This window comes from Sphaerodactylus townsendi, linkage group LG16 (assembly GCF_021028975.2).
Source record: "Sphaerodactylus townsendi isolate TG3544 linkage group LG16, MPM_Stown_v2.3, whole genome shotgun sequence".
Classification (NCBI taxonomy): domain Eukaryota; kingdom Metazoa; phylum Chordata; class Lepidosauria; order Squamata; family Sphaerodactylidae; genus Sphaerodactylus; species Sphaerodactylus townsendi.
In genome coordinates, this window is record NC_059440.1 from 31,879,876 (window position 1) to 31,950,878 (window position 71,003).

At 44.2% G+C, this 71,003-nt stretch overlaps 3 protein-coding genes across 7 annotated transcripts; 2 read left to right on the top strand and 1 right to left on the bottom strand.

The window, feature by feature from the left end:
- The first annotated feature begins 4,423 nt into the window (after positions 1–4,423).
- LOC125445793 (somatostatin-2-like) lies at positions 4,424–7,630 on the top strand. The gene is made up of 2 exons (XM_048519159.1): positions 4,424–4,639; positions 6,791–7,630. Exons 1-2 carry the CDS (start codon positions 4,538–4,540, stop codon positions 7,013–7,015), a joined length of 327 nt encoding a protein of 108 aa, XP_048375116.1. The 5' UTR covers positions 4,424–4,537; the 3' UTR covers positions 7,016–7,630.
- A 16,197-nt stretch (positions 7,631–23,827) lies between these two features.
- On the top strand, positions 23,828–42,674 carry MASP2 (MBL associated serine protease 2). Of its 2 annotated transcripts, XM_048518778.1 has the most exons (11): positions 23,828–23,878; positions 24,898–25,117; positions 25,246–25,423; positions 26,157–26,288; positions 32,663–32,859; positions 35,550–35,697; positions 36,679–36,797; positions 38,094–38,172; positions 40,186–40,323; positions 40,798–40,872; positions 41,854–42,674. In XM_048518778.1, the coding sequence occupies exons 1-11, from the start codon at positions 23,871–23,873 to the stop codon at positions 42,627–42,629; spliced, it is 2,070 nt and encodes a 689-aa protein (XP_048374735.1). In that variant the 5' UTR covers positions 23,828–23,870; the 3' UTR covers positions 42,630–42,674. The 2 variants fall into 2 exon arrangements, with proteins under 2 accessions (XP_048374735.1, XP_048374736.1); XM_048518779.1 differs by lacking the exons at positions 32,663–32,859; positions 35,550–35,697; positions 36,679–36,797; ... (2 more) ...; positions 40,798–40,872; positions 41,854–42,674 and adding an exon at positions 27,026–27,091.
- Positions 42,675–46,809: 4,135 nt separating this feature from the next.
- LOC125445617 (TAR DNA binding protein) lies at positions 46,810–55,490 on the bottom strand. Of its 4 annotated transcripts, none has more exons than XM_048518783.1 (7): positions 55,312–55,482; positions 51,682–51,935; positions 51,153–51,316; positions 49,763–49,903; positions 48,950–49,120; positions 48,030–48,147; positions 46,810–47,042 (listed from the first exon to the last, which is right to left on the bottom strand). In XM_048518783.1, exons 2-7 carry the CDS (start codon positions 51,917–51,919, stop codon positions 47,020–47,022), a joined length of 855 nt encoding a protein of 284 aa, XP_048374740.1. In that variant the 5' UTR covers positions 51,920–51,935; positions 55,312–55,482; the 3' UTR covers positions 46,810–47,019. The 4 variants fall into 4 exon arrangements, with proteins under 4 accessions (XP_048374740.1, XP_048374739.1, XP_048374737.1 ...); XM_048518782.1 differs by having other exon boundaries at positions 46,810–47,103; XM_048518780.1 differs by lacking the exon at positions 46,810–47,042 and having other exon boundaries at positions 47,527–48,147; positions 55,312–55,490.
- Positions 55,491–71,003: the final 15,513 nt, after the last annotated feature.

Below are 71,003 nucleotides of genomic sequence, written 5' to 3' on the forward strand. Positions count from 1 at the left end.
TGTTTGGGCGCATTTATGAATTAAGAATTGATGGGAGAGAGAAAAGTTCACATGCCTTCAGGCGTCACACTGCTTTTGCTTCTCTGGGAAGGTCTGGGCCAATTTTATGCCATTTATCGGACTTGAAGGACTCAAGGTTTTTTATTTGTTCCACATCATTGCCGGTCTGACCGTGCATTATTTTCAAAATTGCTGATAACGTTTGTTTATCATTCATCTTTTAAAGCATTTCGTAAAGTTTATTACCATTGAACTTTTAAAGTATTTTATTAATGTTTGTTATGTAAGTGTTTTTGTGTGGGGTGGGACTATTGTGCTGTGACTGTGCACGACAGAGGTGTCTTACACAATCGCCACTCATTTCAAGGCCTTCAGCTATTGTCTGTTTCTAATTTTTAACATTGCAGTCACAAAGAGAACAATTTTCTTTAAAACTGCCATTTGTATGCAAGAGCCCTGTTTGTGGATGTTCTCTTTGATACATCCTCTAACATTCAGCTGAGGAATCCTTAACTGAAATTTACATACTTAATATCCAGAACTGAAGCACAAGAGTGTTTTAATAAGATAGCACGCAGCTAGGAACTCGTAGGCCAGGCAACAATTACCAAGCAGCCCTTGATCACGGGGGGCTCTCAAATATCCAGCAACTTAAGAGGAAGATCAGCACAAGATCAGAGTTGCTTAGCAGAGAGAGTTGGCATGATGTGCATACAGTGATAAAACCATTAGAACTGCCTAATTTAATTGGCAGATTAACCAATAAAATCTTCCGTTGATTGATTGATGTTGGCTGCTTTTGGCACGGGTGACTTGTTTATATTGAGCTGTTTCATAACAAGTCCTTCTGTTTGCTTCTGGTGGCCACAGATCTCCAGAGGAATGAAAGGATCTTTCTTAACACTTTCTGAGATCTCTATATTGGAGATGTGGGGATTGAATAGTGGGACATTCCTGCATGCAAATCAATTTGCTGCCACTGAATCACCACAATTTTGCTCCAGGGGATTCTACTTCCCAGCATGCTTCACTAGACCTGGTCATCTTTTTTCTTTTGTGTTCTTTGCACTGGGAAAAAAGAATGCAATTTTGCAAAATGCCTCCCATCTCTTAAGACAGCTGTCTTCTCCTCACAACAACCCTGTGAGGTAGGTTAGGCACCCAAGGTCACTCATAAAGTTTCCATGGCAGAGGGGGGATTCAAACTTGGGTCTCCCAGTCCTAGTCCAACACTGTAACCACGATGCCATGCTGGCTCTCAACGGAACAGCCTGTTTGAGTGTGTTTGGGAGTTTATTAACATACTGTTTACAAAAATACTTAATATCCTGACTTTTTGAAAAAGATTTCCAAGGTGGCCCACTATATTATACAATCCACCACTCAAAATGCTTAAAATCTTCATTAAAAGTTTTAACATAATATTTGTCACTAAAATGCCAACATGATTCTGCTGAGCAGCTGAGAACTCTGAACATTCTTTTGGAAACGGAACAGCCTCTTCCTGCTTTCTGAAGGCCAAGTAAAATGGGGGAGAATCACTCTTTGTCAATCATTCTTCACCTGCCCCACATCCAGCACAAATGGTGCTTTAGCTCAGGGTCGGGCGTCACTGATCTGGTCACATGGGGGCACAAAACTGGCCCCCCACGTGACCAGGAATACGGCAGCAAGAAATCCTGCTGCCTTGTTGTCTTCTTGGCCCCGCCTCCAGTGTAGTGGGGGGGTGCCCGGAAAACAAATGCCCCCAGGCGCAATTCCCCCCCCCCCCAGCCACAACACTCCCATTCTTTCCCCCTCCTCAGTCCCTGCCCTTTAATGTAATGCTGCACCTACGGTCTCCAGCCATTTACTTTGTCCAGTAGAAGCTAACAAAAACCCAAGCCATCATCTGCCAAGCCTTTGCCCAGAACCAGATAAAGTTTCTTGGTCATGTTCTAGAACGTCAGGGGATTTGGGGGAATTGGCTTAATCGTGCATTGTGTTTCCCCCTTTAATCGGACTCCCCCCAGAAAGGGATATAAATAAATGCACAAGCAGCTTAATTGTTCATTATCTGGCAGATTCACGGTGCCATTCTAGGCATTCTCCAGCCTTAAAGACATTAGGATTAAATGCGGAGAACGCAACATAGGGCTTCTCTTCTAGTTGGTTAATTAACATAGAGAACCATTCATTTAAAAAAAACCAACTGTTAATTCTTCATTTTAAATTGGAAGAAATTTTTAAAAGACACCTGTATTAAATGTCAATCATATTTTTATCCCAGCAGTTGTCCGGGCAATTCAGGGAAACTTGTGTGTTTCCCATCTTGTCCTCACAGTAGATAAGGCTAAAAATCAAAGACAGGCCCAAGCCCAGGCATATAGTAACCTTCTCACACTACTAGAACCAGGGGGCATTCATTGAAAATGCTGGGGGGAAGAATAAGGACTAATAAAAGGAAACATTTCTTCACGCAACGCGTGATTGGTGTTCGGAATATGCTGCCACAGGAGGTGGTGATGGCCACTAACCTGGATAGCTTTAAAAGGGGCTTGGACAGATTTGTGGAGGAGAAGTCGATCTATGGCTACCAATCTTGATCCTCCTTGATCTGAGGTTGCAAATGCCTTTGTAGACCAGGTGCTCGGGAGCAGCAGCAGCAGCCCAAGGCCATTGCTTTCACATCCTGCATGTGAGATCCCAAAGGCACCTGGTGGGCCACTGCGAGTAGCAGAGAGCTGGACTAGATGGACTCTGGTCTGATCCAGCTGGCTTGTTCTTATGTTCTTATGTTCGTGGCAGTGTGAGAATTTGCATCCAGACCCTGACAGGCATTCCAAATGTTATACCAAACTGGTTGTCAGTGAGTTTTTGCAAAGGTGCACATTTGTTTGCATTTAATTGTCCAAAACCAAAATGAATCTTCTAGTACAATATTTTGATCAGATATCTGCCAAATAACTTTTTGTTCCCAGTAGAAGTGTCCATATTACTCAACCAAAAGGCTAGAATTAATGAAGGAATTCCAGAGAAGTAAATAATATTACTCAATATTAGGAGCACTGTTGGAATTTTCATTTCCTTCACTTCCAGACATTTGGTGTCTCAGGAAAGGGATACGGGGAATCTATGTGTCATTGAACTTCTGATGCAAAATCTATGCTCTCTATTGTTAAGAATATTATCAGATGCTGGAGATGAGCCTGGATTACCACCATAAAGTATTGGCTCAAATTACATTTTAGATCTTCTGCTGGTGACATAAATATAAACCTTTTTTAAAGATCAGTTCCAATTTTGCACGGACAAGATTAGAGCTATAGGAATTGATTTGGACAATATAGGGATTAACAGTGAAATGTATATATTTAACCAAATCCGGGAAAGGCTGAGGGATCGTGAGCATCACCGCTGTATGCTCCCCTCATTCCCTTGGAATATAGCCCCCTTCCACACATGCAGAATAATACACTTTCAATCCACTTTCAATGCACTTTGCGGCTGTGCGAAATAGCAAACTCCCCTTGCAAACAGTTGTTAAAGTGGATTGAAAGTGCATTATTCTGCATGTGCGGAAGGGGCCACAGCCGATTTACAGATCCAGAGCAAAATACCTTACATCTCTGACGTCTATCAAGCAACGCCGTGCATTCCTGTTAGCACGCCTTAACAGCTTTCCATCAGCTGTTACCTCTGGGAGGTACCTTTGAATTCACAATCAACAAAGACTATGCCGCTGTGGATGCGGATTACCTGAAACTATATCCCGTATCCTCTTGGAGTGCCATCTTCACAGTAACTTGCGTATGATTTTAATCCACCCCTTCCTGTTTCCAAGGCTTACCCATTCTAAATCCCAGATGACTCGATTCTTGTTAAGTGATTGCTGCCCACTGACTACCCTGGCTGTGGCTAAGTCCTTGGAAAATATTTAAATGTTTTCAAACGATTCACAATATATCTGAACCTTTCATGTGCCATTAAAGGTTGAATTGAATTGAAATCTGCAGGCGTTTAGGCTGCCTCTGTGCTTTTGAATGGGGAACACAATGCACGATTAAATTAAATCTTCCTAATAACAACATGCATAGGATATGTGAGAATAATTCAGATTCCCACGGCAAAGTCAACGTATCAGCTCTGGCAAGCAAGTGTCTTAAGCACACAGCACCAATGTCCAGAAAAGCGAAAATAACCACCCAGCCCAGAGAACCAGTTTCACGCCTGTCTGGGCTGCGTGAACTCACTGGAAGAATTTTGTTTACAAAGAGCTCTGTGACACGCTTTGCTAGTGTGGTGATAATCCTCCTTCGCTTTTCATTCATATCATTCTCTTGGGCTTGTCACTTTTGGGGGGGGGGGTTCCTTCGTGGTCCTCTCCCTCCTCCAGCCTCCTTCTGCCAACACTCCTCTGGAGTCTCATTGGCCTGCAAGATTGCTCTACGCTGTGCACCGTTCTGGGAGGGCTTTATAAAACGGGGCTGCAGCCACCTTCAGAGAAAGAATCGGACTAAAGAGCATCCCTGCCTGATCCAAAGAGCTCCCGTTCACCATGCAGCTGGTGGCCAGCCTGGGCGCTGTGCTGCTGTTGGTCTGGAGCGTGAGACCATCAGCGCTGCCAGGAGAAGACAAGCTTTCGGTTCAGAGCAGTAGGGTAAGTCAAAAGAATGGCATTCCTTCAGGAATTTCTATGGCAGGCTTTGGGATATCTTTGCGAGGTTTTCAGCATTCTGGAATTTGAAAAAGGATGACAGAGTTGCTACCCAGCTAGGGTGAGGGCACGAAGGGTGTTTTTTAAATGGAGAAAAAGAAGTAAGGTTAAAGAGGCAGCAGGAAGAAAGGGGGGGAGTTCTGAGCACCGAAGAGAAAGAGAACAGAGAGATGGAGAAAGGGGAGGTAAATAAAGGAGAAAGATGAAAAGAAGGGATGACTGGAATTCACAACGCACTGAGAACGTGAGTTATGTGCCGTCAAGTTGCTCCCGACCTAGGACAACCCTATGAATTAATGTCCCGTCATTAATGGTGACAATGAGTCAGAAGAAATGTGAGAAAGGGAGAGAAGGGAAAAGAAAGACGATAAGAGGAAAGAACAAGGGGGAGAAAGTGGGGGCTTAAAAAGAAAAGGAAGATTTCTTCGTTTGGAAAGAATTTTCTTGCTCTCAGACCGCACAGACTCTTGACCCCACTGTTTTATTTTGGATAGTTTGTGGTTCCAGCAGATCCTTAATATCTGAACTCTTGATCAGGCAGACTGAGAAGGATTAAATTGTTGGGGCCAAGAAGATTATCGGGGTGGGTTTTGTGAGTCCTTGTGGCGGTCACAGAAGTTGCTTCTCATCCCATCTTCCTGGGGTCTAATATTGGAAACAAAGTCTGTCTCATTGTAGTACGTCCGCAGAGTTGAGTAATCAGAGCAGATTCTTGCAAGTCCGTTTTAAAGCTATCATCCACAAGTTGATTAAAAACAGTACTTGGGGGATGCCATGGCCAGGACCATAATTCCCTGCTAACTTGCAGAAATCTAACAGGTGCAGCTCCTCAGGTGGAGATGGAATGTTACGGAAAACTGCTCCAGTTGGGTTTTTGCCTGTTGTTAAAACGTGCAAAGGCAAAGGAATTTTAGCCAATTCTAGTCATATTTGCTGAAACAGATTGAAATTCAAACGATTATTTAGACTGGCTTAAGGTTGCCCACAGTGGAGGAAATTCCTAGCCTCTTTAAAAGAGGTTTAACAAGTGAAAATGGGCAGTTGGTGCTTTTCATGACATGACGGTTACATAATATTGTCTGCTCATTGCTGCTGATCAAACTGTTATTAACAGAGCAGCCAAACAGACCAGTCCAAAAGTTGGCAATCCCAGCTGTAGCCCATACCTCTACGGCTGTTTAGGGGCAAATTACACGCCTGTAGCTGAAGTTGTGGAAATCGGGGATCATGCCTTCGGTCCTCCAATACTGACGGAGGTGAAACATGGCATCAAATCACAGCAGACTTCTGACAACAGCCCTGCAGGGTTCTCAAGACAAGAGATGAGCAGAAATGGCTCAGTAGCAATTATTTCTGTGTTTCGAACTGTTATTGAAGGGGCAACAGTTGTATACCACCCAGAGCCCTTCGGGGATGGGGCGGCATAGAAGCTTAAACAATAAATAAATAAATAAATAAATAAATAAAACAGTAGGTCCTCTGGGACAGACCGGATTGGAAGGAGAGGGCTGGTTTACTTTGGTCAGTTCTGGAGAAGAGAGGACTTCCTAGGCGCCGCCTGTCTTGAAGTGGGAGAAGTAGCATTTGCAGCTATTCCTGCTTCTGCAAACGTCAGAGAGGAGGTCCCGATTCTTTGTGTCTTGCCACCCCGATAGCAACCCTCCCCTCTGCATGTCACTTGGAATGCCCACCATCTTCCCTCTCTCACATATACAGGCAGACAGTGTGCTCACACTATCCAGCAAGAGGAGGAAGAGGAGGAGTTTGGATTTTTATCCCCCTTTCTCTCCTGTAGGAGACTCAAAGGGGCTTACAATCTCCTTGCCCTCCCCCCCTCACAACAAACACCCTGTGAGGTGGGTGGGGCTGAGAGAGCTCAGAAGAACTGTGACTAGCCCAAGGTCACCCAGCTGGTGTCTGTGGGAGTGCACAGGCTAATCTGAATTCCCCAGGTAAGATCAGGCGACAGAGCGGGGAATCAAATCCGGTTCCTCCAGATTAGAATGCACCTGCTCTTAACCACTACGCCACTGCTGCTCCTCAAGAGAGACAACCTCACCGCCTTCTGTCTCTCTCCCGTCTCTCCCACCACAGGAGCAGTTCAAAGCTCGGAGAGGTCTGATCCTGAAAATGCTGGCAGACCTGCTGGACGAGGTGGACATGCACCATGAGACCACGACTTCCCTAGATTCGGACGATCCGCTTGCAGGCGAGCTGGAGGAAGAACACTCGATACTGGAGCAGTTGTCCCAGGCCACCCAGCGAGAGCGCAAAGCCCCCTGCAAAAACTTCTTCTGGAAAACATTCACCGCTTGCTAGCACCACCTTCGGCCCTTCCATCCGCCAGCCCTTTTTAGCCTCTGGGCCAGGGGCCCTCTGACTCGCCTCCCAAGTAGGGTTGTCAGCTGGCCAGAAAAACAATACCCGACCTAGATTGCTCCTGCGCCTTTAACAGGGTTTTGCTACGCAGACAACAGCAGGAGAATCTGTCCTGCCGTACAGCTGACAGAGGCCCCCTGCTCATTGCTGCAGATCAAACTGCTGTTAAAGGGACAGGTAGAGGGTGCGGGGAGGGGGGGGGTGACAGCTTAAGAGTCAGCCACTTTCCTCCTAGCTCAGGGGTCTGCAACCTGCGGCTCTCCAGATGTTCGTGGACTACAAATCCCATCAGCCCCTGCCAGCATGGCCAATTGGCCATGCTGGCAGGGCCTGATGGGATTTGTAGTCCATGAACATCTGGAGAGCCGCAGGTTGAAGACCCCTGTCCCTAGCTCATTGCCCTTCTCTAATTTCTTCAGAATATAACCTCTGCCTGCCAGTGTAAAATAGCATCTCTCCATCCGTGTCTACTCCCTCTTGTCCAATGATCCAAATGTTGGTTGTATTCCGCCTCCATTGCAAATAAAGCATGGCCTAGAGGCACCTCGGAACACAGCTTCTTCCTCGCTTGGTCTCAGTGTGTGTTGAAAGATCTGGTGGGGCTGGGGGCGGGGGCTGCCTGGCTGTAATTTGGGACAGCTTTTCACCCCTGCAGATTGTCACACTCAGAGAATTGCAATGGCCTCGTTTGCCGCAGGGTCCAAGTCCCTGTTGAGCACACATGAACACGTGAAGCCACCTTACACTGAACCAGTGTATCCAAGGATCCATCCAAGTTAATATTGTCTGCTCAGACTGGCAGCCGCTATCTGGGCTCTCAGGCAGAGGACTTCCTCATCCCCGACTGCCCGGTCCTTTTTTAACAATTGGAGATGCCGGGGATTGAACCTGGGACCTTTTGCATGCCAACAGACACTCTGCCATGGAGCCTCACCCCCTTCCAAGTGCCCTCTGTTCAATGCAAGGAAGCCATAGCTAGAGTATCCCTCCTCCAACTTTGACTTGAAGAACTTCAGTAAGAGCAGAACCTCCGCTACCACCAACCTTGGGTTTATTGGTTCCATTGGCCTCTGTCACCTGGAGACATCACGTACATATATGCAAAAACCATCACACATCCCTCATGGAGCTATTCAAGCATGGGTGACATGCTTAAGAGTGGGCAACGCTGAAGATAGCGCCTTGTAGGGAGGCAGTGGGTGGTATCAGGACACACAATTGCCTTCAACCAAAGTCCCAGTGGAATATCTCCACCTTAGACGCTGCAGAACTGTTTAAAATCCCTCATGGCCCAGGTGTCAGCTGACACAGAGTTCTACCAGGCTGGAGTCAGGGCTGAAAAGGCCCTGAGGCCAACCTCACGTCTCTGGGGTCAGGAACTGCCCTGGTTTTTGTCAGAAGACTGAAGCATCCTCCATGGGCCATATGGGGCGACGTGGTTCCATAGATATGGTGGTCCCAGACAGCTCAGGGTTTTAGCCTTTCCCTCTGTTGTTAGAATTACGGTGAGATAATGATAGGGCTGCCAGTGTTGGGGTTTACAGCACAGAGAGGTGGCTAACACACTCATTAAAAGGGCAAAAGGTATATGTTTATTAGGAAGTACATTTAGGACAGCAAAGAGGAAAGGATGGCTTGCAGCTATCCCACTAGCTAGGAACAGTCTCTTTTACTAACTTCCACGAGGAAGAAAGATATTAGATCTGAGAGTATCCATCTAAAGACAGACAAGAAGCACCACAAAAAGATGGAAGGGTCACTAACTTTGCATGCCTCTCTAGCTGATGACTTACCCGCCCCCTGGTGGGTCTTCTCCTCAGTTCCTTTGCACATTAGACATTTCCGCATCCAACAGCCAAGACCCCATTGGCCAGCTGTGGGGGGTGGGGCATTGGGGTTGCCAGATCCCGGTTGGCCAACTCCTGAAGATTTGAGGACGGACCCTGGGGAAGACTGGGATTCCAGTGGGGCACGATGATGCCATAAAGTCCACCCTTCAAAGCACCCATTTTTTTCCAGGAGAATTGATCTCTGTGGACCGGGGATGAACTGTAATTTCAGGAGATCCCCAGGCCCCACCCGAAGGCGGGCATCCCCAGGCAATGAGCATGAACCATTTTGAGCGCTGAAACTTGTCTATAAATGCTAAGGTTTATTTGGGGGCAGAGGCCGCCCTCTGCCGTTTGGGACACAGCCATCAAGGCAGCGTCAGAAAGACAACGTGCATTTTAACAACTAAAACATCAACAATGGAAAATGGTTTAATGTCTAAAAGCTACTTATAGGATTGGGCAAGCACTCCTGAAGAGACAGGCCCCTTCCGCACACGCAAAATAATGCGTTTTCAAACCACTTTCACAACTGTTTGCAAGTGGATTTTGCTATTCCGCACAGCTTCAAAGAGCACTGAAAGCAGTTTGAAATTGCATTATTCTGCATGTGCGGAATGAGCCACAGTTCCAGAGTTTGGGTACTGCCACAGAAAAGGCCCTCTTTCTACTAAAAAACCCCTTCGCTTCAGAAGGGGGAGAGGAAGACATGGGGAATAGGGTCTTATGTGAAGATCTTAACCGGGGATTAAGTTCACACAGAAGAAATGGGGTGTGACTTAGTTAGCTATGGTTGGAGGCGAGTAGCTTTCTTGCTATGGTGCAGGATAAAGCCAGTTCTAGGAAACTGTGTGTCAGGGCAAAAAGCAAGAAGTGGGGCGGGAGCGGGGGCCTCAACACCCTTTTTGCCCTTAGAAATGATGGGGGCTGACAAAATGCTCTCAAGAACCTGCAGAGTGCTTTGCTGTACATCTAATAAACATCTGGTCAGGTAAGAAGCTTTCTACGCAGAAAGACTGTTGTTTCTGGGCAGGACATCTCTCGCCACATATATTTATGGAATCTAGACATACAGACCATGCCAAAGAATCCTGCTACAAGGTGTGCACAGGTGATCGCAGCAGGGAAGATGGCAGAGGATATTGGCGGAAGGCTGCTTGAAGGCACTGGGATGTGCCCATTCCCAGTGATTCGCAAAGGCATAGTAAGGGGGGAAAGCGCCCGGTGCACAGGTGCGTCCTCAGCCCCCGCCTCACCCCTGCCCTGCCCCTGCAACGCTCTTGCCACACCCCCACAGGGACGCATGCCTGGTGTGTCGCCCACCCCCCAGTCCCCTTGGAGCTACGCCTCTGGTGATACGCCAGCATAACAGCAACTGGCTGTGATCTTCTGAATTTAAATCCTTTTTATGTGCACTGCTTTTCCACCTGATCAGGGTCACTAAAGCAGATCACACAAAAATATCAAATCATTTCAACAATTAAAAACAACATTGAAAATGGTAAAATAATTCAATAAAAAGCCTGCAGACAATGCCAGAACCAGGGAGGAGTGCCAAGATCTGCTACTGGGGGTCAAACGAAACAAAACAAAAATACTCTTCACCCCATTTAGCATACTCTGGAGTTCTTAGTAAGTCTAAGTAACAGGCAATGGTGGGTTTTCCAGGTTGTGTGATTCCAGCCACCAAAACTTTCTTCAATAGTTTCTTCAGTGAACTTGAATTGTTGCATGAATCCCGTTATTTAAATTTTAGAAAGGTCTCAGACTTTTCCAAAATGGCTTTACAGACAAGTTCACTGTGGCAAACTTGGCTCCCAGAAGGTCATGGATTCAAGACTTCCCACCCTAAGCAGTCAACTCACCGTAAAAATAGCAAGCAAAGGAGGAACAGGACTACACACAATAAGGAAAAAGCTGGAAGCAGTTGGTAGAAGCTAGCCTAGCAACACACCAGGGAACATTCAGATTTTTACAAGCTGCTCTCGCTGAAAAGGAGGAACGGGCCCTCAAGTTTACACAGGCGAGAGTAGCAGCTGGTCTGTTCCCATTGCTCACTTGACTTCGTGGCTTGGCAGAGGCTGTTCAGTTAGCTGCCTGCTGATCTGCCTTTTATCCAGCTGGTGGTGCTGAGGGAAGATCTTGTGCCCACAGGTGAGAACTTCCTAAACAAGTGGAAAGCTCAGTCTTCCTTTTTCAGAAGACATGTGTCACTAGCCTCTCTTTCAAAGGAAGCTGTCTTTTGAACTCCTTGGCTCTCGGGTAAAGGAGAGAGATATGGTGAAATTCTCTGCAGTGATGGCTGTAAGCTGATCCCTATCTTTCTTCTGCAGACGTGCCCTCGGGCCGTGTCCAACACTTAGCTGTTACCGCGAATAAAGAGAACACGCTGAACATCAATTTCTCTTGCCCAATGATCCAGCAGCTCCAGTCAAAGGCACGCACGTCGCCTTTCTTAGCCTGCAGCGTGTTGGGATAGATTCCTGCGGATAACCAGGGGTGAACTGAATGCGAGACTTCAGCAGACTCCGGAGAGAGATGAGCCGCACAGCCGGATTCTTTTTCAGCAAACGAGGCATCAAAAACAGAGCCTGACAAAGAGCAAAGCACCAAAGAGAAACATGCCCTTTGCAAGAGGAGAGGGAGGGGGGAAACTCAAGGGATAACGTTGGCTGAATGGCTCATTAGGTTAGGAGAGCGAGGGTGTTATAAGCAATACCTCGTTCACATGGACAGAAGGTGGCCCCTTGCGGCGGATTTTACTTCAACGGAGCTGACTGTTGGACAGGTGGAAGTTGAAATCCAAGGCAGCAAATACATCTAGAAATCCCACTGGTCTCTTGGAGCATTATCTGCGCCTGTGGATTCCCATAACGGCATCTTGGGCTGGAGGGCCTCCGTACAATCAGCTTGCTTTGATGAAAAGTGACTTTGTAGGGGAATAAAAGGCATCTGTTTATCTGCAGCTTTGGAAGGAATGCAAAAGTTGCAGCAGCAAACACGCAGGTGATTCTAACTTCAAGAACACAACAGGAACCGGGGCAAGGACAGCGAAGAGCCGGGGGAGGGCCATAACTCACAGCCCCCAGTATCTCTTAGCCGATCCACCTCAAACGTGGTGTAGTGGTTAAGAGCAGGTGCATTCCAATCTGGAGAACCGGGTTTGATTCCCCACTCCTCCGGCTTAGTGGCAGAGGCTTATCTGGTGAACCAGATGTGTTTCTGCACTCCTACATTCCTGCTGGGTAACCTTGGGCTAGTCACAGTTCTTTGGAACTCTGTCAGCCCCACCTGCCTCACGAGGTGTCTGTTGCGGGGAGAGGAAGGGAAAGGAGCTTGCAAGCCACCTTGAGTCTCCTTACAGAAGAGCAAGGTGGGGTTTAAATCCAAACTCTTTCTTCTTCCATAAAGTAAGCCAAGAACTGCTTTTCATCTGGTCCCAGCGACACTAAACAAGATACTTTCTAAGGGGGCTGCTTCCCTGTTTTAAGCAACCTTGGATATGGTTTTAAATGACAGTGAGAATTGTTTAAATAGCTAAATAAATCCTGAGCAGATTGGAAGGGGAGGCGAAATTCAGAGAATGAAAGAGAAGAGGAAGTGGTACCTCTCTTCCCTTTCCTCTGATGCCCTAACACTTTTGCAAACCGGATGAAGAAAAAATGGTCTGTTCTCTAAAATTCCTTGAGGGATAGAAGAGAGATTTAACCAGGCTTCTAAAGCAAAGAGAAAAACCTTACATCTCTTTCTGTCAACAGTGCAAAGTCCCCCCTGCCCCCGTCTCTAAATCATGGGTCAGTAAACTGTCTTTTTCAGTTGCTTCAGCCAAGCTAATAGCATTCTACTTCACTCATACCTTCCTCCAATCCAATCTGTTAAGATGTTGGTGAACATTCCATGACATCACATTAACTTAAAGGTGGAAGGTGATGTATGCGTATTGAACGCGGGTAAACAAACAAGCAAGGACCTGAGGATGGGGATTGGGAAATGGCCTTTTATAAATGTTTTACTAAATTTAAGGCTAGTTGCTCCATCCTGAATAGCCGAGGCTAGCCTAATATCATTAGATCTTGGAAGCTAAGCAGAATTGGCCTTGGTTAGTATTTGGATGGGAGACCCTCAAGAAATACCAGAGCTGTGACGCACAGCCAAGCAATGGCAAACCACCTCTTAATGTTCTTGGCTTGAAAACCCTAATGGCTCGCTGTAAGTTGGCTGTGACTTCACCGGTGGAGGGGGAAAGCTGTTCTAATAATTTGCTACTTCCAAAATATGGTAACAATCTTCAGTAAGCAAACCAGTATCACAAATAGCAGGGAACAAGGAGACAGCTTTATCCACCACAGGCAGCTGGCAGATCGCAAAATGCCCGCTGATCACCTCTCCGGCAGAGCGAGAAACCCAAACCTGCCCTGAGCTAGTGGCTTCAGAAGATTCAGCCGCTGGAGTGTGGGAGGGATTGCTTGAGGAAGGTTGGAATGGCTGTCTAGCAACCCCAGGAATGCACAGGGGAGAGGTATGAAGGGAATCGACTGACTCATATGCCAAGTTCTGGTGCTGATGCACGCAGCTGGACAGGATGAGGATCAAAGGCAGCCTCTGGTTTGTGTTCAATGGAACGGAAGCTGAATCAAAACTGCTGGGTACCCCTCATCAACTGGAAGGCGGGCTTCCTTTGGAGGAGAGCATCTCACAGACGTATGGTCTGATTCTAACAGTAATCTACTTATTTAGAAGTGTACAGATTCTGCAGACCATACGCGAGCTTTCCTTCCAACGACCAAAACTCAAGTCAACAAAGAGCCCTTTCTTTCCCATCTGATGGTAAGGGAGACAATATGGCGCACTAGACACAGCAGTGGGCAGGGCTTGTTCTACAGCAATGTCAGTTTACATTCCAGCCAGGATGCAATGCAAGAGAAGCTACGTTCCTTCTCCTCCACCTTCCACTGCAGACAAAGATCCCACCCGGGGGAAGATATGCTGTCCCCCACCCTTTTCCAAAAAAAACCCTCCTACTCCAGTACATTAAATCAGACACAGGTGACCTTTTATGCTATCATTGTAGCCATAAGGGTAAGACACTTACTTTTTTAAAAAAATACCAAAACAAAGGTAGTTAAGATGCCTAGTAGTTTGTTCTGCACCTTTCTCCACATGTGCGTTTGAGAGAAAAGATTCACCTGTCTAGCCTGCTTGGCAGCTGCCTGCCTTCCTTCCAGAGGATGGAAACAACGTATTTGTCTTTCTCTCTCTCCTGCGAGGATAGTGCATACTGGGTGGAATATAATCACAGCATCTGTGCCATCGAATGGACTCAGCATCGAAGAACGAAATAGCAAGCAAACTTTCACTTACAAAGACAGAAACTTCCTCCCATATTAATGACTGCAATGCAATGATGGGCAGAAAGAGGACATGCTATGTAGAGAAACCCACCTGGGGATAATCCTCCTCAATTTTCGGTTATGTTTTCTGTATGGAAGCCACCCGTGTCAATTGGATTATCTGCTGAATCACTCTCCCCCTTCACGCCCCCTCCTGCTTCCCTTCCTTGGTTCATGCCGCTATGAAAAGCAGAGAAAGGGAGAGAACAGCCCAGAATAATTTCCATTTCCAAAGTCTGCTAGAGATTATGGATTGTCATAATTTTCAGCAATCAGATTCTGCATAATTCTGACATTAGCAAAAACAAATGAGTTGAACTTTGTCATTTTATTAGATTGTGGAGCTAATTTGGAAGACAGTTTTTGACTATTAAGTAGGGTTTAAAATATAATATATTTAGTTGGATCCACGCTACCTTTTCCATTATCTGAAGGTCTTTCAGTCAGTGGAACAGAACTTTCCCACCTCCCATCTTTCACAGAAGATAATCTTCCCAAAATATTGCTCTTGGGGGAAGACAAGTCTAATTCTTCCATGTCCCCATCTCTACAGATCATGTAGGACAAACAATTTAATATTTAGGGCAGCTGAATATTCAGTTGCTCACTTTCTTTACAAAAAGGCCATGCTCAGAGGAACTCCCATATACTCTGCTGTGTCTGGGATGGAAGAAGGCCGCACTCCTTGACATGTGCTATTGGACACAGGACAAAAGGAGATTATCCAAGACAGACAGACAGAGAAGCTAAACCATCACTCTTATCGGCCTCAGATTAATCTCCTACTTGTCTGTTGGGCACTTCTTAACAGCATCGTAATGATCAGAAATTGCCTCTGATAAATCTGTGCTGAAGTCTGCCTCATCGTGGCTGCCACACCAAGGATGGGCCATTATTCTTTCAATTTATCCCTCTGATGCCTGTTAACATACATTAGGGCTCTCCGTATGGCGCTCCTTAGCCTAGCAGGCAGGGCAGCTGCACAGCCCTTGCCCTCCACCCACGGTCTGGAGTTCTGCCTAATGAGAATGGATGAAAAGTCCTTGCGCAGTAAATGGGACACAGATGGCCCAAAATGGCTTTTTTCACTCAGCCACTTTGAAACATTTTTTTAAAAAACTGGCAAGCAAAACGGGGAGCTTTCTCCTTTGAAAACCCTCTTTTGGTGTTTGACCTGTTTTTTTTTTGTTTGTTTGTTTTATGTTGATGGACTCAGAAAGGGTAATGTTTTGGAAGGAGACAGTGACTTTTGGAATTTGTCCACGGTCAGATTTCACTTTGTGGATGGCAGGAAGCTTAAATAAGACCCCCTGGGGTTATGGGTTTAAATCAGGGGCCTGCAGCCTATGACTCTAGAGCCGTATGTGGCTCAGGACAGAAGCAACTACAACCCTTAAGAAGAAAATTAAATCTTTCAAATGTATTAGAGGGGTAGATGGGATGCTAGAGTAACTAGCATGTGAAATTCATGGGAAGGTAGGCAAAGATTTTTCTTTTTCTTCGAGATGCTTTACAGAAAGTCAATTCAGATAGCAGCCGTCATGGTCTGCTGTAGGACAGATTTGAGACCAGTGGCACCTTGAAGACCAATGAGATATGTTCAGGGTGTGAGATTTCAAGGGTCAAATCTCTCTTTGTTAAAAACCATCATCGGAAAAGGGAGAGAAGGAGGGAGGAAAGGCGGCATCGCATAGCCTGACCTCATCACATCTTGGAAGCTACACAGGGTTGGTTCTTGAACGGGAAACCACCATGGAAGACTCTACAATGGAAGGCGATGGCAAATCACCTTACTTGCCTTGAAGGCCCCTTGTTGAGATCTCTGTAAGTCAGTAATTGGAAGGGAGACCACCATGGAAGACTTTGCAAAGGAAGGCGATGGAAACCCACCTCTGCTTTTTTACTTGCCCTGAAAACCCTTTGCTGCGTCTATGACTTGTCAGCACTTTATAAACAGCAAGAGCAAGAAAATAAGAGGGGTGAAAATTCCCTTTAGTCCAGGTGCAAACCATGAGAAGACTTGCACCCATGCACAAAAACTAACGCACAGGGTATTTCTGTATATATTTATTACTTCCTGTAAGACCTCATATGCACCATGTCCTCAGACAGGACTCACAAAGTATTGTCAAAGGCTTTCACGGCCAGATTCAACTGATTCTGGTGGGTTTTCTGGGCTGTGTGGCCGTGGTCTGGTAGATATTGTTCCTAGCGTTTTGCCTGCATCTGTGGCTGGCATCTTCAGAGGTGTATCACAGAGAGAAGTCTGTTACACACTGTGTCTAGAGACTCACAAACATCAGGGTTTGGGCTGTAGAAACGTTATGGATTATTAATCAACAGGTCAGTTATAAATCATATTAAGTTGTATGTTCCCAGCAATGTAAGCGGACTTCCCCATACAGGCTCATTGTTGATCTTGTGCTGTGAATTTTGAAGCAGTTTGGTTCTTTCATTATAATAGGTTGCTGATCTCAGCTTGCCAACCGCCAGGTACGGCCGCCCTGGAGTATTACAACTCAGGTAGCTTTAAGTTGGCAGAACCCCCAAGAAATGCTTTTTAAAAGTCAAATTTTAACCCATTAAGTTGCCAGACTATCAAGGAGGAATGCCAGAACTCATCATCAGGTGTGCTGCTCATAAACCTTTTTGGCAGCACTATGTACAGCACCTAGCACATTGCTGATATAACAGGTGGGAGGGCTCTGTTACTTGTCTCAAGAAGCAAAACACAGATTCAGTACTCTTAGGAGTTCATGGCACCATATTAGATGTTCAAACCTTATTCAGCTCTGCCTCTTTCTTTCTTTCTTTCTTTCTTTCTTTCTTTCTTTCTTTCTTTCTTTCTTTCTTTCTTTCTTTCTTTCTTTCCTTCCTTCCTTCCTTTCCAGGAAATTTTTCTTCTCAATGGTGTGAAATGGCAATTATACACTTCAGGGGTTGTTTTTTAGTTGCTGGAGCAGCCGAGTGGTGGAAGTGACACCTCTCAGATCTTTCAGTGTCCATTAAGGAGCTCCCGTGAAAACACATCAACTCCCATTAGCCAAGTGCCACTCAGTTGGGCCTCCCCTTCAGACCCATGGAGAAGACGAAGATTGAGTTTGAAAGAAGCAAGAAACTCATCAGGCTCCTCTTCCATCTCCTTGGGTTGTGGCCCACCCCCACCCCCCACCCCCAAAAGTGGCTCTAATTCCAGGAAACGCTCGCATGTGTCATGTGACTGGCTCAGGGTTTCCTAACTGGTCAGCAACTATCTCTGCTGGGACTGAGCTGTACCCTGAAAATCTTGCTGGATCTCCAGGATGCTCCTGGGCTTGAATCTTTTAGCAGACATAGGGGAGCAGTTCCTGGAAGCCTTTTAAAAAGCAGAAGCACAAGGCAGATCGGCCGGTTATAGGGAAACTTCCCAGTGGATCAGTGCTGCTAACCAAGGTTGGTTCTTCAGGACACAGGGAAGGAAATGTGTAGATTCCTGAGAATGCACAGAAAACAATTCCTCAGTACCCTTCACCCAATGCCCTTGGGTCATGATATGAGACAAAATTAGCAAAGGGTGTGCAGGACGCTTCTGCTGGGACTTCTTTTTCAGCGCTAGGACATGGGCAAAGGGCTCATGTTTCAAAATATAGAAATCCAGTAATGTTTCCCATTCACTTCTTTCTGGCAAACAGCTTTAAATGATGAGGGCAGTGGTTCTCAACCTTCCTAATGTTGCGACCCTTTAATACAGTTCTTCATGTTGTGGTGACCCCCAACCCTAACATTTATCCATTTTACAGATGGAGAACACTGATGCAGAGAGTCTTAGGCGACCCCTGGTTGAGAACCACTGGATTAGGGTGTTTATGAGTGTTCTGCTGCCATTATATAAATCTCTCTCTCTCTCTCTCTGTATGCGTGAAGTGCCCTAAAGTCACTTCCGACTCACAGCGACCCTATAACTCAATGTCCTCCGAAACATCCTCTTGTTAACAGCCAGATTTTGCAAACAAGCATATGTAATAGTAGCATATGCAAAAGAAAAATGAAGAGCTCCAGACTGCAGTTCTGAGAGGCAGGCAGGTACAGGAAATGTGCAGAGATTAGTAATGGTGCAGTTACTCTGGTTGCACCCCTTAAATGCTTTTCTCAATTTAGCTGCCAGCTCTGTGGGGCTTGAAGATGGACTATTTATGTGTCATCAACATCTTGGCACACCAAGGCACCTCCGGTCATCATCACTACATAATTATGGTTCGCCTTCAGCGGCATCCAACCGTTTTAAGCCCTGGATGTGAACTCTACCATAGGAGCCAGCTGGACAGATCAAAGGCATGAGGCTTCCATTCATAACTGAATGTATTAATGCCCTGATCTACCATTGATGACAGCGGGCTTCTCATGAACGAGGGATGAGTGAAGAAAGAAAAGCTGGATTTTGACTCACCTGCAGACTTTATAGCAGTTGTGGGCTTTCTCTACCAACTCAGCCCTGGAGAAAGTCGATTTTTTATCTCTAACACATCTATAACACAAACCAAGTTTGTTTGTTTTTTGGAGAATATAAAAGGGAGTCCTACCAATATGCAGAGAGCCTGACCTTGCCTGTGGGGCAGATTTAACTTCTACCCCCAGACATATCCCTTCCTCTTTATTACCTCCCATGTTGCTGAATGGCTACTGATCACTTCTCTTGCAAAAGGTTATGGTTGCCGTGGAAGGCAAATGGAACACGGGCTCGACCCAAGGTGACTTGGATCCAGAACCGCCTTGATGTAAGGAGTGTACATCTGTGCCACATCCCCCCAAGTCAACCCTCTGATTCTGGGCCACAGGACCCATATAGGCTAACTGCCACACACTCAACTTTTCTCCCACTGATTTCACCTTCTTCCCTCTCTTCAGCGCAACCATCCTACCAGAGGTGGGATCCAGCAGGTTCTCACCAGTTCCCGAGAGGGGGTTACTAATTATTTGTGTGTGCCGAGAGGGGGTTACTAATTGGGTCTGCTTTTCCGTTAGAAATTCCATTAGGTCCAAAAATCATAAAGTCCTGTTGTTTCCTATGTGGCTGGTTAGCAAAGGTCGAAAACGGGATCATTCTCCCTGTTGGGCTGTTTTAAAAACATGTTTTAGAAATATGGCAAAGTTCCTTGTTTAAGGAAAGTATCCTTCTCTTGATTTCCAGAAACAAAATTAAGTATTTGAAAGTATTAAGTATTTGACAGGCGGTCAATTAGAGGAGAAGTAGTTGTTTCTGTTGGCAATAGACGATAGGACTTGCTATAATGAGTTTAAATTATGGACAGAAAGATACCAGCTGGAAATTAGGAACTTTTTGTTTACAGTAAGAGTTTTTTACAGTAACAGAGAAATTATTAACGCCTCACCCCCGGAATGCCTGGCCACGCCCCCGTCGTGCCCCGCCCAGCCCCATTGGTGCTACGCCACTGTTTGAATCCCACCACCATGGGAACCTGTTACTAAAATTTTTGGATCCCACCACTGCATCCTACCCTGGAAGAAGAGGAGGAAGAGGAGGACAAGAGAAGGAAGAGGAGTTTGGATTTATGCCCTGCCTTTCTCTCCTGTGAGGAAACTCAAAGGGGCTTACCTTTTTCCTTACCTTTTTCCTTCCTCATGCCACAGGAGGTGGTGATGGCCACTAACCTGGATAGGTTTTAAAAGGGCTTGGACAAATTTCTGGAGGAGAAGTCGATCTATGGCTACCAATCTTGATCCTTCTTGATCTGAGGTTGCAAATGCCTTAGCAGACCAGGTGCTCAGGAGCAGCAGCAGCAGCAGGCCATTGCTTTCACATCCTGCACGTGAGCTCCCAAAGGCACCTGGTGGGCCACTGCGAGCAGCAGAGTGCTGGACTAGATGGACTCTGGTCTGATCCAGCAGGCTTGTTCTTATGTTCTCCCAATAACAGACGCCTTGTGATGAAGGTGGGGCTGAGAGAGTTCTGAGAGAACTGTGACTAGCCCAAGGTCACCCAGCAAGAATGTAGGAGTGGGGAAACAAAACCAGTGCACCAGATAAGAGTGCTCATGTGGAGGAGTGGGGAATCAAATCCAGTTCTCCAGATTAGAGTCCACCTGCTCTTAACTACTTTATCATGCTGGTCAGTTTATATGGGTCCTTCAGCCCCCAGAATCAACTTCCCGGGGTCAGAAGGGACGGCTTGGAGGGGGTGGATGAGGCAAAGATCTGAAACCACCAGTACTTTCCACTGACAGGCTGCTGGTTCTCACTTGGCGAGCTTTTTCTTATCCTCTTCATTTCAAAAGCATCGACTTACTCTTTCCGCTCCATCACCTGACCCGGCACAAAAGAGTTTTCTGCTCTTGTTTCACAGCTTCAGATATCTTCCTCTGCCTCCATTTCTCATGCTCTGGTATGCTTCCCACATTTGGATTGTTCACTCTATGCTCTGTCTTTTCAATGTCAGGCAAGCTTTTTGATTTGAAATGGAGACCTTCCACTTCTCCTCCTTCCTGACATTTTTCCTGTACTCTCCCAACACCTCCCCTGCATTTAAAAAAAAAAGTTTGACAGCACAGCAATCTTTGCTTTTAAAAAATCTGCAGAAGTTAACAGCCTCAGAATGTTGGAACTAGCCCTACCTGCCCACACAAAGCTGTACTGGCAGCCCAAATGCACCTTGCAAATCAAACTAGCTCTCTGGCAGTCTTCAAATAATTTCCATGGCCTGTTTATCCTTGATTACGGACTGCTAGAATCTGTTGATTCTCAGTTGATGCAGGAGTATCGACGGATTGCTTGCCTGCCATGCCAACGTCTGAAGCTGATGAAATGCAGCTGGACGGCACGCCACGGGGGTCCTGCTCCTCAGAGCCAACATGGCACCTGTTCACTCCAACACCATCCTTCCTTCCTGAAGAGCTGCTTCTCAAAATGTCAGAAAGAGTCTTTTGGCAACTAGACCAGCGTTCCCAGTTCAGGGCACCTGCCAAGCCCTAGAAGAGAATATCTCCTGCTGGCTTTCTCATTTGTTTCAGGATTTTTATCTTTGGGCTTGAATCACCCATTAGCACTTCTTCCTGATGCCTGTACCAGCTGGCACTTGAACTGAGAGTTTCCTGTTTTTTGTGTGTGTGCAACGGTGAATAGAAGAATGTCAGAAGAGCTCTGCTGGATCAGACCAGGAGCCCATCTAGTCCAGCATCTTGTGTAAGACCAGACCAGTCAACCAGTTGCTCTGGAAGGCCTACAACAGGGCATAGAGGCCAAGGCCTTCCCTTGATAAGAGCCCTGTTGGATTAGACCAGTGAGGGTCCATCTAGTCCAGCATCCTGTCTCACACAGTGGCCAACCAGTTCCTCTAGTGCAGCGGTTCTCAACCTTCCTAAAGCCACAACCCTTTAATACAGTTCCTCATGTTGTGGTGACCCCCCAACCCTAACATTTATCCATTTTACAGATGGAGAACACTGATGCAGAGAGTTTTAGGCGACCCCTGTGAAAGGGTCATTCGACCCCCAAAGGGGTCGCGACCCTCAGGTTGAAAACCGCTGCTCTAGGCCAAAAACAGGGCATAGAGGCCAAGGGCTCCCCGTGACGTTGCCTCTCAGCAGCCATGTTCAGAGGTTTGCTGCCTCTGAACGTGGATGTTCTCTTTAGTTACCATGGCTAGTAGCCACTGATAGACCTCTCCTCCATGAATCTGTCTATCTGTGCCTGTGGCCATCACTATGTCTTCTTACAAAGAACAATTTGGGATTGCAGAGCAAAGGAAGGAGGGGAAGTATTATCTTCTCAAACCCAACCCTCCAGACGCACTGGCACCCGTGCCGATAACTCTCTTTCAGCCTAATCTGCCTTGCAGTGTTGCTGTGGGGTCGAAGTCGAGGAGGAGAGAACCACGTATGCTGAAATATGAAACACGTTCTCCCAAGAACTTTCAGCCCAAGCCTATTGAAAATACTGTTTGTCTCCTGTGCAAGTCTACATGGGAGTAAGCCCCACCAAATGCAGTGAGTCCTGCTCCTGAAACACGCGCAGGATCAGGCTGGTTAGAAGAGAAAGTCCAAGTTTTTCCCCTTTAGCACTGCTCTTGGTCTTCAAATTCTGCTTCTGTTTGCTGCCCAGCTCACCATCTGAAGCAGAGTTTCCCATTTTTAATTTGCAATCACCTCTCAAAACGTTTCCACCTATTGAAAAATAATAATTTGATTTTCAGAACTGTGAGCTGATTTTCAGAACTGTGGGTGACAAGCGGCACTGGCTGCCTCAGAGAACAGACACCTCAGATAACAAGGGCTGACGTGATAAGACGGCTGGGTAATTACAGGATTTCTGGGCATTTTCAGATCATTTTCAGTTCATTTTCAGATCAAGGAAAGAAGAGCCAGTAACCATCAAGGCAAGCTGGAATTCCTCACCTTTCAACCTTCTGAGCTAGTGGGCGTGAGGAACCTGAAGCTAGGAAAAAAATAGTCTCAAGTAAGATCAAGATATGGCGTGGAATTTCTTAAAGCTGAGGTTTGCAGGTTCATTTCACGTGAGTCTTCCCTGCAGGGTTTCTCAAAAGACAAAATGTAAACCACCCAGAAAACACAAAAATGTAAACTGCTCAGAGAACTTGTGGCTATGGGCAATATAAAAATGAAATCAATCAATCAGCAATGATTTGCATATAGTTAAAAGCCTACACAATTGCAGTCAAAAGCCTCGACAATCTCAAGTTCAGATTAGACGGGGTTAGACAGATTCATGAAGGGAACGTCATTAATCACTACCCATTCTGGTGTCTGAAGAGAACTTCCAACGCCCAGTGCCAGACTGAAGGCCTCAGCCCCTATGCCCTGTGTTTGAGGGCATCTGGTTGGCCACTGTGTGAAACAGGATGCTGGACTTAGATGGACCACTGGCCTGATCCACCAGTTGCCCACGTATAGCAGCAGACCTCATGTTGGATGGTCCCTTGGCACATGTTTAAATAACTGCCTTTCCCACATTTAAGCACAATGCTGTAAGATCACTAATTCCTGTGTTTTACAGCAGGAAATGCACATCTAAATATGCACTCACTGCTCACAGTTGCTGGTGCAATGGATGAATTCTGTCAAAGTGTGGATCAGCTTTTGTTTAAACCAGTTCCTGCAGAGGAGCCAAGATTCTCAATCTATGTACACATATTGCACAAGAGTGGGGAAGACCAATATTGCTAAAGGTTCCACCGTCCCCTCACCCCACACTCTGCCTAAAGACATCAGCACCTCTCCAACTTCTCTTCCTGATTACACTTCACTTCCTATCTTTCACAAGTGCAAGGTCTACTTCTCAAGAACTAAGAACTCCACACACAATCTCAGCTGCTTGTGTTTTTCATTTGCAAGAAGAGAACAAGTGAACTGACACATCCTCATGTTCACTTGTCACACAGTTCAGTGGCGTCTCATGGAACTTATCGGCCTGCCAGATTGAGGGGAAAGGACAAGATAGAGATTGGAGTTCAAAATACAAACACCGCTGAGTCAACGAACGGACCACCCTTCCCAACAGAACAAATATAGCTGGGAGAGGAGCTGCGTACAGAAATCTTGGTGGAGTTCTCCTGGGATTTTTACAATGATAAGGTGAGTTCTATCCAAGATAACCTCCCCCAGGAAATCAGGGGCCTTCCTTCTGACTCTTTCCTTCTGTTTTCAACCATGAAATGTTACCAATATGTTTATGATTGCCCCTAAAATATTCAGGAATAAGGTCTTCCTCCAGCACACCATGAATCTGTGTTGTTCAGACTAGTGTCAGAGGGCTGATATACGGATATTCTCAGCTGAAATGAGCAGCTGAATCTGGTAGCTTCCTGGTTTCATCCAAACCAATGACAAAATAAATACTGCCACTGAGCATAGAGAGATTCTGTCTATTATGAAATGTTGAGGACAAACAACAGGCGATGAATGTCTTCTTCATTGCCTGGGAATAGCTCAGGGGAATATCGTACGATGGTCACTGAAACGCTTTATGATTTAGCCTGCAATATCTCTTAGATTCTTCTCTGGAACTCTCCCAAGTTAACATTTAAGTGCAGGCAAAGTTTGGATGGAAATTCTGATGAATTTTCTCTCCCCTTATAAACTGGTGCTCAAGTTACGTTACTTAAGGCTTTCGCGGCCGGAACCACTATTGTGGGTTTTCTGGGTTGTATGGCCGTGTTCCAGTAGTATTTTCTCTCCTGACGTTTTGCCTGCATCTGTGGCAGCCACAGAGGGAGGTCTGTTACTGTGTCTAGTGTAACAGACTTCCCTATGTGGTACACCTCTGAAGATGCCAGCCACAGATGCAGGCGAAACGTTAGGAACAAGATCCACCAGACCACGGCCACACAGCCCGAAAAACCCACCAGAACCAAGGATGGAATTGTTTGGGTGTTAAGGAGTAGATTGTTATCCAGGTTGTTATTTATTGTTGTTGTGGCTTTATGCCTAATAAAGGTTTACTGTTGTTGTGGATATGGTCAGGTACTCTTCTGCAAGTTGAGAAGGACATGTGAAATCTAAATAAATGGGAGAAAATGTAAAGAAGCCTGGTTCAGAAATCAGCGTGAGCTAGCCATCCGTTACACTAACCTCTCCCTTTTTCTTTCCCACAGGATTTGTCTTTTCTTGGCATTTTGCCATGTGGTGTTCAGTGACATCGTCCAACTACAGAAGATGTATGGGAGGATTGCATCTCCTGATTTTCCAAACATCTACCCCAACAGCAAGGAGAGGACATGGAACATCACCGTGCCCGACGGTTACACCATTCGCATCTACTTTACCCACTTCAACGTCGAGTTGTCTTACCAGTGTGAATATGACTACGTGAAGGTAGCTGTTATGAGATAAGCAGGGTGTTTCATGTGGTCGTCTGAACAAGCAGTGTAGAAATATGCTAAACAGAAAAATAAATTACTGAGTTCCCCTACACCACCACCAACCTTCTACCTGCATTACAGATGCAGTCTGGAGGGAAGGTCTTGGCTACCCTGTGTGGTCATGAGAGCACAGACACAGAGGAAGCCCCAGGAGACAAGACGTTCCACTCGTTTGACAACAACCTCGCAGTGACCTTCCGATCGGACTACTCAAATGAGAAGGGGTTCACTGGCTTTGAGGCTTTCTACGCTGCTGAAGGTAAGAGACGCAAGATGGCTTTCTCTTTTCAGGCATGCTGACACACACACACACACACACACGCTCTCGTCTAGATCTTGTTGCATGTGAGTCGTCCGCAGTGCAGATGGCACAAACAGATTCTGGCCCTCAACCAATGTGGGTTAGCATGTTGACCTATGCTTTAGAAAATAGTTTTGAGTTCTATCCTTCATTAGATCACTTTGGTGGGGCTGATTTTTATTTGGGTTTTATTATATGGATGGGTATTTTTTTTAATTCATTAACCCATCTTGCGAATATTTAAAATGTGACAGAAAACTAATATACGTAATCATATAATAATAATTTGAACTTCCTAGATTTAGGATCCATTTACAAAGTGGGGTTTGCCACCAAAAATCAATGTATTTAAATGCATTATTAATCCTTTTTAAGGAACATGAACCAGATTTCAGTGTTATGCCTTCAAATATCACACTATCAACTTTGGTACTGTGCTTGCAGCAACACCTTTTGTATAAATTCTGCCCCCTCTCCTCTCCCCCAATAGCTTCATTCAGTGGTGGGATTCAGCCGGTTCACACCACTTCGGCAGAAATGGTTGTTAAAACAGTGCTTGTAAACAACCAGTTGTTAAATTATTTGAATCCCACCACCGGAATTGGTTGTTACATTTTTTTAATCCCACCACTGCCTTCATCTCATTTTCGGCAAGAAAAATTTAACCTTCTCTCCCTTGCCCCTCCCTCAGATATTGACGAGTGTCAACAGCCAATCAGCAGTGAGCCAGCTTGCGATCATCATTGCCACAATTACCTGGGTGGTTTTTATTGCAGCTGTGAAATTGGCTACGTGCTGCACAGAAACAAGAGAACCTGCACAGGTGAGTCTGCTCCATGAAAAATGGCAACAGTGGTTTCAGAGGAGAATATCAAGCAGTACTGAATTCAGCATCCTTGACATCTCAGGTTTTATCCCCTCTCCTTCTCCCTCACCCAAGAAAGACCCACGCTCCTACTCCTTATGGCTTTCGTTATAAGTTCAAAACATTTTGAGTGGTGTTAACATCTCTGGAGGTTAGAGATGGGGCCCAGAGGCATCCTGAAATCTGGGATGTGAGGTCAGACTCCTGCGTTGCTCTTGGTGATTAACAGATGCAAAATTATGTAAAAGGATAAAACAAATGTGAATAAAATGCAAATTTCTGTCAGGAGTGGAATTTCAGAATACCCCAGCCCAGAATGTCATTTCTTTTAGCACAGACTAAAACCTCTGGACACCAGTTAAAACCAGGCTTGCACGCAGAATGCTAGCGGTTACTTTAGCTTGATGTGGAAGGAAGATAGCACCCCATTTTGGACTCTGTGTGTGGACTTATGCTTCTAACATGTATCAGTCTAAAGAATGGTGGGAATTTTAGCTTGGTACAAATTCTGTTATAGTGCCACTCATTGAACTACGATTCCCAGGGTGCTTTGGGGAGAAGGACCTTAAACTAGTATAAGTCTCCGCCGGGACTGAATCATACATGTGTGATTGTTTGTTTTGGCACTCCCTCTGGAAGGCAGATATTCACTCGCCTTTTTTCTGTCCCTCTCTTCTCCCTCCTTTATTTTCCAGCATGAAATAAACATAATCGCTTCTTCGCAGCTTAGGGAAAGATGGAGATAGAAGCACCAACATGCCATGCTGAGCCGCCCATTGCTTCCGCTGCAGTCATACTGAGGGCTATGCTTGATCGGTGGCGAGCTTGCTTCTTTCCCCTGCATTCTAGTCCACCTCCTGCAATGAATAAAAATGGCCTTTTTTTTCTGCTTCTCCCCCGCTTTATGGAGTCTGCAACTTTTTAACATTGCAGCTCCACCAGTAAAGTGAACTACCGATAAAGTGAACTACTACCCCAGCTGGGTAACAGTGCTGTTTTGTGAGGCCTTGGGAGGGAGGGAAGTGCAGCCATAGAATCACAGATAAGAATTGTGCCATAACTTGGGTCAACAGCCTCAAAATTAGGATCAGATTGGAAGAGGGTTACCTGCACGCTCTGTTTCGTTCTGTGTTCCTAAGGGGGGGGGGATGGATGGATGGGATTTATGGCGTGCCTCAGTTCCCAAGGTTAGCACTGAAGGATCTAAGTCAGGGATGATGAACACTGGACAGGGTTCTGATTAGCTATGGGATTCATGGCATTCCCACCAGCCCCTGCCAGAATGGCCAAGTGGCAGGTGCTGATGGGAATTGTAGTCCATGAACATCTGGAGAGCTGCAGGTTGCAGACCCCTGCTTCTGGGGAGTCTAATTAGAGGCGACACTGGGACATCCATAAGGGTGGAAAATAGCAGTCAGGCAGGATGAAGGGCAGGGAATTGGTTTATTTTATTTTATTTATTTAATTTGATTTTTATACCGCCCCATCCCCAAAGGGCTCTTGGAATTGTAGCTCTTTTAGCTCTTCCCCTTCTAACAGAGGCCTGCCAACTGAGACAATCACCCTCATGCTTCCTTACTAAGAAGTCGTTGGGTGCCTTCCTTCCTTCCTAGGCTAACTGTGGGACTAGAAGAGACAATCCGATTTCCAGTCAGTGAGGCTCTCATCAGGCCCTATGCAGATGCTATTTTTATTTAAAAACTGTTGGGAAGGTCTGACTCATGAAACCTTCTGCTGGAACAAATTTTGTTAGTTTTATGTATTCGTTTTATTTTGCTGCTGCAGACTAAGACAGCTACTCATCTGGGAAGGTCCTTGACTGGATTTCCTCATTGTGACATCTAACTAAGCCCTGATTCGCTTGTGCATAATCACTGCTTAGTGCAAGAGCAGGGCAGGCCTCTGTCGAAGGAGTTTGTCATAATTTCCCTAATATTCGCCTTGCTGTCACCAGATATAATCCGGCAGCAGTCAGTATGTTCCACACAGGATCTAAAAACATGACAGATATAACTCTTTTGTATGCCGGGGGGGGGGGGGGGGGGGCCCCAAAGATTGTGTTTGCACACAAATTTTCCAGTTTTTCAAATCCTTAACAGACATTCTAAGTCCTATGTATTGTCGAAGGCTTTCACAGCCAGAATCACTGGGGAGTTGTGTGGTTTCTGAGATGTATGGCCATGTTCTAGTAGCATTTTCTTCTGATGTTTTGTCTGCAACTGTAGCTGGCATCTTCAGAGGATCTGATGGTAGTAAAGCAAATGGAATATACATATCTGTGGAATGTCCAAGCAAACGGTTCTTCCTCCCACCCTGGACATTCCACAGGTATATACACTCCACTTGCTTTACTCCCATCAGATCCTCTGAAGATGCCAGCCACAGATGCAGGCGAAACGTCAGGAGAAAATGCTACTAGAACACGGCCATACAGTCCAGAAACCACACAACACCCCATGCTAAGTCCTGTTCTCACAGAGAACTGATTCAGGGGTATGAAAACCTACTTCCCTACGGCTGCCCCCCTCCCTCAACCCCTGCCAGATAACATTTGAATCCAGAAATTGTGCATAGGGAACGTGTTGCATCAATACCCAACTAAGAGGAAGAGCAACCTATGAATGGAAAGAAATGGGACATGGTTCAAGGGCTTAAGGGGAACAATAAAGGGCTGGCGTTAGCATACCCTGAGGTGGGGCAGCTGCCATGGCCCATGGATTCTGCCAGTTCCCACAGCTGCTGACTCCCTAGTCACATATTTCCTCTGATGCCTGCACTAAACCCTTCCAGCGCCAGTTTGTGCGTGCTTCGTCACCTGTCCTCCCAGCCGCACAAGCAGCCTGGCGCTGCTGGAGATGGGCATGCAGGCGGTGCACAGAACATCAGCACTCCCGGAGGCCTGGACAGTGAGGCTTCTAGTGTGGGCACTTGTGACTGTAGGGCTTACAGGTGGGCAAAAGAAGGATGTGCACGCATATGGGGCATATGGGTGGGTGGGGAAGATTAACAGTCTACTCATGCACACACCCCTCCCCAAACCTGGAATTGGCCCCTCCTCATACACAGAGAAAACACCACGTTCAGGTTTTTGGTTGGTTCTGTGATAACTTTTTGCATACATGGGGTTTTTTTAAAAGCATAGAGTTTTTTTAATGCATCTGCATACAATCGCCCTCTACCTGTACTTTAAAATGCTAAAGCCGTGGAAGTTCCCCTTTCATTTCCATGCCTTTCAGTTGCTCAGTAGCACAATTTACAACCTACTCCTAGTTTCAGACCTAATGATTCAGCTATCAGGAGTTCACTAGTTGAGAGGGACTCATTTCCCCAAGTTCAAATCGCTAGTGGGCAGCGCACTGGACCTCAAATAAAAATATAGACCTAGGCGTAATTGAACACTCTCCTGGTGCCCCTAAAGCCCAGACGGAGTTTACAGCCAAGGGCTTCATGAAAAATGATCCCATTCTGCTAGTGCAAGCCATTTTTTGAATTTTTTATAGATTACTGTTGCTCGCAGATCTGTGAAATAAAAATACAGACCTTAATAAAAGCAGTTCCCTGTGGTCACATATACAGAGATATTAAATGGCAAAGAAGAACCTGTTCTAAAATGTTCCATTGTTATGACCACAACTGGAACATTTGTTCTCAATAGCCACAGTACCAGCCCATCCTCCCCCACCCCCACTGTCCCCTCTCAGCTAATACATCATTGGTGACAAAGGAGTGCTGGATAAAACAAGGCAAGACTAAACATCATAAGAAGCTCAGAAGGACAAAAGTTTATTGTATATAGCCATTGGCCATTACAAATTTGGTTAAAGGGATATATAATACTCCAAAGGCAAATACAATACAAATATATGTGCTATACACTGACAAGTTGAGGCCACTTGTGTGTCCCGGTATTATCAGTCGGCCTCCCTACAACCACCAGTGCCCGGTAATTCTTTTTTATTCTTCTTGACTCTGCCCATGCTGATAGTTTAAAGGAGAGTTACACCTGAGCTGAACCAGGTAGTTTTTCATAGGCTCAAATTTGTTTTTGTGTTTTTAATGTGTTTTAATTGTTTGCGTGCCTGATTTCGGTCAGGATATAAATTTAATAAAATAAATAAATGAACATAAATAATAACACAGAAGATGGAACAGCAAACCGGCTACTTAGTTGGGAGAAGAGTGGGATGGAAAAATAGGCCCCTATCTGATTGAGACCAGGGCCCTGCAGAACCTAAATAGTTTCTGCAGTGCCTGTAAGACGGAGCTGTTTCACAGGGTTTTCCCTACTGGCCAGCTGGGTCAGTAAGTTACATCATTCGTTGGCCTCCTGTGGGGGGAGGGAGTGCTAAACTGAGCCGCCATCTGGAGCTTGAGTGGTTTAACTAGTTTGTTTTAAACCGTTTGTTTTAATTTATTTATTGAAATTTTAATGAATTGCCTAGTTGTTGTGGCTGCCCAGGAATGGGTGGGGTAAAAACAAACAGACAAATAAGAAAAGGAGGAAAATCAATCAAGTGTCCCTTTTTTCCTTCTGTCCAAGTTTAGACTGGAAAGCAAACACTGTCCAAGTTTAGACTGGAAAGCAAAAGGGGCAGATGAAGAAAAGTGGAGTGAAGCCTCGAAAGCGAAGCGCTTTTCAGATATTGAGTCATCTGTAATGGCAAAAAAATATATATATTCCAAGCGTGGATTTCAAGGGTTTATCCTCCCCCTAAAATTAGTTTAGAAGGAAATGTGCTGCTGTGAACTTCCACTGACAGTGAGCAACACCTAGTCCCAGTTAGCACCAACAACGTCAAGAAGCAAAGGTCAAGAAGCAAAGACTCCCCCACCCCCGCCCCTGACACTCAGAAACCGACTGATTCGGCCTGTTGTCAGGAGAAGCTGTGGCTCCAAGTGTGCCCAGCAAGAGTTCAGCTGGATTTTGCCAAATGAAGAAAAATTCCACTTCTACATGTCTAATAACCAAGGGAGCAGTCAAGGAATGGCTCACAACTTGGACATTTCAGAAAGGAAAGAGGCAGGTGAATATGATCTGAACTGTACCATGGCCTGAACATATAAATGGAAGGCTTTTATTTAGTTCTAAGCTGTGATGGAATAGTACTGTAAAACTAGCAGAGTCACAAGCAGAGTCACACCTACATGGTAAAAAGGATTTTTCGGATGGGGAAACCAAATGGCACTTCAAAGCCTTTGAGGACCACAAGGCAAGATGGGAAGTTTTCTTGGAGAGTAAGAGAACAAAGGCAAGGTGACTCTATCATGGGCTAGGCATCTATCATGGGCTAGGCATTTCTTAGCTGGATGTCCCGAAGAGATCCATAAGACTATGTTCAGCTGAGCTATTTCTCTGATTGCATTTATGTTTTATTTCTTTGTTTTGAACTTTTACAATAAATCTTTGAGAAATCAGCTAGTCTGGAATCATTAGGAGGGAAAAGAACCCGAGATCGAGGTGAGACACAGACGCGCAGTAGGGTTTGCAGCAGTAAACAGTCTGAAACAGGAATTGGCCATTTCTGGCCCCCTGACCAAGCAAGGGACAGACTACGTTCTTCTGTGGAACAGCAAGAGCTGAGATTCAACAAATGAGTGACAGAATGTGCCAATGGCATATAAAAGTGTGAATAGGAAATTGGGGGGGGGGGGGGGGTTCATCCTTTTGTATAATATCAGAACTTGGGGTCACCTGATAGAAACTGACTAGCTGTAAACTGAAGTCCTCTTTCACCTAACATATCATTCACTCATAGGATGTACTGTCACATAATGTAGGTAGGTAGCAATAGCCTCTAGCAATAGCCAATTGGCCATGCTGGCAGGGGCTGATGGGAATTGTAGTCCATGAACTCCCTGCAGACCCCTGGATTAGACCAAATCAGGGAAAACAAATCCATCAACAGCTGCTCGGTGATAAATGGAACCTCCACATCCAGAGGCCGTATGTTCCTGAATACGGATGCTAAGCACATTTGTAAGGAATACTGAACAGCATAGTTTTGCCAGGAAGCTTTTAGACTGTTGGCGACTATTTTTACTATTTATTGAATGGATAGCAATTTTTGCTACCTGTAAGCTGTTGAACAAATACAAGAAAAATATTGTAATATTTAATATTTGAGTAACACATTCATTGAGTTTTCTTAAACTGAACAGGTATTCCCCTACTTGGCCACCTTCCTTTGCATTAAAAAATGATTAGAATGTTGGACTGAGTATACAGGCATATCCCTAGAGGGCTGGTGCAATTTGGAGAACTCCTTTAAGGAAATAAAAACTTAGCACATTTGCATTCCTGAAGATAACTGTGCTCTCCCCCTTCCTTTCAGCTGGCTGTCTAAAAAAGGTACTGACAGCAAGATCTGGAGAATTCTCCAGCCCAAATTACCCCAACCCGTATCCCAAACTCTCACAGTGCAGTTACAGCATTCAAGTGGAAGAAGGCTTCATGGTCGTGCTGGAATTTGTGGAGAACTTTGAAGTGGAAACCCATCCAGAAGTGCCATGCCCCTACGACATCCTCAAGGTCAGTTGGATTTGCATTCCAGGTCTGTCTTTCTAGCATCTGTACAGCCCAGGCATCTTCTAGCCATTGGACACTCGTATCAACTACTGAAACAGACTGGAATCCACAGGTTCTAAGTGTGTGTGTGTGTGTGTACACATACACAGCATACTCTGCCCAATATTACTTGTGCATGTTCAGATCTTTTAATAAACTGGTACAGTGGTTACAGCGGACCAGACTAAGACTAGGGATACGTCAGTGTTATTTAATGGACAAAATCAAGTGGTCTGTGATTCAGCCATTCCCATGCTATAAACTGAATGGTCACAGGCAAGTCACTATCTCTTTTTTTTTTTCACACACAAAGCCTTTATTGGCATCATACAGTAAAACAATTTGTAACCAGAAACGTTTTAAAACCAGAATAACATAGTTACAACTCAAATAACCATCATTTAGTATAAAAATCTCCCTTAGCAGATGTGCCAATTATATCCAACAGAAACTTGGCAACTAATTCAGAAAAATCCTGATTTGATCCATCCAGGAAATACTTTATCCTTTGATCATCTGTCATATCTACATTAAAAGATGTAAACAATGGTCGATACTTATACCTTAAGCATTCCCTATTTGGACAGTGAAACATGATATGCTCTAGTGTTTCTACTTGTATGCTGTTGCAAGGGCATAATCTTTCGGTCTTTGGTATTTTTTGGAATCGACCCTCGAGTAGAGCAGATGGCAAAATATTGAATCTTGCTAAAGAGAATGCACGTCTCAATCTAAAATTAATCATATAAAGTAAATAATGAGACATACAACCCTTTGCTTCAACTAGTGATTGATTTAGAGGTGAGCAAGTTGAATTTGCTGCTATTAAAGATCTTTGATAATCCCATTCAAGGAATTTTTCTTTTAACAATTTTTTTTGCCTCTAAATAAGATAACATTGATATTTCATCCATAGATATGCCAATTTCTGTAATCTTATCAACTATTTTATCATGCCAGCTTGAAGTGTTAAGTTCAGAGAGCAATAAGCATGTGAAACTGCCTGGCTTGGAATGATGGTGGATTTTTAACCAGTATATAGTTGCTCTAATCCAAGCCAAGGTAGTTAAGGAACATAGGCCTAGTTCAATGCGTAAGGCTGCATAAGACACACAATTGGGGAAACCCATAATCCTATGCAGAAATTTAGAGTGTAGAGTGTTTAGACTGGTGTTTTGGGCTAAGAAAAGGACTGGAAAGCCATAGAGTAGCAAGTCACTATCTCTCAGTTCTTATCCCATCCCGTTTTCATTATATAAAAACCAGAGATTGGCCACTGTTGGCCCCCCGATCAAGCAAGAGATAGATTTTCTTCTGAGGAACAGTGAGAGCTTGGATTCAAGAATGAGTGACTATAGGTGCCTAGAGGCTTAGTATAGAGATGAACAGTTTCTTCTTTTTGTATTATACTAGAACCTGGGGTCCTGCCCCCTTAGCCTAACCCACTGAATAGCCCTGTTGTGAGAATAGCAAAAAGAGTGGGAAGCCGGGTATGACAGTGAGTATGTGAGCACAGTGCCTGCAGAACACAAAAAATATTTGGAAGGGAAGACGGGATCACACCAGCTGGATTTACTTGATAGATCTCTGTTATTCAGGTCTAGTCGGTGGTGCCAACCAGAAACAGTCATGTCCCTTCCATCTGCTCCCTTAAGGATCGCACTTATCTTGATAAATCCTTTGATTTGATTTTGCAGTTGTCTGTTGCTCTGAGTCACTGAGCAGAATTTCTTAAATCAGTTATCCTCCTCCTTCAAGGAAATCAGTCACTTTGCCATCTAACTGGCCTTGGGATTCATTACCTGACTCAAGAAGAGAAACTGGGTTTTAATACCCCACTTTTCTCTAGTCTAGAGCCTCAAAGTGGCTACAACTGCCTTCTCTCTCACACACACACACACACAGCACCCTGAGAGTTGGGGGGAAATTGTGATTTGCCCACAATCACCCCGCAGGCGTTCAAGTGGAGGAATGGAAAATCAAACCCAGTTCTCCAGATTAGAGTCCACTCTACCACCCTGGCTCACAACCTGCCATATTTGCTTTTCTAGTTTTATTTTTATATGAGCATTTAAATCCACCCCCGGCCCCAGTGGCCACTGGATTTCAAAATGAACTGGGAGGTCCCAACTCAAAACCCAGCTGAGGAATTTTGAAAGAAGACAAAAAAGAGCTTCAATAAAGGACACAAAATTTTTCAGGAAGCTTCCGTACATACACTTAAGAGCTTTGAGGGCATTTTAAAAATACTTAATCTAACAATGCTCCTTAATAGCCTCGAATTATTCACCATAACATAGTGGGGTGACCAACTTATGGCACTCCAGATGTTCATGGACTGCAATTCCCATGGCCAATTGGCCATGCTGGCAGGGGTTGATGGGAATTGCAGTCCATGAACATCTGGAGCGCCATAGGTTGGTCACCACGACATAGACCCTCCTTCCTCATCTAGTTCAGCCCTACCTAATGCCCAGGGAGGAAGTTGCTGGAATACACTGTCCAAAACCAAGTTTATAGCTGTTGACCTGAAGCCAACAAGTGGTTACTATTATACATTTCATTTTTTTTCTCACGAAAAAAAATTATATGGGTGAATTATCTTCTTTCCTAATGTAGTTAATCATTTAACTATTTTCTTCTCTTCCCTTCAGATTAAGACACCCAAGGAAGAATATGGCCCGTTCTGTGGGGACAGTCTCCCGCCAGTCACTGAAACACACAGCCACATGGTGGATGTCCAGTTCACCACAGATCAGTCTGGAGTTCATGCTGGATGGAAAATCAAATACACAACTAGAGGCAGGTCATTTTGAATGTGCAGTGGGGGCAGCACTGGAACTCAGATCTCGGGCTCCCCTCTCGTTTGCAGAATGGGGTGACAGAATGAGATGGTTAGATTGTCACACATTAGACCACAGGTGTCAAACTCGTGGCCCTCCAGATGTTATGGACTACAGGTGTCAAACTCGTGGCCCTCCAGATGTTATGGACTACCATTCTGGCAGGGGATGATGGGAACTGTAGTCCATAACATCTGGAGGGCCACGAGTTTGACACCTCTGCAGGTCTGGTACACCATGCCCCCCCCCAAAAGCCCTCGCAAGTCAAAAATAAAACAGGGGACCACAAAACTTCAGAGCTACAGGACTCTAAGGTGGCCAGAGCCTTCCTTCCCCAACTGACAAGATAGTGGAGGTTTAAATTGCCCCTCACTAGCCCATATTGAGTTTGCATCTTTGCTTCCTCATTATCCCAACAGGATTCCAGATGCTGCTTTGCCCAAATATGGGCAAATCTAATATGGTTTTAAGAAGAAGGTCAGAGGTGTCTGGCGGTGTTCCTTTTCTGAAGACAGTGTTAGGGTGATCATTCTAGAGTCAAGAGAGCCTTGTGTGAGACTGTAGGATGCATTTCAGTGTATAAGATCCACAAAACCGCCTCTGGAAGGAACTACTGGAATCCAGGTTGGAAAAAAAAAGTAAAGGAAGTGACAGAAACTTTGAAGAAGACTGAGAAATGCTGCTCTAAAGGAATTCTTAGCATCCTCTCTGAACAAGAGGTCTCAGGATTCTAGGGGCAAGCTACGACAACGGAACCAATCTGTTTGTAATGTGAATAGGAGGGCCACACAATCTGCTAGCAGCCTGCCATGTTCAAGCTACAAAACTATCATCATTCTATTCCCATGACAAACAAAACACAGGGGAAAGAAGGCCAGTGGTTTTTGGTGTGCATACAGATATCTGGGTCCACTTTCTCAAATAATATTTGTCTCTGCAGCTTTGCCGTGTCCCATCCTTCAAGCGCCACCCCATGGACAGATCCATCCAATACAAGAAGAATATATCATGAAAGATTCCTATAGTCTTTCTTGCGATGTTGGCTATACAATCTTGGAAGTAGGTAAATCTAAAGCGCCTAGGTTTTTTTTCCTCATCATTGCCTCTCAAATATATTTGTAGACTGTGAATTTACTGAATGTGCCAAAGCATTCATTCTGGAAATTTCTTTCTCTCAGAACTCTTGCCACCACCCAGCACACATTAATCTACCCAGCAGGCAAACAATTTCAGCCTCGAGTGGAGATGGGAGAAAGATCTATGGCCAGACAAGGAGACCTTCTTGGATATATCCAGAACTAAGTGCATTTAACATGTAAAAAGTATTTTTAACTCCGCACAATATCAGGAGAGAGAGGCTTTCCTGATGAACAGTTACATTTGAACGGTTATTTTCTCAAAGGTGCCCCATGTTCCAAAAAGCATGGTAAAACTTGGGACTGGGACAGGGGTCTGCAACCTGTGGCTCTCCAGATGTTCATGGACTACAATTCCCATCAGCCCCTGCCAGCATGGCCAATTGGCAGACCCCTGGATTAGGAGGTGGTTCCCATCTTAAAACAGCTGCCTCTGGAGGCACTGGAGGGGAACATGAGCTGTGAGTGTCCAGGCCCAACATCCCTATTTTTCTCCCAAGTGTCCACGCTCTCACCCCAGCACCTGCGCAGCTGTCGGGAAGGCAGCTAATCAGCTGCAAATAAGTTCCGCCACCACCATGAGCTAGTGACCATCACCCCTTTCTCCACAACTGGCTTGCTCTCCTCCTGGCTTTCTCACCTGGACAGTTGAGTCTCATGCTGAGAGGAGAGAAGGCAGGCAGGCAAGAATGGATGAACATATGTTGGGAGCGTTTTGATTGCGTGTTCCTGCATGGCAGGGGGTTGGACTTGATGGCCCTTGGGGTCTATTCCAAATCTATGATTCTATGAAGTTCCTTCCCCTTTCCCCTCACTTCAGATACATAAGGATGGGCTAAGGTTCAGCAGCAGCGGAGAGAGATTCGTAATTAGATACTTAATAGGTGAATCTGACATGACTGTGTGGGGTCTGTCAGGGTGATGCACGGGACATGCAAGAGTCCTGTGGCTCTTCTGATGAACAATACGTGGGAATACAGCGCTCTGGAAGCCTTTGGTATAGAAGTTTGATTTCCGGCCCTTCTCAGCTCCAGAAATAACTGGCTTCTTCACCTAACAGTCATTGTTATTGATAACCAGCAGCAAATGCACATTTACAGACTGTACTAACCATTTTTCCCCACCGAGGAACATCCATTTGGACTGTCAGCCCCATGATTGTTTTCAAGGGAAAAACATGAACGGATTTGTTTTCCTCTCTGCTTCCCCCACCCCACAGAATGAGCTGATTGTGGAATCCTTCACAGCGACATGTCAGAAGGACGGATCCTGGAACAAGCCAATGGCTCAGTGTACCAGTATGTCAGTACTAACAGACCTTTGGGGAAGGGGGAACCTCTGCGCTTGTGATAGCCGGCTGATTACCAGTTTAATCATTTCTTGTGGGGGATCCATATTGTTTGACACAGTGACGCGTTTTCATTCCAGAAAAAGTAGGAAGCGTGGGAGATGGTTAATGCATGTTTGAGCTGAAGTGGAATGGAACGCGCTTTAATGGGAATGTTTTTAGTGGTGGCTCAGAGAAACAGGCTTCGTGGTAAGACAACCTGAGGCACGACAACACTCCTGCCTTCAGTGCCTTTATTAGCTGTATGGCAGTCAGAAGCTCAACCTGTGCAGTTTTTCCTGGCATGGGAGCACAACTGACAGGGAAGATCGCTTCTCAGGTTTCTATTTGTCACATCTGGTAAAGAAGCCGGAGCCTCGATGGAAGGAATAAAAGAGGAAAAAAATAAGCTCCCACTAGAAGTACAAAGAAAGTGGTGTTGTCTGAGGGCTACAATCCCATCATTTAAAAGCCAAAAGTTACTATCTGCTATTAGGCCTGTAATTTCTTGAAGGCTTGGCAGGGCAAGTCCTCTTGCTCCGAGCTCTCAACCTCCCCCTGGGTTCTCACCTACTTGCTCATCATTATCTTGAAATGTATCGACTGAGACCCAGTTTCAGATTCCGTTTGCAGTCCACTTCGACAGCAATGTCGATGGCTGACGAGCAGCGCACAGCTGGACGTAGTTGTCTGCACAGCTGAGATCACAATCAGTTACACAGCCTGCACACCCCCATTTTGTTTCATTCCCTCATAAACCCTTATCAATCTCAACATCCAAGCACCAGACTCACACTCCCAGTTCCTCACACTCCAAGATTCCTACCATAAGCCAAAAGAGCCACACAGATAAAAGTGAATATTCAGATTCCTTCAATTTGTTCAGGATTCAGTGTTCCAGATAGCCTAGGAACCTACAATTCCCATCAGCCTCTGTCAGCATGGCCAATTGGCCATGCTGGTAGGGGCTGATGGGAATTGTAGTTCCTGAACATCTGGAGAGCCGCAGGTTCCCTACCCCTGACCTAGTCACATTTTGCACCAACCTGCAATGTAGTAAGGGCAACTGTCTCTAGGTAAATGAAATTAGGCAAATTCATGGAGCATACGCTCACTGGCAGCTATTTGGACTCAACTAAATCTTCACCATCAGAGGATGTAAACCTTTCAATACCAGTTGCTCGGATGTATCAACAGAAGGTTAAGTCTCTTTGCCCTTTCTTGATGCACCTGGCTGGCCTTTGCATATTAGATAGGCCACTGGCATGATCCAGCAAGGCTTTCTTAAGTTGCAGTACCAATGAGCAGAGTTTCCAAAGTGGGTTGGGGTCGGGGGTGGGATAACCTTATCCCAGTGGTGAATTCCAAAACAGCTTTATGTACACAGTGCTTTGGATGCTCCAAAGAGCTACTGGGACACTAGTGACAACTTTGATATGCTAGCAAAATTGTCTGCATTAGCACAAGGCCATACTGCTCAATCTGTTGCCATCCAACTTCACCATAAATATTTCTGTGTTAGAAGAACTGCTTATGCGGAATTTTACAGGAACAAGCTGCCAAATCGTTGGTTTTTAAGACATACATGCTCAGAATTTCATGAAGTCCACTGGCTTGTCTCAGACTCCAAAGTCCACAAGCACAATGCTGATGCACAGCCTGCACTGATGCTCCAGTTGTGAACATGACTATTTCAATCTGCTTTGGAGAGGATGCACATACCCCACTGCAAAACACAGGAACACCGGACACTTCTCCTTCCTCCATTTGGCACTAGTGTCAAACTGAAAGTCCATCTGCAGTAGGCCTGAATGCCTGGCAAATATCTATGGCAAAGGATGAATGTGCAAATATATGCTATTACCAGCAGGACACCATGTTGAATCATGGTAGGGAAGGCCTCCTGAACACCAGGGCACTTCTTCAAGACTTCTCTCACCCAGTCTTGTATTGTATTTTTTCAACTATTGCTCCCTTTTTTCAGTTGTTGACTGTGGGCCACCAGAGGACACAGCCAATGGGATAGTTGCGTATGTCACACAAGCAGCTGTCAACTTTTACCAAGCAGAAATTGAATATCATTGCGAGAATTCCTTCTATGAGCTAAAAGCAGGAAGTTCTGGTAAGAGGATACTTTCATGGATGCTGCACACTTAAGTGGAAACTTTTATCAAAGTGATACTTGCTTCCAATTCAATCCCCACAGCACCTAGCTGCAAGAATGTCACGTCGAGTTAAGTCATATCCCTTTGGTAAAAATGATGCTTTCTTAATGGCAGACAATTTGAGAAGGATGAAAATGATTATGTTCTCCAAGCTCCTTGGACAAAACGGAGCACACTAAGGTGGCCAATTTTAACTGCTGGGTGGTAATGAGATGTAGGGAGGCCACAGACGTGACTCAAGAAGTGCCGTTTGCATTAGGGGTCCTGTGAGTCGAGAGGGAGATGATAGTCACATGATGTGCACACCGAGGACACAAACAGCAAGAAGGCAGACGTGCAACGAGGGGCTAGATCTCACACTGATTTGCAGAAACCAGCCAGAATTTGGGGCACTGCTTTGCAATTATGATGCTTACTGAATTTTTACACAGGTCACTACTGGTGTGCCCATGATGGCTACTGGAGAGATTCCAATGGAAAGCGAGCACCTCCTCTCTGTGAGCCAGGTAAGGTACAGAACAGTTAGAAAACAGGTAAGCCAGCCAAAGCCGCCTGCTTCATCAGTTTTGTTACAAATGACCAGAACACTGGTTAACAGGAATAATATGCCAATACTACAGTTAAATGCGAGACTTAAAATACCCAAGGGTGATCCTTTATGCAGCCTTCCATGTGACTGTCTTCCATAGAATCGTAGGATTGGAATCAGGATTAGACGAACTGCTTCATCCTTCTCCCACAACTCAGAAACAACAGTAGAACTCACGGCCACTGATGAATAGTAGATTCAGGACAGCCAAACAATAACATCACACAACAGTTAAATCATGTAACGTTGGCCACTAGTTTAGACTGCTGGGGGGGGGGGGTGTCACATAAACTCATGAAAGACAGGTTTAGCCAGATGAATTATAATTTCACTAACTCATCCAACAGCAATCCTACAGTTACACCCTTCTAAGCCAAAATGCTAAGCCAATCACTCTGAATCTAACAAAGTAAGCTTTGACTTGGGAAAGCTTACACTCTTGGAAAAAATCTGTTGGCTTCTTAAGTGCAACTGGACTTGAATTTTGCCCACTAGACTTAAACGGATGCAGTTCTATTTAGGATTGCACTTTTAGTAGCCACTAATATACTGAAGTGTTGACAAACCTCCATGTTGCACATGCTTCTACAAAACAGCAAGTAAACCCCTCTTAGGATGTTATTAAATGTTGTTGGGGTGGGGGATGATATATTTGAATACTCCAGATCACACTTCATACTTACAAACTGCAGTCCCAAACAGGTTAGACAAGGGGCCTCCTACCTGATATGCAAACTTCCAATGGGGGAGGACTGACAATGAGCGTTCTTTGTTTTATGGGTGGGCGTGGTAAGAGAGAGAATCTGGCTGCCAGCCCCCAGCCTAACTTGAAATATTTAGGCCTTGGTTTGGAAATGTAACTTTTAACAAAAACCTAACATTACCATTATTTCTTCAGTCTGTGGTGTCCAATATGCAAAACCTCTGAGACGCATATATGGTGGAAAGAGGGCAAAACATGGGCAGTTCCCATGGCAAGTTCTGATTGTCGACAGACAAGGAGTAACAGGAGGTGGAGCTCTTTTGTACGATAACTGGATTTTAACAGCCGCGCACGTCATTACCAATCCAGCAGATGCATCCTCCCTGACTCTGAAAATGGGTTTGGTGAACAAACGAGCTACTCATCACCAGCAAGCGGAGGCAGAATCCGTTTTTGTTCATGAAGGATATGTGAATGACGGCATCAACTTCAACCATGACATTGCTCTGATCAAACTGATGCACCCAGTTCCCATTAACGCAAACGTCACTCCCATTTGCTTGCCAGGAAAGGAAAGTAGATTCCATGTCAACAGAAGTGATACTGGATCAGTGGCTGGCTGGGGAAAAACAGAGAAGGAAAGGCCTTCCCTTTTTCTGCTGTACACAGAGCTAGATGTTATTGATCCGGAGAAGTGCAGAGCAGCATATGAAAACAAGAGTGTTGACGGAAAGTCACTCGTATTGACGGAAAACATGTTTTGTGCTGGCTATGACCAAGGGGGAAAAGATTCTTGCAGTGGAGACAGTGGTGGGGCATTAGCCTTTTTTGATTCTCAGAGCAGGAGATGGTATGCGGGTGGCATCGTCTCTTGGGGTGTGGAATGTGGATCTGCACAACTATATGGCGTGTACACTAAAGTGGCCAACTACATCTCGTGGATTGAAAACATAATTGTACATAATTCTTGACTGTGACTTGCAGGATGCTCCATTTCAATAAAAAGAATTCAAAGACTTCCGCTAGATATTTAAATACATAAAGCAGCTTGTCTCTGCAGTACTGCTACTCAAAGTATGGCCCCTTCTAAGCCCAATGAAGTCAATGGGCTTAGGAGGATATAAATCTGCTCAGGATAGAAAATTAAGTACATGTACTTGGGAGTGAGGCCAACTGATCAGAGATTTTATTCCGAGGCCCGGTTCACATACACAGGAAAATAAGATGTCAAAGAGAGCCAAGGTGATGAAATGGGTAAGATCTTTTTGGACTTGAAGATGGAAGATCCCATTTTAGAATACTTCCCTTTCAAATTCCCTGCAAACAGAAAAGCAGCAGAGCAAATACAAGGGGAAGAGTCTTTATCCCTACATTTATTTTCTGTCTGCTTCAAATTTTCAAAACTCCTGAGCGCCACAGCTCAGCAGCAGAGCATCTGAGGCCCCAAGTTCAATCAGTGTCATCTCCAGCTAAATGAATCAGGTTTCCAGTCAAAAAAAGACCACAGCTAACCTTGACAGAGCAGCGGTGTGAGTCAGTACAAGCCAGAGACATGTGGAAGTCTGAATCTAGCACTGGAGTCTCAAGTAGTGCAGCCTATTCAACCACTTTCATCTTCATACTGTTCTGTTTGTGTGAGCCAGCAAATGCATAAAAGAGTGGGTTGTAAAATCTTCCATGTTCAATCCACTGGTTTAATGAATCCTGCAGAGGCCAGGAAGGCCTGAGTATAGAAATCACTGTAAGCTACTTCAAGTGATAAGGGAGGGAGGATAGAAACTTTTTACTAAAACAGACTGAAGCACAGAAGTATCGTTAGGCATCATTTTGTTTCTCATATCCACTAGTTTGCTTTTAATTTTTTTTAGAAAATAGCTGGGTTTTTTAATGTTTTTTTCTTCTCTTCCAGCAAGGCAAACCGTCTCTGGTTCTTACTTGCCTTGAAAACCCTTGTTGGAGCCACCTTGAGTTGGCTGCAACTGGACCACACTTTACATACACATTCTACCAAGGAAACTGTCATGCCTTCAGGTATAGGGGGGGGGATAGAAATACACAGAAATAAATAAAATGTCACACATACTTAAATGCACTGAGTTTCTGAGTTCAATTACAGAGTGCATGATACTCTTTCCCTGATGTAGGGCAGGAAGAGAAGAACAAGGAATCTAATGATGCCATAAAAATTATGTTATTCCTGCATGAGTTTTCATGGACTCCTGCAGATACAATGAACTAGGAATATCTTATGCTTGACAATGAATCTCATTCCTTCCAACAGTATAATATTTGAACTTTATTTTTTTATGGGGAGGGGGCAGAACCAGAGGGTCTTACTGATCATATGAAAACTTTTAAACACCAGTTGGCTTTCAAAATCCATAGCGCACTCCAGAAACATTACATAAGAACTGCTCCAATAATCAAAATAAATTGCCAGATGATTCATGGAAGTGCTAAACCTAGTCTCTAAATTCACCTGCAGATTTTCCCAGGGATAGATGATGCTCCAGGCCTGAAAGGGAGCATTTTCTTAACTAACCAAACTACCATTAGCTGAATTATCTTGTACAGATTTCTATAGTCTCTCCCAAACAGCAGACTTTGGACATATAGGTTGAGTTTTGTTAACATTCTTCTACAGCCAACAGTAAAAAGCAAAGTCTTCAACTTAAGTAAGGATTTTTATAAAAAAAATTTATAAGGATTTTTTTTAAGTAAGGATTTTTATAAAATTTATAAAATTCACTCAAGTGGCTACCAAACCTTACTCTAACTATGCCACCTCTGTAGTAGATGTGGATCCCCCATGAGCCTAGAATAATAAATAAAACATTTTATACACTGTTCTGTTCTTACAAGCAAGAAGTACTGACAGCTAAATAACACAGATGTACACAGCTCAGAGGAACAGGACAAGACCCCCCCAGTGGTGCAGTTCAATCAGCTGTAACATTACATTTGCAACTGCTGAGACCGAAGTGCTCCAAGCCTCACTCACACCCACGCAAATTTAGCCTGCAAGAGGAAAATTGTCAACATTATATCTATTCGAATAGCACAGACTCAGTAATTAAGAGATCTCAGCAGGTAACCAAAACACACAACTTGCTGGCTCACATAGGGCCTTTGTTAAATTACTACACTGTTTATTACTAAATGAAGCTCATTAGCAAGATAATCCTTCTAGCAGCGTTAAACTGTGTTCCTGATTTTCCCACTTTAAATCCATTAGTGCAACAGATACAAGTCTACTGAAAGTCAAGGCAAAACAAGACTCCAGACACTCAAGTTATGAGAACACCGTTTATTAGCTCACTTTATACACTAAAAAATTATTGGGAGACTATGAATAATGTTTGAAAACATTTCTAATACACACAAGGACTTAGGGAGGGAATATTAGGACCTTTCATGCTCTAACAGCATTAAAAATATCACAGCCCTTGTTCCCCAATTGGCCCTAGACTCAAAAGACAAGCTGAAACAAGTTACTGAAACCATGCTCATGATGTATAAACTTACCCTCAAGATCCTTCCCGAGATGACAGAGTTTAGCCTCTGAAGGTCCGAGAATACCATTTTAAGTGTTACTCAGCAGCAGTAGCTGGTATTAGTGCAAATGCTAAAATGCAAAATTCAGATGGTACAGAGTTTTGGCAATGGATCTGATTCAGGTGCAGAAAAAAAAGTAAGCATCTTATGAAAGGATATTTCTTCTCGGAACAGTCACAGATGATTTTACAGTGAGTACTGGGAGTGGGCTTTAGAATTAAGTAGCAAAGCTAGTCCAAGCACCCCACAACAATTTTAAGAGTCTACGTGTTCTTGTATTTCTTTAAGAAAGAAACAGGATTTAGCTTTTCAGCTTGAGATCCAAGGGAAAAAAGAAGGACTTCCAGAACACACAGAGGATGCCCTTTTCCACAATTTGCCAGGTGGAAGTTATAGATTTGTACAACAATGGGATCACTTATCCCTCAAGTTTTTAGGACTGTTAAGTCCATAATCTTACCACCCATCCTCCTTCAGACAGTCAACGCTTTCTTCAAGCTAAGTCACGAGTGCTTTGCCAACTGGCATTCTTTAGGGTGCTAACGTTTGGGAAAGCTGTTCTCTGTACTCCCTCTAACAAAGGGCGATTAACACTGTACCACCAGTTCAACCATCTAAGCAGAATGCACTGGACAGCAGCAATACCAACTATGTTTAAATGGACCCCTTAAATGTAATGCTGGTTTGTGCTCCAACACTCACTAGTGGGAAAGAAATTACTCCCCAGGGGAAGGCCATCTCATCTGGTAAAACTGGATTTCAGTTGCTCAATGCTACAAAGACGGAACTGCAGTACCGTTAATTATATCAATTATATTAGTAAAAGATAAAACATAAACAGCAAAGACATTTTACAGCTATGCCATGAACTCTTTGCACTCGGAGGGGCTGTCAAACACACACACATATTACTTAAATCAGTTTTATTTAAGAATTTCCTACATTGACAAATCTTATAAAAAGCATCCAAACACAGAACTGCAGCAAACAGCATTCATATGGAGATCTTACAGGCAGAAAAAAACTTCCACCCAAGGAAACCCCCGAGCTTAGGACTGAGTTTTGCTGCCGAAAAAAAAATCATCTGCAAAACGCACTCCAAGCTGGGTGCCCCCACCAAAAGTCCACCTTCAATTCACATTACCACACTTACAGAATCATTAACAAAAAAGAACACACACCATACAGCATTCACAGCAGTTGACAACGGAGGAAAAAAAATACAGATATTCATTTCACTTAACACATTCAAATAATCGATTAACTAGGTAAAAAGCCCCCCATTTAAGTTCTTCCAGATCGGGATGTCCTTTGAATGCAAGAAAAAACACTCGTACGTCCGCTCCCAATGCTCTCCGCACACTCTCTCACCAAAGCCACAGGATCGAGGGACATCGCGCCAAGGAAATTTTTTTTTGTTTTTTTAAAAATCCCATAAAGCACCACCAGGTCTCTCTCTGCATGCGCCTCCTCCTTTTTCTCGCACATACCAAGCCCTCACATGCCTCGGCACCACCAATCCAATACCACACAAGGTTTTCAAGAGTTCAAACAAGCCTTCTGGTTCCATCCCACAGCCTTGCGTTCATAGCGTTGAATACGACTCCATGAAATAAAAGAGTAGCGGATAAAAAATGGAACACCCACCGTCTTAAGACGAAGCATGTGCAGTGTGATGAAGGAGTCTTGGATGAGAAAGCATGGAGACAGAAGAATTCCTAAGGCAGACTTTTTAAAAAAAAAACTGCACTGCTTTCAATGAAGTGCTTCTTCCATAGACATTTGAAATGAGATGAACTGCAAGGATTAAATGAGGTCTTCATACCGTACTTTAGTATGAGGAGGGGAGACAGTGTTAAAAGGAAAAAAAGCCGACACCAACATTGCATTCTCCACACAGGACATTTGGGGGGAGGGGGAGGGAGAGAAAGAGAGAGAGAAATTCTTATGGCAGGGGATCAAATTAAATTTTAAAAGAAAAAAACTAACAAGGAAAGGATGCAGTCTCTGAGAAAAATGGCTTCCATTTTTGAAACATGCAAAGATCTCAGCTGACTAGGAAATGAGGAATCTTTTTTAAAACAAATTCCTGTCAAATTGCAGTGCGTTCGTTTACCCATCAGGCAAACAGCAGTCCACTTTCAACCACTCAATATCCCAACTCATGTATTCCAACTCATTGTAACAAAACCTATAAAACTCCATTTAACCTTTTCTTTTTTTTCCCCTCCCCCTTACAAAAGAAAATATGTCAAAAATACTGTTCAAATATACTACACGCTGAACAAACTGATCTGGAATTCTTTTTTTTTCTTTTAGTATATGCATCTTATAATATACTTACCAGAAACTCTAGGGAAAAAAATCAGCTTTCCCACCACAGAGTCTGTATTGGATTGCCTACATTCCCCAGCCAGATGATTTGGAATCCATGCTCGAGCCAAAACCTCCATTAAAGCCACTGCTAGAGCCTGCATTGGACGAGCCCCACCCAATTGCTGCACCAGAGTTTGAGCCTCCGTAGGAATTACTCCCTGAACTGAAGCCTGGGTTCTGCTCCCTCTGCATGTTGCCTTGCGGCTGGCTGTTCCCAGACGGCCCAGACTGGCTCTGCTGACTCGCTAGCATGCCCATCATCCCCCAGCTGCTCTGGAGCGCTGCCTGAGCTGCCGCCATCATGGCAGGGTTGATGCTAAAGGCTCCAAAATTCATTCCACCCCCCATGTTACTGCCCTGGTTATTTCCCAACCCTCCTCCTCCACCGCCTCCCCCCCTGTTAGGAAATCCACCCTGATTCCCAAAGCCTCCTGGATTACCACCAAATCTTCCACCTCTTTCTAGTTGTCTACTGCTATTATGCTTAGGTTCAGCATTGGATATATGGACGCTGATTCCTTTTATGATCAAGTCCTCGCCACAAAGGGACTGGGCAACCTATAAGGAATAAGGTAGACAAATGAATACTGTTGAACAGAACAAAAACAAACAACTTTAAAAACAGAAGTAGCAATCATCAGGTCTAGAAGGCTTAACATTAATCGAACAGGAATATTACTGCTCCCCCTTTGCAAAGGAACATGCAGTTCTTTCATATCTCCATAGAATAACGTTCATATTAAGTGCACTATGCCTCCGAGAGTTGCTGATTATTATAAACAGCAATTTAGTATGTTTCACAGAAGCTCACTTGATCACACATTTAAGACTTCTAGAGTAGAAAGAACTCAAGTTATTCTTACCAGTCAACATTGAATATTATTTACTGCTCTCTCAATTACTGCCTTGTACAGATTTGCCAATAGCCACTTTCAGGCAACCAGACAGGGAATGCGCCCACCCCTCCCAGTCAATATGTTACAGACAACAAAAATACACGAGGAATCTTTCTAGACTAATAATTTTCTAGGACTAACTTGTAAGGCTGGCCATTCGTTTTGTTTCAGGTTGGACAGGAGAGGCAATTAAGGCCTGCCATGCTAGAGAAATATTTGCAATACTAAGAAAGCAATTGGCAAACTGGGGGTACTCCTGGGAGCAGCTTTTCTGGATCAAAAACCTGTCTTACAGTAAAAGTGCTCATGTATGTAAAAGTAGCATTAATATATCTGTGAGCTATCTGGTATCTGAGGCCAGCTGCATTCCGGTTTGACAAGGAAATGAAAGAAAACAGAGACTTGACAAAAGTATCAGGAAGCCTCAAGTTTTAGGGAATAACTAAATAGATGAGGATGGATACCTGATCATCAGCAAACGTAACGAAGGCAAATGCTCTGAATGGTTTGGGGATGAAGACATCAACCACTTCTCCATATTGTGAAAAAAACGAACGAAGCTCATCTGCTGTCATGTCATCTGTGCAACGCCCAACAAACACCTTCCTGCTACGCAAAGGTTCATCTGGACTTTGCTAGTGCCAATACAGAATAAGAAATTCCCATTAATGCAAGAAGCTGCTTTATCTATCTACTACTGTAATAATCAAATGCAAGCAAGCGCACACAAGGATTTCCCAAATGAGCATGTGAAAGATAAGAATGGAAAATCACTGCAGATTCTGGAATAGAGCCTTTTAAAGCTTAAATGTGTAGCATGACTTGAGATAAGAAACAGCTGTCGGGCTAGCTGGATTGCAGGTCTTACTAAAGAATGGAAGCACTTCTTCTGGGACCATGTTACTTACAGGGGAACAACATTTGGAACAGACCTAGTACTGAGCTTATAACACTCCCTTTCTGTACTTCAGTTATATATTTTGAGAAAGTGAGGAGAATGTTAGAGCAATGCCACTTTAAAGCGCTTCTGGATTATTTAGTACTACATATAAATATTGGCATGATACTTTAAAAATTCAGCCAAGGAACACAGCTTTTAAAGTTCTACATGGAGGCATTTAAGAGGCCACAACCAAAGATCAACTTTAGGCATGGCTATCAAGACTGACTTGCCTTTTTCTTTTCAATAGTAGCTCTTGGCCATCATTTAAGACAAACACTTGACACCAACTTGTCTCTCACACCAACAAAAGCCTCAAACAAGTCACCCAAAGTACCTTAGAGTTTGGAAGTTTGCAGTCACACCATCTGCCATCTATCATGTGTCGCTGAGACATGACTTTCACCTGGGTTTCATAATCCGTAAATCGTACAAACCCGAAACCCTTTGAATGGCCAGTTTTTATATCCTTCTTAACCTGAAAATAAGAGATTTGACTGCTAGAACTGTAGATTTAACAAGCCTTTATTGGCATAAAATAAACATACAAAATAAGCATGCAAAATTTGCCCATGCTAGAACTGTAACAGAAATTAAAACTGGCATTTGTGAGCCCATGCCAGACTATTTCTAGCAAAGATGAAAGCTGTATAAAGATTGTTTGATGTTCATATAAAATTTTCATGACTCAAACTGGCTCACGTTGCCTGTGCAGCATGCTTCTGACAACCAAAGAGTAAACAGCCAGGATGCAAACATTTTCATCAGTTCTAGAGAAGTAGAAAAGTTAAAATTTAATGTACAAAAGTCAAGAGCCCACAGGAATGTAATTGAGAAATCCCCCTTTAGCATGGATTAGATTTGCTCCAAGGCAGATAAGAATCATCCTGAACACCTAGTCCTAAATCATAGCTGTCTACTGTAATTACTCCAAACCAAAGTGGTTCAAGGCTGGGGGAAGGGGGGACCGATTTTCTTTCCTTCCACGCTGCATTGAAAGTTGGGGGCGTTCTATTTTCCACTAAGACTTCAGATTTATCTGTCTCAGCTATGAACCCCCACTCCTTTTGTAACTTTTAGGTTTTTTAATTTATAATTTATCTGCATATTTGAGGAGTACACAAAGTATACAGAAGACCACTATGTTGTCTGAAGGTAGCTTTCACTACCCTGATAAAGCACACAAGTCATCAAATTTATTATCGAGGGTGGCATGAGAGAAAACAAGCAACGCTGAAGATGCCACCAAGTAACTTTCGGAATCACATGCAAAGGCAAAACTGGCAGAAACCACCAAGAAATCTCAGCAAGCACTGTGAAAAAAACCCTGAACTACAACCAAATGTGCCAAATCAAATCCAACCAAAATCCAATAACAAGACATGCACATTTCCTTGGGAACAAGCACCATCAAAATCAGAATATCTGTTCTTTTTAAAAAATAAGTCCTAGGTTTAGACTGTGAAACCATTATCATAGCACACAACAGTTTAAAGGAAGTCACTGGGAGGGGCCTGCAAGGGACAAGGCTCAGCAGGAGCAAGGAGGGCAGTTAGCATGTGACAAACAGAAAGAGGAAAGTATGCCAAGCATGAATTTTTGCAACTATACTTTGTCACTGCTGAAGTAGGGTTGCTTCTGCTTAACTGCTCCTGCTTAAGAAGCTGCTGCGCTCAACTGCTGGAAAAGCCCAGGGACGACTTCTCACATAAAGGAAAGCCACATACCTGCACCATGAGAACCTCTCCAAATGTGCTGAAATATTCTTTTAGATCCTGTTCAGTTGTCTTCCACGGCAGTCCCAAAACGATGAGATCAGACGTTTTCTGCACTGCTCGCTTCACTTTCACAGCCGATGAGGCATCTGTTTCATCCATTTTCCGCTTATTGTCTGAAGAGAGAAAGCGAGGGAGGCCTGTCATCAAACAGAGCACTTTCAAACATGAACTAAACAAAATAAAACAAAGGCTTTATAGGAGACTGCTTGTTTTTAAAGCTTTGCACAGTCAAATCCCAGGCATGTTTATTCAGAAGCAAGTCCTACTAGGTTCAATGGGTCTTACTCCAAGGTACATGTACATAAGACTGTTGTCTTAGTATTTATTAGGATTAATGACATTCACTTCTATATCTGTATCTTCACAATTTAAAAAGGCATTATCATCCCCCCAAATAGATTTCTGTCCAAACTTCAAACCACGATTGTTCTTTGATAATATTTTATCTATTTAATTTTAAAAGATGCATAAAACCCACCTTTGGGATAATTAACAACATAAACCAGATTTCCCCAGCCATTATCTGGTGCATGCAGAATTCCTTCCACTAATCGGACTCCTCTCATACACTGAGACACAGGATTTCTGTAGCGCAGGCCACAAGCCCCAGGAAACTGAGCGGTGACCGTAGATAGCAACACAGTCCCATCATCCTCTGAGGGGATCTCAATGGGTTCTTCATTCTCATCCTCGGTAACCCTGATGTATTCCGACATATCTGCCGTGAGGTTACTAGTGGAATAAAAATATTAAGGGAGAGATGAGAGCCGTATTAAAATAAATCATAGGCAGAGATTGTGGCAGTATCGAATCTCCCTCCGTGTGCCCTGAAGCCCATTTACAGACGTTGCCAAAGGTCTTGAAGTGAAAGGGTTGCCTTTTTAAAAGTAGTACTATGGCTGATCCTTTACTCTTACATACTCTTACCTTAGCACACAGACCTCCAGAAATGCAAAAGTGCAGTATAAAGATAACAGCCTGATCCTTTTGTTTGTTCTGAGCATCCGGGACTCAGAGTGCTATTTATTTATTTATTAAATTTATATCCCGCTCTTCCCAATAGGGCTCATGCATGGATATCTCCAGTCCTTTAGTCCTTTTTTAAAAGACATATAAATTACTGACTATAGTCACATCAAGCAGCACTAAATTTCTTTAAAAAATAATGTGCTGGCTGTCTAATTCACCACACCCAAGCTGTGGCTGGCTCTACAACACCTCTTCTGAGCAAGGCAAAACAGAAGTTTCCCCTTGAGAAATAACAGGAGGAATACTTCCTCAGGACACATCACAACCAAAAGACTAAAACTCCAAACCTAACTGCAGCTGAAGAACAGGTGACAGCTTGTTGAAAAAAAGCGCTCTGCCCAAAAGTGCTTCTTTTTTCATTTGTTATTATTAATGCACGTTTCTGGGCTGTGCTATGGCGTTCCATTCCAATATTGGATGGTCCACAGCCTTGGTCAAAATCTGCTATAATGAAGACACAAGACTTGCCCTAGTGTCTGTTCCTCCTCCTGGTAAGCAGAGGCACACGGTTTCTGAACACCAGAATATTAATTCAGCTGGATCAAACAAAAAGCTCCACTACATGGTTTCTTATAGTTGCTCACCAGCATCTCCCAGGAAACATGAACACAACACACCCTCCCACCCACGCATTCCCAAACCCCTGCTGTGTTCAGAGGTAGACTGCTGCTACAACTGAAATTCAATTTAGTTATCAGGGATAAAGGCCATTGGTAGACAAATGTGCAGAGAAGAGATCTAAAACCATTCAAGACAGTGGCAATAATTTCCATAATCTCAACAAGGACATGTGCAAAGAACTGCTCTTGTAAGTCCTGAGTTTACCAATCTTCAATTTCATGTGAAGGGTGAACTAAGCTATGACAATATAAGATGAGCTCTATTGGAAAAGACCAGACATAGGTCTATCAAGTCAACCACCATCACGTCTCCAACACTGACTAGACTTTTTTTAAAATTACTTTTAATCCCACTGTTCTTCAGAGGAACTCAGGGTGGCCAGCACTTTTTCCCCATTATATCCTCTGTACAATCTTACCAGGTAGGGTTTGGCATGATGATTGGAAACTCACACGCAGGATATGAAGGCAACAGCCCCTATCCCATGTGGTTCCCCCCGCCCCCTTGGCATTAATGTATATTCAGTTTCTTCAGAGCACGAAGGTTCCATTCAGATGTCATAACCAGTACCAGCTAGTAGCTAAGAACAAGGCTGGCCTTGTTGTTACAACAAACAAACATGCTGTTTCCAAGAAAAGTCAGAGGCTGCCAGGAATGCAACAGTCTTCTTCCAGTTTGCTACCAGAATCTTATGTTTCAAGATAGATTGCCTAAACATGGAGGTTCTAATTAACCATCACAGCTAATATTTAATACAGGGTTCCCCAACCCGGCACCTGCAGACACCATGATGTCCACCTGTGCTTTCCCTGGCACACACTGAGCTTTTCTAAAAGCAGACAGGGCCACTGAATTCCAGGCTGCTCTTGTTCAAATAGCCACTGGAGGATCAAGAGGACTAGTAAATACTTGAGCTTATGGTTTTACCTCAAGAGAAAGTTAGTGTAGTGTGGTGGTTCAAGTGTCAATTAGGATCTGGGAGACTCAGGTTTGAATTTCCACTCGACCATGAAAGTTTGCTGGGTTACCTTGGGCCAGTCACATACTCGCCTCCTAACCTACTTTACAGAGTTGTGGTGAAGATAACAATGAAGAATGACAGAACTATATATGATCAAGCAATAAACATGTAATAAATAAAACATGTAATAAATAAATAAAAAACAACAGACTGGAACTAAAGAGAGTAGGGCTCAAATCACCACTCAGCCTTACAGCTCAGTAGGGTGACTCTGAACAGGTCGCTGTCTCGATGTCTGACTCGCAAAGGTGAAGTATAAATGACCAAATAACATAAGACAAAACATGATAATTTAGCAGGTGGCCCAACTCGTTTCCAAAGATCGATAATCAATAGTGGACAGGGCTGGAAGCATTCTGCTTCCAACAGTGGTTGGTCAGAGGTGTTTCTAAGACTGCCCACCCCCTTCCCTGCAAGCAGAACATATGAAGCTGCAGCCTCTCCTGGTTGAGGCATTCACAGTCTGACCATCTTGCCTGGCCTCCCCACCCCTTTCCTCTTCTTCCCTTCTCCCCTTTCTTCAGCTGTAGAGCATATTTAGTCAGGCTTACCCATTTTCAACCCCCGATAGGAAATGAGCTGGTGCCAAAATTTCGTGTATATTTGTAATTTTATAAAGTGCCTGTTCGTTCAATCTTAAATTATTTAAATTGATTTATCGTATTATGATCTGGTGAGCTGTATATTGTACTGTACTGTATATTGGCGATCTGTGCTATATATGCTAATCATACATCTATCACAAATACATACATACACACAAACACACACACACACAAATGTACACATACGTATGGGCGTATGTGTATATGTACGTGTGTGTACATCACACTAATCACGTGCCAGCCGCCCTGAGCCCAGCCTTTGGTTGGGGTAGAGTGGAATACAGAACCGAATAAAGTGACACATGTCCTCAGGGGAGGATACACTGCACCTGAATAGAGAGGTTCCACTCCTGACTGTCATGATTAATATCAGTCAAGAGCGACGGGAGACCGGACCCAACACCCACCGGGTCCGGCACCGCGGCCAATCCGGAGGGCAGGGGATTCACGAGCGCCCCCTCCCCAGGAGCGCCTCCCGCCCAGCAACAAGCGCTCCGGTCCACGACAGGGGCCGGCTCCCCAGGGAACCGTCGCATCACACAGCCCGCTCCGTGGAACCCCGCCTGGCTCTAAGCAAGCGGCCCCCGCCCCCCCTCGCGCGGCGCGCGCATCCTCCCCGCCACGCACTAGGCCCAGGCCTTTCCTTGCACGGCACCCGCGCCGCTTGGCTCAGCACCCGGGCCTGGCGGAGCCGCCGTTTGCGTCCACTCGCCGTGCTTACCGACGGCGTTAGCCCCTAGGGCGTCAATCACAAGCGGCCGCAGCGCCCCGCAAATGCTTCCCCCGCAAGGCCTCCGTTTCCCTGTCGCGCCGACAAAATGGCGGCACCCACCTTCTCTCAGAAGCGACGGGTTGGAGCCTCGGGCTTGGAGCGGGCCATACCAATCCCGCGGAGAGGCTATCTCTTCAGTGCAGCAGGGCTTTTTGTTTTTCATAATGCTGCGGAAGAAGAAACCGCTCGGGAAGAAACGTTATAGGCGTTGATGTGTGAGATTCTTTCTTGCTAGGATTTTCCCTCTCATTCTAGGAAAAGCAGGATATTTGTGTACGGATGGTTCCCCCCCCCCGCGCATCCACCGAGCGTGGTACGGTCTACCCGAAACAGTAACGCGCGTGCGTCGGAAAGGATGAGCTAAGAGAGAGGAGGGGAAAAGAAGATCGTTGAAAGGGCTTCGGGAGCTTAGGCTGTTATTACGCATGCGCCAAAAACCTTTTCCCGCCGACGATGTTTGACGGGGGTGGGGGGGAGAGAGCGGGAAAATTCGTTGCTCAGAAGCCCGAGTCTGACGAGATTTCGAAAAGTTGTTTTCCTTCGCGACGAACTGATTATTACTGCGTTCTGCTTGGCCACTGTAGTAACACAGCTGTCAGCTTCTCCATCTGTTTCAAGTCAAAGCCCAACCCTCAGTGAAGTCGTGTAAGACAAATGCCTCTGAGAAAGTGCAGAGTGCCGTTCCACACACACACACACACACACACACTTGACCTTGAAATTAAGGCGGGCTGTCCGAGGTTAACAAAGACAGCCCGTGCGCAAGGAGGAGGTGACACAGAAAGCAAAGTGTATTTTTTAATTTATTTTAATTAAAACATGTCTTTGCTGCCTTCTCACCCAAGATAGCCAACATTAGAATGCATTTAAAACGTACACACATACTCATACATGGTGGTCACAATATGAAAAATTAATTAGAACACATAAATAGGTATAAACACACAACGAGGCAGGGGGGCTAATAAGGGTCAGTGAGGGCCAAACAAAATTAAAGTCTTCAACTACTACCCTGTTTCCCCAAATATAAGACGTCCCCAGAAAATAAGACGTAGTAGAGGTTTTGCTGAAGTGCGAAATATAAGGCATCCCCCGAAAGTAAGACGTAGCAAAGTTTTTGTTTGGAAGCATGCCCGACAAACAGAACACAGAAAAATAAGACATCCCCTGAAAATAAGACATAGCACATCTTTGGGAGCAAAAATTAATAGACACTGTCTTATTTTCAGGGAAACATGGTAGTGAAAGACGGCAATGGAGGGAAACAGTTGACCGTCCCTGCTGAGAGAATTCCAAAGCTTTGGCACCACGACCAAGAAGGCCCTTCCTCAGGTTGCCACCCATTTAGCCTCAGGTGTCAGGGGCACCCGAAGCAGGCCCCTAAAGAATGAACACAGTGATCCTATAGCCGTGGTGGCGAACCTATGGCACTCCAGATGTTCATAGACTGCAATTCCCATCAGCCCCTGCCAGCATGGCCAATTGGACCTATAGGTTCTAATGGTAGTAGGGTGTTCCTTCAGGCGCACTGGCCCCCAAGCTGGCTAGGACGTTACAGTTCCTAGTTTGTTTGTTTTTCTTCTAGTAAGTGCTCCTATGGTGAGTTTGTTTAGTTTACAGTGTTGCATCTTATGGTGGAATGCATTTATAACAAAAACACAGAGAAACACCTGTGCTTAAATATCAAGTAAATATACAGTTAAAATTTACATACTATGCTCCATTTCCATGTGAGCTAACCTGCGACCCTTGGGGGGGGGGGCAGTGAGGTGTAATATTTTAATAATATAAATGTATCAAAGTTACAAAATAAATGAACACCTTGTTCAAAGGGGATTTTGATTTGCAGGTGGTTCCCAAGTTGAAACAGCTGTCTGGAGGAATGAGTAAGCTGCAAGACGTGAGGCACAAACCTCATTCCAGGTGTGGAAGTAAACATGACTGTTTTGGTTGATTCAGTAGTGAATGCAGCTCTCTGTGAGCTCCAGAGAGGATACCACTGAACTTGATTCTTTGTGATTTTTTAACTGAACTGCCTGCAGCATTCTGGACCACTTGCAGGGGAATGAGCATATTCAGTTCACGTCAGGCCATGTTCTGAGGTTTTTGTTTTTTAATTTACTAATGCTACAATTCAAAGCAGAATTACACCCTTCCAAGCCCATTAAAACAGAGTACCTCTGCTTAGAATTTCACAGTAAGTAATACCATGAGGCGGATTAAACTATGAGAAGCGATTTTCCCAGAGTATGTGATGTTTGGAATTGTGCACCAAAAATGTAGGTGCTGAACATGCAGAGACACGCAACAAACACAGAGGTTTGTTGTGTTTGAGGTTTCCTGCAGGTTTGTTGATAGAATAGGCGGCTGGTGTCACCAGCAAAAGCAGAAAATAGTGACAGTTTCAAAGCAGAACCTGACTTCAGGAAGTTGGGGAAAGAAAGCAGTCGGCTGAAATGCATTAGGAGTGTTTTCTGATGCAGGGTAGCTCCCTGGATGCCATAAATCCTCCCATTTTGTACTTTATAATGATAAAACTATAAAACAATCAATTAAGAGCCTTTCCCTGTTATTTTTTAAATCAATCTTTTTTATGTCCCCACATAACTGCCTTTCCATGTTTCTGTACATTATTATAAAAATATGAGAATTACTGATGTTAAACCCCCTTAATCATCAACTCATCAACTAAAGAAGCTCATTAGCTGCTAGTTATATATAGCAGGGACATCTGTAACACTCAGATTTTCTTTGAAATAACCATCCGGCTGGAAACCCTGTAAATCATTCGTTGCTTGAATGTGATGGATTTTTCTGTAATCCCACTTGTTAACATCCTGGGAGAAGTGGATAAAACGGAGTGGTTTTTCTTTTCATGCAGTATTATGCTAAGGCAGTATATTTTTCTTCAACTTTCTACCTACTTGGGTATGGAAACCTTTTTGCAACCTTTTTTGCTCTGTTAATTATCCTCAGTATATCTGTCACAGAACTCCTGCAGAGAATTCTAGGGCATGTTCTAGACCAGGGGTCTGCAACCTGCGGCTCTCCAGATGTTCATGGACTACAAACCCCATCAGCCCCGCCAGTGTGGCCAATTGGCTGGGGCTGATGGGAATTGTAGTCCATGAACATCTGGAGAGCCACAGGTTGCAGACTGAACATTCATTTAATGTGATGTGTTGGCCAGAACTGTTGGGACCCGATAAGAGTCTGCTGCTGCTCATGTAAAGGAGTAGGGAATCAAATCTTGTTCTCCAGATTAGAGTCCACCACTCTTATCCACTACACCACACTGGCTCCAGCAGTTTATTTTTTTTTAAGTTTTGTATTTAGTGAAAAAGCAAAAAAAAGTACAATTAGTTGAAAATAACTTGCCATTTTTGTAATGATGAACAGTTTGCACAAACTTTGGTCCTCGAAAAATAACCTTAAAGGTAAAGGAAAACTGGACAAGAAAAACTGCAGTTAAGTCCTTAATGCAACCATCCCCTAATCTTCTTTGCTCCAGATGCTGAATCAAGACAAATCATTCACTCAAAATGTCTTCAAAGGCATGCTTTTTATTTAGAAGTAACCCTAAAGTCCCAAGGCTGAATCCAAACTTCTGGTGCTTGGCATTAACTTCCATTAAGACCTGTTAATATTGAAAGACACTCATATTGTACCAAATGGTTCAATTACCAGGGAAGTAAAATGTGGTGAGGGTCTGAGAAGTTTTGTGAACTCTGTTATAGTTGTGGCTGTGTCCCTTCAAAATGTTTAATAGAGTTTCTTTCTCTCTATATTGTATCAATGTAGCAGCTTCTAATGATGGCAGCAAGAATCTCACTGAGTCAAAAAAACATCAACTAGGAGCAGAAGGTTTCACACAGGTTAGCACGCTGCAAAAAGTTACAACTGCCTGTCTGTGTGTGTCACATCTGTCAAAATAAAAACACAAAAAGAGATCAGTAACAAGAAGGATTCATTGGCTTTAAAGTTGCACACTGTGTGGTGGGTTATAAATTCAGGACTGAACATAATTTTTTAATCCTTTTAAAAATTTTCTCATTGCTACTTTGAGTCTGTATTTTTAAGCCAGGCGTTTCACAAAAAACTATTTCCCTCAGCCTAATAGCACTGCTGGGCATGCAAATGTGTTCTTTGCCAGTTACCCTTGTGCCACGGCAAAAGTTCAGAGAGTGCCCTCCAGAGTATTAACAGAAGAAATACTTGTAGCTGCCAAGTATGCTCAGTTAAGTGCACCTATTAACATAGTATATAACAAAGTGCACTAATTATTTGTTGTCCCAAGTTAAGTACACCCATGTTGGCAAGCAAACCCAGTGTAACAATTAGCCGCTGGCCCTCACAAAGGTTTCACTAGAGTGCAGTAGGCTTCTAAATATAGGCTTTGCTATGGAGGTTAGCTGCAAGTAATTCTCTATTCTTATGTGAAGTTGGGATAACTCTCCCGTGAGAGTTGATTGACACAACTGCTTTGTCCTCTGTATGCTACAGTCCGCTTCTGAAATCTAAACTACTGAAGGTTTTATGAGCATTAAAGTTCCCCCTCCTTCCTCTGCACAATGATATTCTTTTAAAGCAAGATTCTAGCCTCATGGTTCAAAACCCTGAAGCAAATGATTTTGCTGTATGGCTTCATTTCCCTGGCTTTCTCCTGTGGCTACTGTGCCTTTCGACTGACCCTGCTGGCCCATTCTGTCCCATCCAGCATCCAAAATATTCCAGTTTTGCAAGACTTTCAAAGAAGCAAAATGGATGGGGGGGGGGGTATTAATTCAGTTCAAAGGAAAACAAATCTGAGCATCTTGATATATTTTAGACTGAAATTGTCTGGGGCCTTTGACTTGTGAGGAACTGGACAGAAACAGACTTTGTGAGCTGCCACACTATTTTCACAACACTGCCTTATTTTGAAAGCTAATTTAACTTGCCTGAAAATAACACTGTTTTGGTAAAAATCCATCTGGCAACAGTTCAAGTTAGAACGTCTTTTTGACTCAAACTACTTTACTACAGGCATAAAATGTCAGTTCTGAAAAACTTTAAAAAGTTCTCTTCCTTTACATCAAAAACTGAGGTTGATGTTGGGGCACTTCAGCCTAAGGGCTGAAATAGACACAATGAAGATCACAGAACTCTGTTAGTTTGTATAAGGCAAATTGCAAAGACAAAAGGGGACAAGGGATAGGGGGGTGCAACTCCTGCACCATTTCACTAACCAACTCTTCACTCACCCCAATGCTGCTTTAAATAAGAAAAGGTGAGTCATTTTTATCATTAAAAAATCTCCCTTTAAATGCCGATAACAGCACCAGAAAGGGGTGATTTACCAAGCCATGTGGAGCTTTAAGAGTTAAATTCCCCACTCTGTGCGGCCTTGATCCAACTGCCTTTTACAAACAGAAATCTGTTATCTTCATCAGGTCTTTAATAAGTAAGCAGCTGAACTTGAAGAGAGTGATATCCTTGGGGTGGGCAAAGCAATCCTTACCGAGATTTCTAGGAACTCAACTATCTTCTTCAGCCATTAACTCCCTCAACACAGCAAGATATAAGCAGCTAAAAGATCCTAGTCTAAATAACCTACAAGAGCTGGCAATTAACACAGCAGGAGACGTCAGCAGAGCCATACCATGGCAGCTGTTTTCTCAGTAAAGTCAGAAAGTCATTTGCACTCAGGGAGTTGCCGCAGCAGCTTCAACAGAAAGACAGGGAATAAACGTTTCCCCCACCCCCCCACCCCCCCCCCCAAAAGAAGTCAAGGGGAGAGGTGATGTTGTCCAAGGTATTACTGGAGATTTTAGAAAAAGCCTTCTGGGACAAAACAGTAACAGCAACAGTCACCCAAGATCCATATGTAGAGATATGCTGTAGTACAGTAATCTCTGCCATAACAAGCTCCAAAAGTCTGCCTGGATTTCTGGATTTTGGCCCTAGAGCACCAGAGACTCACTGCAGTCTTTTTCTGCTTCTTACTTTGTCATGGGTCCTTGCTCCAGTCTCTTTTGCCCTCCCACTCTAAAATATTCACAGAGTTTTAAAACATAATGAAACTGCCTCATAACATTGGTCCATCTAGCATAATGTGGTGGTTAAAACTAGTGGACTCTTATCCAGTGTACCACATTTGTTTCCATACTACTACATTCCTGCTGGGAATCTCTCAGCCCCACTTACCTCACGCGATGTCTGTTGTGGGGAGAGGAAGGGAAAGGAGCTTCAAGTCCCCTTTGGGTATAAATCCAAACTCTTCTTCTTGTTGTAGTTGTATGGTTGTCAGCAATACTCCAGGGGCCCCAGCAGATAATCATTTGTCCCACTACATCCTATTTAAGATATTTTTAGAGGCCGGGGATTGAATCTTGAACTTTCTGCGTGTAATGCTTTACTACTGAGCCCCACATGTGCCTCATACATCAGAGCATGTTGAGATTGATTGTTCTTCTCCAGAGTGTCATGTATACTATAGGACTGCTAACTTCCACATAGCACTGGAGAGCTCCAAAAATTGCAACTTATCTCTGGACTACAGAGATCCCTTTCCTGGGAAAAATGTCGGCTTTGAACAGCAGACTTTATGGCATTTTACCCTGCTGAGGTCCTTTCCCTCCCCCAAAGCCACTTTACTCAGGTTGTACCCTGAAATCTCCAGAAATTTCTCAACTTGGAATTGGCAGCCCTATAATACACCACCAGCTGTAGGTCAGGACTTCCAGCTGAAATGATACAGCACCCAAGCATTCACAAGCTTTTATTTTTGGAATTACTCCCATGTTCACATATCCTTAAGCAACTACTCAAACATATTAAGCCACAAAAATTGTCCTTTTAAAAATATGCAACAAGAATGTATAGAGATCATAGCTGTTTTGTAGTTCTTTGCCTAAGAGCTGTGTCTGTAATCTTCCCCAAGTTAGTTATTTATGGATACTAAACAGTTATGTTTTCTACCATTCCCCATGCAGCTATTGCAAGAAGGTAATTTCAGCTTCTCTCTTGGAATCAAATTACAGAAGCCATTACCTTCTCTCTCTCTTTTTTAAAGTGTGATGATGGCCCTGTCTCTTTGAGGAGCAAAAGAGCTGCGGCTTCCCAGCCTCCATAAAACAGCTGCAAGGAGAATACATCCATACAAAGAGCAAGCCTGACCCCTGGAGGGGAAGTTGAAAGATGTGGCGAGCCAGCCAGTTTTTGAGATCAACCATTCTCACAGTAAGGTGCTAGTTCAGTTTGAGAAATGTTTCCTGGCAGAGGTGTGGGGTTACTTCATTTTTAAATGTTGAAAAAAGAAACAAAGTTTGTTACGTTTCTATTTTTCTTCCCCCTTCAACGATAGTAGCAAAATACCGACTGTGCTGAATATTTACCTCCACAATCTTTACCTTCACAATCTTCAGGAGAAAAGGTGTGGGGGTTCAGGAGGCGCAAAATGTTTTTTTCTTAAGAAAAACTTTACTATGGCCCCTTCCGCACACGCAAAATAATGCGTTTTCAAACCACTTTCACAACTGTTTGCAAGTGGATTTTGCCATTCCGCACAGCTTCAAAGAGCACTGAAAGCAGTTTGAAAGTGCATTATTCTGCATGTGCGGAATGAGCCTATACTTTTTACTCTTTCAAAAGTTTGCATGTCATTCCTACACTCTGTCTGCTGCCACAACTTCTCCCTCAAATGAAATATGCCCCCTCTCCCTGGTTGATTTGTTCTTACTGAGTTTTAAGATTATTCCCTGGTGTTTGACTCGTCTAGCTTTTTTATTCTGCCCATAAAAGGTATTTTTCGTTTAGGGATTGAGTCAATCACAGAGATGTCTTAGATCTTTTAGGACGTGCTCCTTGGATTGTCTGAGGAGATTTATTGGTGTTTCTTGGATATCTTGCCTGCCCTCTACAAACTGGAAATTATGATGCTTAGAAGGGGCGCAGGGGGTAGTATTTTGCTTTGCAACCAATTCTTTTATTGCAGTGATGGCGAACCTATGGCACGGGTGCCAGAGGTGGCACTCGGAGCCCTCTCTGTGGGCACGCACACACAGAGTTCGTCATGTGGGGGGCGGAAAATCACCCCCCCACACACACACACATCTAGGCTGGCCTTGGCCATTGAGTACGACGTGCGCACACCGTGGTGAGCAGGGAGGACTTGTCTGGTGGGCCTGGTGCCTGTGCTCTGGGTAGCTGCTGCCTGAAGGGGGGTGCAGCGTAGAAGTGGCAGAGATGCTAGAGGGGCACAGAGCAGGACTTGCTGGAGACTAGAGCAGGCTAGCCCCTACTCGAGCGGGTGGGGTGGAAGAACGAGCCAACCGTTTTTCTCTAAACTAAAACCTCAGCATTCAGGTTAAATTGCCGGGATGGCATTTTGCGATAAATAAGTGGGGTTTGGGTTGCAGTTTGGGCACTCAGTCTCAAAAAGGTTCGCCATCACTGTTTTATTGTATGTAACATTTTCAGAATGACTGAGGGTTTAATATTGTTGGAGAACCAACAAATACCACCCTTAATCTAGCTAATATTAGCAGCTTTCAGTGATTGCCATGGATAATTTAACTGCTTGTTACTACTGATTAAAATTTTGTTGTTACCGATTATAATTTGTAGATAGCCTTTACAATATGTTGTCCTTTACAGAGTTTTATGAATAAATGACAGATTCTTGTCTCAAGGAACCTGCAATCATTTAACAAATGACAATATTAAATACCTGATTCTTTTTCCATCTCCACTCAGTGACATGAAAAGTTTTAATTTCTGTTCCGTTTCTGTATGCCACGCTTCTGTGAAAAGCATCTCCATGCAAAGTTGGCAGTCCCAGATATAGTGGATCTAATGGAATCTCTGGTACACTAACTTAGCTGTATGCCCTTTGGGGGTAATCATGATGTGCATGTGCAGCGAAAGGCCATTTAAAATGCATTTGTTCATGTGTGAAGGCTAGGCAATTTTAAATGGGTTTGTGCATGACTGAAAATCAGGAAGGCACTTTTAAATGGACTTTTGTATGTATGGAAAACTGAGGCAATTTTAAATGTGCTTGTATCAGCTTTCAGAATTGATTGATGGCATGTAAGAAAGCTGATTTACAGTTGCATCTCAACCTTTTTTTTTGCTTTAACAACGGATGCGTGATTTTGATCTCAGTTCCAGGTAAGTATTATCACAGTATGATAAATCTAGTGGGATTCCCAGTTCTGACGTGAGGGGGCAGTGTTACCTGTTATATAACTTCCAGGGGGGGGGGGGTGTTACCCAATCCTATTATTGTAGAGGGAGTAACTTGTTCTCTTCTGCTGATCTAAACTGTCTGCATGGTGAAGCCTAGGGTGCCTTCTTTACGCTGAAATGAGAAATCTCACAGGTGTTTAATGCCCCTGAGGATGAATCGATGATGATACTGACTTTCTGAAGGGTCACAGGGGCAATAGCACCCCAGACTTGGGCATTGCCTCTTAGAAAAGAGGTATGATTGCTGTCGTTATTAATGCAAATTTAAGGGGCCGCGGCTGTTGCTGCATTGAGAGCTTCATAATAAGTTTTAATATTCACCGAGGGGGCTATAAAACATAAAGGATGAGAATTTCCATATTTGAAAATGTCCTTGATTGGCAGTTTTATGATCCCTGGAAGGAACCTGGCATCCAACACAATCAACTCATGGTGGGTTGTTTTTTTTTTTGCTTTAAATAGAGAAAATAATCTTGCTGCTTAAGTCATGCACTCTGCTAATTGTGTTTTAATAAGTCTCTTAAAATCTTTCTGTATATCTTTTAATATCTTGATATTAGACAAAGCTATTGCTCACAGACACTAGAGGACAGTGAAATTTATGAAAGAGAGGGCATTTGAAATGAGGCTATAGTGGCAAAACATTGCAATCAATGCAATAATAAGTCTTATCAGCTTGAATGAGCCCCCTGAACCTGGACTTGAGCTCTAACATAGATTTCCAACTCTTAACTGACTCAGAAAATGGACACTCTCTGGTTCATAATGTGGCTTTCCACCATCTCATCAGAATTTTCTGTCTTTTCTGTCTCATCAAGATTTTCTGTCATTCAGACTTATAAATACCCACTCACCTGGTTGCTTGCCACAAGCAAGAATTATTTCCAGTGATGAGGCATGAAACCTTTTACTGGAAGAGAATATGGTTGTCTGAAATTGGAAATGCCTTTGTCCACTATCACCCTACCCTTGCTGCTCATAACCAGTACAGTTGTGGGTATCAGGACTCCAATTTCAACCTGGAAGCAATGTATGAAGCGCTTCTTAGAACTCTAAGATGTATATATGAATTGCTTCTTAGAACTGGCTTAAACAATTTCCCATTTGAAAAAGCCCACACATGGGGGTTCCCAGTCCACCCTACAATACCAGAAAACTCTGGCAGACTTCTCAGAATGGGAATGAATAAAAAAGGTACAGGACAATGTGTAGAGATCTAAGAACGCTCCCAAATGTCTTTCCTTCCTTGCACACAAAAATCAAAAGAAGGAGATGTTCGAAAAAAAGTTCCCTTTTCCCCCCCATTCAGGCTGGAAGGCACATGTTTCCCTCTAAGTTTTGTGTAGGAAATAAATGTCCAGCTATTTATCCCCCTTTTCATGTGGTCCCTTTAATCCCCCAGATTGGGTTTCAGAGCCATTTCACAGTTTCAATTTTACAAAGCAAAAACCTTCCTTTAATGTTGGCATTTTGGGAGAAAAGGGCTTCAATCAAAACATGTGCAGCTTAGGTTTTTTTTTCCTTTTCTTTTACATTAGCCAGATGTGACATGTGGAAATGGAATGAGCTAAAAATGTGGCATCCAGGTCCCACCACAGTGACGAGATAGGAATGTGAAGTTTCAGTCAAAGGGTCCTTAGATAAGCTTTTGTTTCCATGGTTCATCTCTCAGACTGCAATGTTATGGACATAGGAAGGTGTCTTATATCGAGGCAGAGTATGGATTAGTTTAAACCAGCACTGTCTGCTTCAGCTGGTAGTGGCTTTCCATGGTCTCCTGCAGAGGTCTTTCCTGGCCCTTCCTTTTAATCAGGAGATGCCAGAAACTGAGTAAGATATCTTCTGCACAGAGTTACTAACTTCCAGGTAGGGTCCAGACTTCTCCTGAAATGACGACTGATCTCTAGTCCCACTGAAGGAAATGGCAGCCTTAGAGGGCAAACTTTGTGACATCACATCTCCATGTGAACAGCTCCCCGCTCTTTTCAAATTCTGCCTTCTACAGGCAACCCCCCCCCAACCCCCCCCCCAAAACTCCAGTAATGTCCCAAACCACAGCCGGGAAAGCACATGCTCTCCACTGAGCCATGGCTTCATCCCAATCCTAGCTACGTTCTCCAGGGATAAGCTACCTGGAGGTAAGTCTTCAGGGCTTTACAGTGTCCTCTCCATTGTCCAACAGAATAAGATACGTTGTAATGTGAAATGGTTCAGCTATGCCTACCAGCCTGCTGTGCCAGGGATTGTCATCTGCCTTCATATCTGCTGTTTGCAGCAGTTGCTGCAGTCTTATCCAATTAGGGCACCTCTTTACTACCTGCCTGTTAACAGCTACCATTTACTCTTACAATAAATAAAAAAGCACTACACTTTGGAATACATATTTGGTCGAATAAAACCTGCCTGCCATCCGTGACTGTGGGTGGCCTGATCTCCCCAGTCTAGGCATGCTCTGAGAGCAAAGCGGGGTTGTGCCATATGTGCATGCACTCACAAATAGGCTACAGGCCCCCCTGTCACAAACCCTGCTCCTTGCAATAATGAGCTTTTTATTGGTAAATGATAAAAATAGTTGAGATTATGATATTGCACACCATAATCTCATCTTCTCTGTGCATCATTTCTCTATGACAGCCTTGGTGGGAAAAAACCTTGGAGCTCACTTTATTTTTTCCGCTATTTCAAAAGCAGAAGAAACACACACACACCCCTTCCTGGAGTCTATTGTGGTTTGAGGACAGAGAGGGAATTAAAAACAAAAGCGACCCCACATCTCCTTAGGGTCCCCTGTCTTGTCCAGTCTCCTTTGCATCCACCCTTTTCTTTTTGTTATATTTCCTTGAAGTTGAACCTCCCCAGAGAAGTGGGGTAATGGCGGAGTTTTGCAGCACTTGGGGAGGAGAGCGATGCTCAGAAGGAAAAGCCGAAGAGAATTGCAGCTGCATTGTAAAAATTGAGGAGCTAATCAAAGGCAGCCCCGGCCTGCATGGCTTTCATCTCCCGTCTTCAAAGAGGCACAAACAAATATTGACTGTGCACCGTGCAGCAGCCTCAGTGGCAGGGCTGCTGACAACCTCCCCATTCACTTTATGGCATCTCTTCCTCCCCCCCACCCATTATTATTAGCAGTAGTCTTTTATTATATGGTGCCATCAATGTCTATGGCACTTTATATAGTAACATAAGGGAAAGAGGCGCATCCCTTCCCAAAGGAGCTTACAATCTAAATCGTTAACATGAGGGATAGACAAGAGACATTGGAGAGGGAAGGGCACTTCAACTACAGGAACAGCGGAATGGATGAACTAAAGGTACAGAGGGGCGTATGTTAACAACACAGATTCTTTTGTGTATTTAATTGCCATTTCTGTTTGCTTGCTTAAAATTCTTCTGACCTATTTTCTTCTACAATGGGGCCCAAAGTGGTGTAAGAGAAACAGATTCATAGCAGTAAAACCAACCAAGAATAAAACAACAGACCAAACAGCATGGAACATCAGTATCTACCTTTAAATGCCCTCCTAAACAGCTGTTTCAGATTCCTGAAGACCAAGAGTTAACACACTCCTAACAACCTCAGAGAGGCTGTCCTACACAATGGGCAGTACCCCAGAAAAGGCCTCAGAGTGGGCTGCAACACATCTTCCTTTTCTTCATGAGAGGACAGCAGGGATGATCAGAGGGCCATTTGAGTTCACGATGGGAGAGAGGGTCCTTCAGTGTTGAAGAGACAGGTTGTAAAAGGCATCAAGGGGAGTAACCAGTACTTTTATATGAATCTGGAGGCAAACAAGATGTCAGTTCAGGATCTCAAGGTGGGAGTAATATATGCAAAGTGAGCTGCTTCACTCTGAGCCAATTAAAGGTTCTGAATTGTCTTTAAGGACAGCCCCACAGAGAACGTATTGCAGTAATCTAGTCTCAAAATTACCATAGCCTGATCAGTATGCCTTGATAGGCTGGATTTGTACAGGATACAACTTCTTTGCTAGGTGAAATTGGAAAAAGGTGATTTTTTTGCTACCACACTGCTTTGTTTTTCCAACATGGGGCTGGATTCATTATACTTTCTCACTTCTCAGGTAACTTCTAGTATTGGAGCTGGAATGCAGGAATTTTTTGGGAGATAGGGCTTTGAACAGAGAGGGTTGGATCCAGATAGAAAAGGCTGCTTGAAGTTGTGTAGCTACCACCTGCTCCAGAAGAAGAAGAGGAGGAGGAGGAGGAGGAGGAAGAGGAGGAGGAGTAATCGTTTACTTACAATCTCCTTTCCCTTCCCCCCTCACAACAAACACTTTGAGAGAGCTCCAAAAAGCTGTGACTAGCCCAAGGTCACCCAGCTGGCGTGTGTTGGAGTGCACAAGCTAATCTGAATTCCCCAGATAAGCCTCCACAGCTCAAGCGGCAGAGTGGGGAATCAAATCCCGTTCCTCCAGATTAGAATGCACCTGCTCTTAACCGCTATGCCTGCTGCTCCGGCACCATGCCCAAGAATGGAATGCCTTCTTGAGGAGGGGCTTCATGTGATCGGAACTGTATCCTTCCTCAGAGAAGTGCCCCTGGACCCACTTGTCCAACCCAACCCCAGAGACATCAGGAAAACCCCTGGATTCATTTGCCTGCTGAGGCAGACCAATCTAACAGGTCCCCCACCCTTATGGAGGTTCCAAGTGTCCTTGACTCCAAACTTTACTAAGTAATGATCAGTCCATGACAATAACAGCGAGAAAAGTTCCCCTATTGCCAAACCATGTATTTTGTGCCCTTTGAAAACTCAAGTAAGCATGTGTTCTACTATGTACGTAGGGACCAGAATGTCCCTTTGGTTGTCACAGAGGGCATGAAGTTCTGAGTTATTAAAAACAAAACACCATGACCCTGGTTTATATGTCAGCAAGCACATCAACATCTAGTTTGGTCTTTAGAAGCAGCCCCCCTCCCTTCCCTTGTTACCAGGTTGGATTTCAGCTGCTTTTCTGCAGCAAAGTTGGAATAGGCTTGCTCTTCTTCTGTTACCCTTTTAGGTGCTTCCCTAGCTCAGTGACTTATTGCCTGCATTAACAGTAGCTGTGGTGGCCTTTTCCCAAGTGAGGTTAGCCACCCGCAGAAGCCTCTAAGGCCTCCGTACAAATGAAGATTGGATCCATGTGCTGGCTTCCCTGTAATGAGGAGAACCATTTCCTAGCCAGGGAAGAATTCAATTAGGAGACTGGAAGTCCTCTTGATGGGGATAGGGGCACGAGGTAGAAATGTGTACTGGAAGCTGAGGAACGCAAGTTGCATTTTGCACACACACACACCGGATGCAGTAATCTGGGAAGGGAAATCTGTTCCCGTTGAGTCGTCGTTCTGTCTCTTTCACTTTCAACTCTTTCCCCCTCCAGCACACAACAAGGCACCAATTAGACCATTATATGTGCGGAAAGCCACAGCGTCAGTCTCTCTTCATCATGGACAGTAGCAGGAAACTGGCAGATTGGAACCAAATGGGAAGCCTAACTCAAAACAGATTCAGCCTCTGTGGCAGGGATGGAGAACTGGGGAGGATTAAAAATGTAGATGTTTCTTTTTGGCACAGTGCTGCTCAGGGGAAGAGGAAGAGGCTGCAACAGCCTATCAAACATAGTTAGTCAGGTCATTCCAGCTCCAATGTATGATTGACAGCCAACAGCCAGACCTCTGCCAAAAACACAGGCAAAGACAAGGAATCTTCAGGAACTGGGTTGTTTTGTACTTGGTTAGTGATCTGTTGGCATTTGGGAGTTTAGGGAAAACCCTTCCTTTGTAGAACGAGGAAAACTGGCAAAGCTAAGAAGTGATGTCGTACACTCTCAGGCGTATCTACACTACAAAAGAAAGCCAGTTTCCAGCTGATTTAATTCTCACTATTTCCTCCAAATAACCACAGGAATTGTAGCTTGGGAAGGATAACAAGAACTGATTTAAAAGTCTCCTCTACTTCACTGTAGCCCTTTGTATAGTTTGTGTTACTGTGGCAGATAAAACAGGCAAGTCCAGTGTTTGGTGTTTCTTATTTCTTTGTCATGTCTTTATCCTTCCCTTCCTTCAAGAAACTCAGAGCAGCATTTAGCCTATTTATGAGGCAGGACAAAAAAAAGTTCAGTCTTTCCACATCTAGGCCCCACATTACACTGGCTCTCAGCACACATCAAGAACTAGCAATCCCAAAAGGATTGCCAGGCTCTGCTACTGTTTCTTTACTCCTAGAGCATCCATGTCACAAAGAATCCTAGGTAGACTGCAGATAAGGTCTGTAAATTAAAGACATGGCAGAATATCAATAAAGCTATTAGAGAGGGGGAGGTACTGTCTAGCCCAGAAAGTCAGTCCTGGCCTCTTATATATCCACCACCAACCAAACAAGACAGCAGTTCAGGAAGGATCTATTTGAAGCAGTTATGGTAGCCACCTGTCCCTGGAGTGTAGGGCAGACGGCCCCAGCCCCTTTATTGAAATTTATGTTTAAAAGTGTCTTTTCTGCTGAGCCAGGGTGAATCCCA

Excerpts from the sequence above, each read along its gene's own strand:
- LOC125445793 (XM_048519159.1), top strand. The coding sequence starts at position 4,538 with ATGCAGCTGGTGGCCAGCCTGGGCGCTGTGCTGCTGTTGGTCTGGAGC. Across the intron at positions 4,640-6,790 it reads TTTCGGTTCAGAGCAGTAGG|GAGCAGTTCAAAGCTCGGAG; the intron begins GTAAGTCAAAAG and ends CTCCCACCACAG.
- MASP2 (XM_048518778.1), top strand. Across the intron at positions 36,798-38,093 it reads TTGGCTATACAATCTTGGAA|AATGAGCTGATTGTGGAATC; the intron begins GTAGGTAAATCT and ends CCCACCCCACAG. Across the intron at positions 40,873-41,853 it reads ACCTCCTCTCTGTGAGCCAG|TCTGTGGTGTCCAATATGCA; the intron begins GTAAGGTACAGA and ends TTATTTCTTCAG.
- LOC125445617 (XM_048518780.1), bottom strand. The coding sequence starts at position 51,919 with ATGTCGGAATACATCAGGGTTACCGAGGATGAGAATGAAGAACCCATT. Across the intron at positions 49,121-49,762 it reads GCAAACTTCCAAACTCTAAG|CAAAGTCCAGATGAACCTTT; the intron begins GTACTTTGGGTG and ends TATTGGCACTAG. Across the intron at positions 48,148-48,949 it reads TTACGTTTGCTGATGATCAG|GTTGCCCAGTCCCTTTGTGG; the intron begins GTATCCATCCTC and ends TATTCCTTATAG.